This window comes from Silene latifolia, unplaced genomic scaffold (genome assembly GCF_048544455.1).
Source record: "Silene latifolia isolate original U9 population unplaced genomic scaffold, ASM4854445v1 scaffold_20.1, whole genome shotgun sequence".
Lineage (NCBI taxonomy): Eukaryota > Viridiplantae > Streptophyta > Magnoliopsida > Caryophyllales > Caryophyllaceae > Silene > Silene latifolia.
Genome location: NW_027413163.1, coordinates 9,926,031 through 9,998,119, shown reverse-complemented (window position 1 = coordinate 9,998,119; position 72,089 = coordinate 9,926,031). Strand labels below are relative to the sequence as shown.

General features: G+C 40.2%; 2 protein-coding genes across 2 annotated transcripts; both read left to right on the top strand.

Annotated features, from left to right (window-relative positions):
• Positions 1 to 16,409: 16,409 nt before the first annotated feature.
• On the top strand, positions 16,410 to 19,641 carry LOC141638508 (UDP-glycosyltransferase 79B30-like). Its single transcript, XM_074447918.1, has 2 exons — positions 16,410 to 17,315; positions 18,801 to 19,641. Exons 1-2 carry the CDS (start codon positions 16,427 to 16,429, stop codon positions 19,289 to 19,291), a joined length of 1,380 nt encoding a protein of 459 aa, XP_074304019.1. The 5' UTR covers positions 16,410 to 16,426; the 3' UTR covers positions 19,292 to 19,641.
• Positions 19,642 to 32,334: 12,693 nt separating this feature from the next.
• Positions 32,335 to 34,272, top strand: LOC141638395 (UDP-glycosyltransferase 79B30-like). Its single transcript, XM_074447808.1, has 2 exons — positions 32,335 to 33,226; positions 33,722 to 34,272. Exons 1-2 carry the CDS (start codon positions 32,335 to 32,337, stop codon positions 34,213 to 34,215), a joined length of 1,386 nt encoding a protein of 461 aa, XP_074303909.1. The 3' UTR covers positions 34,216 to 34,272.
• The last annotated feature ends 37,817 nt before the right edge of the window (positions 34,273 to 72,089 follow it).

Genomic DNA, 72,089 nt, shown 5'->3' with positions numbered 1-72,089 from the left:
AGTTCACTGGACTGTTGCTTTAAGAACAATGTTTTGTCAACGGAGCCTCTTTTAAAACCATTTTCAATAAGGAATTTAGACAATCTATCATACCAACATCTTGGTGCTTGTTTTAAACCATAAAGAGCTTTGTCTAATTTGAAAACATGGTTAGGCAAGTCATTGTTCTCAAAACCCGGTGGTTGTTCTACAAAGACATCTTCTTCCAAATATCCATTTAAGAAAGCGGTTTTGACATCCATTTGGAAGAGTTTAATGCCTTTGTGAGCCGCAAAAGCTATAAGCAATCGTATGGCCTCAAGTCTAGCTACCGGTGCATAGGTTTCATCGTAATCAATACCCTCTTGTTGGTTATAACCTTGCACCACTAGTCTAGCCTTGTTCCTTACAATTTCTCCCGAGTCATCAAGCTTGTTGCGAAAGACCCACCTAGTACCAATGACGGTACGATTAGACGGTCTAGGGACTAAGTGCCATACCTCGTTTCTTTTGAATTGATTGAGCTCTTCTTGCATAGCAAGCAACCAGTCTGCATCAGTCAAGGCGACTGTTACATTTGAAGGTTCAATTTGAGAAAGGAAGGCATTATGGGCACAATACTCATTAAGATGAGCGAGATTGTTGAGGGATGATCTTGTTCGAATTCCCGAGTTGAGATCACCTGTGAGATTAGTGAGTGGATGAGAGCTTTGATGTTTCCACTTCTTTGGAATAATGGTTTCTTGTTCCCCCTCAACAGCATCAGTCACATTGACTATTTCTTTTGTCCTGGAAGAATCTTCATCCTCACTGTTTTGGGTTACTTCAGTTCTGGAGGTGGAAGCAATAGTCGTTGGGTCTGTTGCTTCCAGAGAAGAATCAGTAGCAGAGGTGCTATGTGTTCCCCCTGAGTTGCTGATCTCCTTTGAAGGTGACAGTCTCTGTGTCTGTTGCAATTCAGTGCTGGGAGCTTCTTCATCCGTGAACACGAAGTCCTTTCGAACAAGACCAATCTCAAACTCATCATCCTCATCCTCATCATCATCATCCATGTTTTGTACCTGTCCAAGCACACTAGATTCATCAAAAATGACATGGATGCTTTCTTCAATTAACAAGGTTCGTTTATTGTAAACTTTATAGGCCTTGCTATGATCGGAGTACCCAATAAATACTCCTTCATCACTACGTGGATCGAACTTACCCAAATTGTTTTTACCATTGTTATGAACAAAACATTTGCTTCCAAAACATCTAAAATATGAAATGTTGGGTTTTCTTCCACGTAGCGATTCATAGGGAGTTTTATTCAATATACTCCTTATCATGACACAATTATGAATGTAGCAAGCGGTATTTACAGCTTCAGCCCAAAAGTTTTTAGGCAACTTACTAGATAATAACATTGTTCTAGCCATTCCTTCAAGGGTTCTATTCATCCTTTCAACCACACCATTTTGTTGTGGGGTTCTAGGAGCCGAGAAGTTATGGTCTACACCATTGTCATCACAATAAGCACCAAATGATGAGTTTTCGAATTCGGTTCCGTGATCGGTTCTCATTGAAACAAGTTTTAAACCAAGTTTATTTTGAATCTTTCTTAACCAAATTAGAAACTCATCAAATGTCTCATCCTTAGAGCTTAGGAAGAGTGCCCAAACGAACCTAGAGTAATCATCAACAATGACACACACATAACGACTACCACCTCTACTTCTAGTCCTCATTGGTCCACACAAGTCGATATGTAAAAGTTGCAAAGGTTGAGATGTACTCATAATTGTTTTGGATTTAAAGGAACTTCTAACATGTTTACCTCTAGCACATTCATCACATACTTTATCAAAGTCAAACTTTATATTAGGAATGCCTTCAACTAAGTCAAGTCTTTTAAGGGTATTAAGAGTTTTTGTACTAACATGACCAAACCTTTTATGCCATAACCAAGGATCATTGTTCATTACACTCATGCAAGACATGGTGTGACCGGATAGAGAGTTTAAATTAGTTAAGTAAACATCTTTGACACGTCTTCCTTCGAGTATTAGTTCATTAGTGGTGGCATCAAATATTCGACACACATTAGCACTAAATTCTACAAAGTTACCCTTATCACAAAGTTGAGAGATGCTAAGGAGATTATGTTTCAAACCTTTGACAAGCCGCACATTGTCGACACAAAGTAAGGATGACTTACCAACTTTTCCAATGCCAATTACTTCACCTTTCTTGTTGTCACCAAACCTTACCGTGCCACCGTCATATGCTTTAAGTGAGAGGAATTGGCTTCTATCACCCGTCATGTGACGAGAGCATCCACTATCCAAGTACCAATTGCGGCCGCCTATCACCAAGCCCTACACAAGATTAGTTTTTGAGTTTAGGAACCCAAATGAATCTGGGTCCCTTTTTGTGATCAACATAACTTGTGGTGTCTTTCTTAATGCTCATTTCTTTTAACGTTTTGGTATTCTTGTCAATGTCATCAAACCGTTTTGTACATCCATTGAAAACATGACCATTGTCACCACAATAATTGCAAATGATGTATTCGGGAAGACCCACTTATTTCCTTCCTCTAAAATCGGTTTTAGGCTTCTGGATGCAACAGTCAGTCTGACTGTTCCATTTGAACCCCAAACCGGCAGCTTTATCACGTTTATCGGTTTGATTCGTGAGGAAGTTTAACACGGTTTGACTTCCTTCCCACTTTTCAGTGATGTTCTTAGCATTAACAAGTTCATTGGTCAAGTCATTGACACGAGAGAGGAGATGCATGTTCTTTTCTTTTTCTCTTTTGAGTTCATCATTGTTAACACTTTCTATGGACAATCTTTTCTCAACAATGAAGTCATGGGTGTGGTTGTTGAGTTTAGACACGAGATATATGATTCTTTCTTTGGACTCTTCATATTTAGATGTCATCTCGTCAAGTCTTTTGTTTAGATCAACGACTTCATCGGATCTATGGTGAGGAGAAGACCTAGAAGTGCTACATTCGGGCATACCTTTTTGAATGAAAGTAAGCCTATCATGGAGACCTTCTATTTCATTCTTGAGACAAACAACCTCACTTTTAAGACACTCGTTTTCATTTTCCAACCATTCACTCTTTTCTTTAGACTTGTCTAAATCTTTGTTGGAAGCAACAGTCTTAGACACTGTTTCTCTTAAGTCTACAACTTCAACTACAAGGTCATAGATCTCATTTTCAAGAGCATCTTTGTCCTTCAAAATATCATCACGTTCCTTGGTTAGAGAGGAAACTTGCATCACCAAGGTAGTGTTGACATTTTCAAGGTCAGAGACATCCGTGGGGGTCAACAAATGACGCTCAAGTTCTTTGGTCAAATGTTTGTTTAACTTGTTGACTCTTTTAACTTCATCATATGCCTCAGAGGTGACAGTGACGCTGTCTGTTGCTTTTAGTTCATTTTTCAGATTAAAGTTCTCTTGAGCAATTTCCTCAATCTCATTTTGCATTACCTCGAGTTTATCATTTTGAAACCGACACTTATCAAAAAGTTGGTCAAGAAGCTTACATACTTTCTCTTTGGAGTAAGTTCTAGCCTTGGCCTTTAGATGATTTACCTCGTTGTCGGGATCGGAGTCGGAATCGTCGGGGTTAGCCATGAGGCATCTTAAGTGTTCAAGTTTTGAGGTTTTTGAGACTTTTTCTTTACCATGATTTGCAAGACACATTTTAGCCTCAAGTTCCTCCTCGATGAGTTCCTCATCTTCCTCGGAGTCGGACATTCCCCAAATAGCACTCATGACTCTATGTTTATAATCCTTTTTAACTTTTTCTCTTCTTTCCTTTGATTTGATTTCTTCCCACTTGGGACATTCTTTAATTGGTGAGTTTTATCACCACATTTAAAGCATCCCACGGTGGAGTTAGGTCGTTTCTTAGGAAAGCGTTTTTTCGAGTAATTATTAGTAAACCTTTTGTTTCCTTGTCCATTGACCAACCCGGCTAGATTCCTTGTGAACATAGCAAACTCGTCTTCCTCCTCATCTTCTCCATCACTTGGAGAGGATGTGAGGGCGAGACTCTTTCCCTTTGATGACAAACTAGAATGCTTATCGAGGTTAAACTCGTGAGCCATTAGTGATCCCATTAGTTCATGAAGAGATAGGGTTGACAAGTCTTTAGCTTCCTCTATGGCGGTGACTTTAGGTTGCCATTTAGGGGTTAGACTACGAAGAATTTTTCGAATGATGTCCTCGGACTCGAAATTCCTTCCTAGACTTTTAAGCTCATTAATAATACAAGAAAAACGTGAAGAGAAACTTTTTAAGGACTCGTCTTTTGACATTCTAAACATTTCATATTGTTGCATGAAAAGGTCAATACGGTGTTTTCTTACTTGGGACGTCCCTTCATAGGCAAGTACAAGGGAATCCCAAATAGATTTTGTCGTAGGACACCCGAATATTCGACTAACTTCCCCCTCACCAACACAACGTTGAAGAATCGACATTGCTTTGGAATTCTTTTCGGCAAGCTTGAAGTCGTTCTCATTGTAATTTCTTTCCTCTTTTGTCTTGGTGAAACCGTTTAGAATATCGGTTTCCTCAATGGCAAGAGGTCCATTTTGGATGATGTTCCAACATTGATAATCGATACTTTTGATGTAATGTTCCATTTTGAGTTTCCACCATCCAAAATTCGAACCGGTAAAGACCGGGATCTTGGAGTGTTTCTCGGAATCCATTACCCACGAATCAAACTCTAAGGCGATTAGCCTCGATCAAGAGCACGAGGCTCTGATACCAATTGTTGAGTTTATGGATTCAAGTACCTAAGAGGGGGAGGGGGTGAATTAGGTACTATTTAAAAATTTATAACTCCAACTTTATTGAATTAAAGTGAGTTACGAGAACAAAAGAGATGAGAAGATACTTTGAATAATATTGAAAGATTGAATAAGTATCACGATGAATGTTTGCTGAAGTATGAAAGTAACAATCGTTACATTTGTAGTTGTTTGTCTCGGTTTGTGGAATACGATTTGCAGACCAAATGTGACAAGATGATGAATGTTACTTCTAAGGTTAAGCAAAGCAAGACAAACAAACAAAGTAAATTGCAGCGGAAATAAAGTAAAACAATTGAACACAAGATTTTTGAATTGGTTCGGCAAATACTCAAGTGCCTACGTCCAATCTACCTTTTTATTGCTTTCTTTTAGTTGTTTAGTGATCTACTCCGACAACTAAAAGACCCTTACAATAAAAGACACCAACCTACTCCGGTTGTAAAGCTAGTACAAGAACTACTCAGTTCTTATGACAAGCTAACTCGCAACCTACTCCGGTTGCCAAGAGTTAAAGACTACTCCGTCCTAAACTCTACTAACACACTTAGAATGTTATAGGATCAAGTTTCCACTAACATATTCTTAGCAAAGAATAGAGATGGACAACTTTTACAAGATCAACAATTCTTAAGCAAGAGAGTTTAGTATTATAAAGTAACAGTAGCCACGACTGTAACAACTTGAAGACTCTTTAAAGGTTTTGCAAATGTGACACGGTTTAAAGCTTTGAAAACAATTTTGCAAACTTGAAATTAAATTCAGAAAGAAGTCTTGAGATTTTATGAAGGAGAGGCACGGTTTATATAGAGAAGGTGAGTGAAGGGGTTGCTAGGGTTTTGAAGGGTCAAAGACCACACATGTGAAGGGCATTTGCAACCACCCAAAACTTGCACCAAAGGGGGCTCTTTTGCAAAGGTAGAAATAGAGAAAGAGTGTTTGAAAGATAACCTTAAATGCTCATGCAAATTCAGAAAACAAAGAGAGAAAAGACAAGTCACATGATGACAAGTTAACACTAAAATGGCAAAAAGCATTCTTTGTTTTCTTAAAGAACCAAAGGGTTGAATTTGCATAAAGAGGAAACATTTTGAAAATAATAATAATTCAAACCACTCTTTATTGAAGACCATCTCCTTAATAAAAATCTGAATTTTATCTTTGAAAAATAAGAGTCACGTGAAAGGCTTTTGAAAGATAAAAAGGGACTTCAAGTTTTACGAATTGTGGCACAATCCAAGCAGCTGTTTACTAATGAAAGCAACAGTCGTCTGGACTGTTTCTATTACTCTAAGATACTCTACTTTCTCACTTGTACATTAGATGACACTTGACTTAATACAATGGGATGATTAACAACTTCAACACTTCTTAATCCATGCTTGATTTAATCATTAGTCCTGAAAAGGTAAACTAAGATAACACAAATCAAATGGGCATGTCATCATCAACCATAAGGAACCCAACAGATGTTCACCCTAAGGACCGGTCTAAAATTATGGCCGCCCGAGATTTAACTCAAGACCAACTTGACTCTTATCTGGCCCAACTCAAACCCGACTTTTTATTTTTTGACTCTCCTGAGTGGGTCACCCACGTAGCCCGAAAACACGGGGTCAAACCCGTTTACTATGCTGTTTTTTACGTATCAATGTTTGCTTATTGTAACTTACAAGCGAGGAACTTACCCTTAAACCACCGTCTTACGGAGGGTGACCTTATCGAACCACCCCCGGGGTTCCCGAGCTCGATAAAGTTCCGCCCCTCCGAGGCGCGGACGACAGCGAGGGTGTTTTCGAGTGATTTCGGGAACGGAATGACGTTCTTAGAAAAGCAAGACTTGGGGATTCAAGAGAGTGTTGCCATAGGGTTTAGAAGTTGTAGGGAGACGGAGGAAGCTTATGCTGACTTTCTTGAGAAACAACTTGGTAAACCCGTTTTATTAGCGGGTTTTTTGTTTCCGGATCCTCCGACGTCTAAACTAGATGAATTTTTTGATAATTGGTTAAACGGGTTCGGTCATGGCACCGTAATTTATTGTGCACTTGGAAGTGAAGCGTCCATTGAAAAGGACCAGTTTGATGAACTTGTCCTTGGAGTCTTGGACTCGAGCTCACAGGTATGACTTCTATGACATTAAAAACAAAAGTCTATCAAAAATGTGGGGTTACAAATTATGAATATATCGATTGGTACAAGTTGGGTTTAGTTAGCCGAGGATTTAGTTAGGCGAGTGAAAAAGTGGTGGAAATGTGGAACGTTTTTGTCACCCCAATTGATTACAAATTGATTTTTGTTTTCTTTGTTAGTTTGGTTTAATTTATTTAATTAATTAAGGTGCGTATGATAATAAAATAAAAAGTTGTTAGGGAGAGTATGGTCGGTTGTACTTAGACTTGGTAAACCGATCAATCGAGTCGAGTTCAGGCGGGTTCAGTTTGGGCCATATCAAGTCGGGTCAACTTGCTTTCTAGTCATTTTCGGATCAGCTTTCATTAAGTTATTTAGGTATAATAATCATTATCAAAAATAAATATTTGTGTCGGGTTATATCGGATCGGGTCAATTCGGGTTCGCGTCAAGCTCGGATCTTGAGTTCGGTGTCGGGCAGGTACGAGTCAGGTCATCGGATCATTTGAGTCGGGTTAATTTTGTGGTCTAGTTGTTCTAACATTTTAGATATTTTCTGTATTAGTTCTTCCTCCATTCAACTCCACTCTACCACTTTCCTTTTTCACGTTTGTCAACGCGTGTTTTACGCGCTAAATATCGTTAACTACGTATTTGTAAAAATTATAAAAGTTAGATATTTTTAATGTAATCATAAAGACGAATCAAATAAAATCTCACATGAATATATTTTCACTTACGTATCGAGAGAAAATCGAAATTGAATACACAATTGTGAATAGTGTACAAAAGTGAAATAGGTGGAGTGGAGTTAAATGGAGGAAGTATTTCTTAATCTATTAGGCATTTAGGGAGTACTTTGTAAAATTGATTGAACAATAATGTATCATTTTTTTATTGGACGGGTATGCCTTTTTTAGCGGCCATAAAGCCACCGGTAGGCTATGAAACAATAGAGTTCGCCTTACCCGAAGGTTTCATAGAGAGGACAAAAGGAAGAGGAATGGTGCGCGGGGATTGGGTCTCACAACCACAGATCGTGCAACATCCTTCGGGCGTAGCTAGGTTCTTGTTAAAGAGAGGTATGTCCTGGCTTTCTTGTAGGATGCTTTGTGAGCCACTGTGGGACTGGTTTTCTATCGGAAGCATTGATGGGAGGGTGTTAACTAGTACTCATTCCTCTAAACCTAGATCAATACATAAATGCGAGACTAATGAGCGTTGATATGAGGGTTGCAGTCGAGGTTGAGAAGGGGGAGAATGATGACTTCTTCTATAAAGAAGCCCTTCAAAAGGCGGTCGAGTTGGTGATGGATTTAGAAGGCCAAGTTAGGAAAGAACTCAAGGCTAACAATGCTAAATGGAGGGAATTGTTGTTCAAAGAAGGAATTGAGGAGTCTTACATTAACAGCTTTGTTAAGAGTCTTAGAGAACTACTTTGATGATATCATGTACAATGATAGGGCGTCACCCGATTTGCGCCGAGTATGGGTGTCCCCCTCTCACAAACACCTTTTATTAAAGGGGTTTCCACTTGATGCATGTGAGAGGGTGGCGCTAAGATTGGGTGTCACCCGATGACGCCAACTCATTTTTCCTTTGTTTTTGTGTGGTTTATTTGATTTCTTAATAAGTAGTGTCATCGGTTGATTCTATTGTTTAGGTCAGATTCCGGTGACACTCCGTAAGAGTTTAAGCTTGTAAGGGTAAGTTGTTTTTCTATTTTGTGTCGTCTTGTTAAGTACCATGCTCTTTGAGATCACTACATTATTTTCTACTCCCTCCAATTTTCTTTTATCTTTCTCTTTCTTTTGGGCACAAAAATTAAGAAAGTGGAAAAAAGGAGGAATAAAGTAGAATAAAATATTGTAAGTTGTGAAATTTATAGTGAGAGAAAATAATAAAGAATGAATAAAAAATAAAGAATAGATAAAGTAATGTGAGTTGTTGATTTTTTAGGAGAGAGAAATTAATAAAAAAATGAATGAAACTTACCAAAAAAGGAAAGAGAGAAGATCATCAAACTTGTGTGAAAAAGAAAAGTGGGAGGATAATAGGAAATTGGAGGGAGTATATGATTTTGTTAAAACATGAGTGACTAATCCATGGTTCTCGGCCTCAAGCCCCTCAATATAACTTGTTATTAGTGATAGATACAGGATTTATGAAATGAGGGTGTTATAATAAAGTTTATAACACCAAAACTTAATACCAAAATATCATGAATTGAATCATTTAAAATACAATTTACGTTAAGGGTAATAAAATATGGTGAGTTCTCTAGCGTTAAAAGCTTTAGAGTACTGTACATCATTAGTTTCAACTAGACGGTATTAAGGAAACGAATCTAGTTGCTCATTCTCCAAGCAATGTATAATTCATATAATCTTTTGTATTTCCATATTTTGTTATTAGGTGCACAAATTTTGTAATTAGTTATTTTCTTTCCTATTCTCTAGCTTTAGGTTTAGTATATAAACCCATGAAATATCTTTGCATAATTCAATTCAATACATACAATTAATCCTCAATATTGTTCCTTCTCTTATATGGTATCAATCGCCTTCGATCCTCGACATTGTCTTTCTCGCCATGGCCAATCATGCTCTCATCCTTCCCAACGCCAATGAACCCGCCACACCCATCATCTTTGTTAACCTCTCTCAATGCAAAACACTCACCACTACTAATTATACCCAATGGTCCTTTCAAATAAAATCCTTTCTCCAAGGCCTTGAGCTCTTCCAGTATGTAGACGGCTCTCTCAAATGCCCACCTGCTACTGTCAAGGTCGATAACCGCCCAACCCCTAACCCTGCCCACACGACTTGGACTAGGCAGGACCAACTCCTTCTCGCTTCCCTCGTTGGTACACTTGACAGTACCATCACCCCTCTCGTCACACAATCCAAAACGTCCCATGAAGTTTGGTCCATCCTTTCCTCCACCTTTGCCAACCCCTCTCGGGGTCACATACTACAAATCAAAAACCTTTCGGAAGCCATCACCAAGAAACCCGATCAAACCATTACGAAATATATGCACCAAATCAAAACTTGCACCCTAGAACTTGCCAATTTAGGGAAACCCATGGACCCCGAAGATATCATCGCTAAGGTTCTTCGTGGTCTTGACCCCGTTCATTATCGCGCTATCAAAGAAACCGTTGAGGCACGAGATACACCCATCTCCTTTGATGCTCTACATGAAAAATTGATTCACTATGATCTCCAATACCCCACCCCCACCACAGTCACCCCTCTTCCTACCACGGCATTCGCTGCCAATTATCGCCCCAACTCCCAACGCTATCAGCCTCGCAACACTTCCCCTCCCATCCTCCCCACACCCTCAACCGAGGTGTCTATCTGTCAATACTGCGGCTACAAAGGCCATACCCTACTTAACTGTCGAAACTTCAAGAAAAATCACCCCTCCTTCACCATGACACCCTATGTGCGTCCTCCTCGTCCTTCCTCTTCTCGGCCTCAGGTGCATACCGCCACTGCCACCTCCTCTACACCCGACTCATGGCTCGTTGATAGTGGTGCGACTCACCACATTACCAACGACCTCAATACTCTTGCTCTTCATGCCCCGTATGATGGTCCCGATGATGTTATCATTGGTGACGGTTCCTCGCTTCCCATATCCAATATAGGTTCCTTTACAATTTCCTCTCCTTCTTTCTCTCTTATTTTTCGTAATGTTCTTCATGTTCCATTAATTGCTCGTAACATATTATATGTCTCTCAGTTTTGCACGGATAACAATGTTTCTATTGAATTCTCACACTCTCGTTTCGTTTTTAAGGATATCACAACGGCCGGATCCTTCTCCACGGACCAATTGATCGTGGGATATACACCTGGAATCCGTCCTCCTGTCAAGCTCTCACAGCCACCTCGTCATCTTCAACGCTCCTATGGCACCATAGGCTAGGCCATCCATCGTCTAATGTCTTTTCTTTTCTAAAACAGCATTTTAATTTGCCTATTACGGGCTCTAGCTTCGATTTTTGTCATTCTTGCAAAATTAATAAAAGTCATAAGTTACCGTTCTCTGTCTCCTCGCTTAGTTCCAAAGCTCCTCTTGAATTAATTTTTTTATGATGTTTGGTCCTCGCCAATTCTATCTCATGACAATTTTAAATACTATGTTATATTTGTTGATCACTTCACTAAATACACTTGGCTTTATCCGCTCAAAAAGAAGTCCGATACAATTACTGTTTTCCAACAATTTCGCCTCCTTGTTGAAAAATATTTTAATGGGCCTATTGTTCAAATGTTTTCCGACAATGGAGGTGAGTACATCAAAATTACACCCTATCTTCTCCAGCACGGCATCTCTCATCTCACGAGTCCACCTCACACTCCCGAACACAATGGTTATGCGGAACGCCGTCACCGCCACATTGTGGAAATGGGACTTGCCCTTCTGTCTCACGCGCATCTCCCTACTATTTTTTGGCCAAATGCCTTTGCTACAGCGGTCTACCTTATTAATCGTCTACCTACACCCACTCTCCAACATGACTCTCCTTACTCTCGTCTTTTTCATAAGTCCCCTAACTATCAAAAACTCCGAGCCTTTGGTTGTCGATGCTACCCGTGGTTACGCCCCTACACTTCTCATAAACTCGACCCAAAATCTATTGCTTGCGTCTTTCTCGGCTATTCCTCCACTCAGAGTGCATATCTTTGTCTCGAACCTACCACAAATCGCATTTACACTTCCCGTCACGTCACCTTTGTTGAGAATGATTTCCCGTTCTTAAGTCTCACCTCTCGTACTCATGCCGAACCTTCACCATCCCTCACGGATTGGTGTGATCCTCCTGTAATCTTTCTACCCTCCTCCCAGCCAGCTGCCACCACGACTATACCTCCTCCTGCCTCCTCTGAACCTCCCTCCCCTTCCACTCCCACCTCCCCTGTTCTGCCCGACACCTCTGCTACTCCCTCCTCTCCTCCTGCCCCCCGTTATCCCCTCCTTCGACCACACCTGTTGCCTCTCCTTCACCTCCTCCCTCAACTACTCCACCTCCTCCACCTCCACCACCACCCCCACCACCCCGTGTTGTCACTAGGCTGTCTAACAATATCAGGAAACCTAACCCTCGCTATGCTAAACTAGCCATTACCTCATCCCCACACTCCCTTCCCACGACGACCAAACAAGCTTTATCTTCCCCACACTGGCATGCCGCCATGCTCGAGGAATACAATGCCCTTATTCGCAATGATACCTGGTCTCTAGTCCCTGCCAATACCGCTCAAAATATTATCGGCTGCAAATGGGTATTTCGTGTTAAGTACAATCCCGACAACACTATCCAAAAGTACAAAGCTCGTTTAGTTGCCAAAGGATTCCATCAACGCCATGGCATTGACTACTCTGACACATTTAGTCCGGTCGTTAAACCGACTACCATTCGCTTGCTACTTTCTCTTGCTCTTGCTCACGGCTGGCCGCTTCGCCAATTCGACGTAAATAATGCCTTTCTTCAAGGCTCGCTTCACGAAACTGTTTTTATGTCACAACCGCCGGGTTTTATCAGTGATGTCCATCCTTCTCATGTGTGTTGTCTAAAGAAAGCAATTTATGGTCTCAAACAGGCCCCTCGGGCTTGGTACACCGAACTCAAGAATTATCTTCTCAAATTTGGTTTTTGTGTATCTCTCGCTGATCCCTCGCTCTTCATCTACAAAAAGGATTCTCGTGTGCTCTATGTTCTGGTTTACGTTGACGACATTATCATTACAGGTTCTTCCACTCCTCTTCTCAATGACTTTATAACTCAATTTGCTGCTCGGTTTTCGTTAAAAGATCTTGGCTCCCTATCTTACTTCCTTGGTGTGGAGGTTACCCCCAATTCGAAGGGTCTCCTGTTATCCCAGACCAAATATGTGTTCGATCTTCTTCAACGATGTGCTATGCTCGACTGCAAACCCTCCACCACGCCAATGCTTCCTTACCCGCCTCTAACTACGGCCATTGACTCACCTGCTTGTGATGTTTCTGCCTATCGTTCGACTATTGGTAGCCTCCAATATCTTTCCCTTACGCGTCCAGATATTTCGTTCTCTGTAAATCGCTTGGCTCAATTTATGCAACATCCTACTTCTCTTCACTGGGCTGCTCTTAAACGTTTGCTTCGTTATTTACATGGTACTATGCACCTTGGTCTCCAATTACATCGCCATAACCCTCTTCAGCTTCACGCTTTCTGTGATGCGGACTGGGGTGGTGACAAAGACAAGTATGTTTCTACGTCTGGCTACTTGGTTTATCTTTGTAAAAATCTGATTGCTTGGGCCTCTAAGAAACAAAAGGCCATCGCTCTTTCCTCTACTGAAGCTGAGTTCCGAGCTGTAGCTGATACCACTGCTGAACTCATTTGGGTAAGGTCTCTTCTTTTGGAGCTTGGCCTTACATTTAACGACTCACCAGTGGTTTATTGTGACAATTTAAGTGCCACACACTACTCGGCGAACCCTGTCTTTCATTCGCGCATGAAACATGTTGCGCTTGCTTTTCATTTCGTCCGTGAACAAGTTCAAAATGGCTCTCTTCGTGTTACTCACATTAGTCGCGATGATCAACTAGCTGATGTCTTGACTAAAGCTTTACCTCGTCCTCGTTTTGAATCGCTTATCTCCAAGATCGGACTTTTCACTGGACAATCCGTCTTGCGGGGGAATATTAAGGAAACGAATCTAGTTGCTCATTCTCCAAGCAATGTATAATTCATACAATCTTTTGTATTTCCATATTTTGTTATTAGGTGCACAAATCTTGTAATTAGTTATTTTCTTTCCTATTCTCTAGCTTTAGGTTTAGTATATAAACCCATGTAATATCTTTGCATAATTCAATTCAATACATACAATTAATCCTCAATATTGTTCCTTCTCTTATAGACCGAAAGATTTTTTTCCGATAAATGTGACTTAGCAATCATTCAATACTTGTTCCCCCTACTATGTCTTAACTTGTTTGATCTTCACATACGTCATTGCGAAACGCTCGTTATACACTTGCTTGGAGCTGCCACGTGAAGGCGTGAAGCTAAGTATCAATATTTGTCTATCAAACAAACATGGGTGGAGTAATCGCTTTGCTGGGTGGAGCAGTTCTTGGTGAGGGTGATAATAATGATACTAACGGTCGTTAATACTAGTAAGGACTAAATTAAGCTAAAACAAGTTCGACAAGACTAATTACTAACTAAGACGTACACTAACTAGTAAAATTAATCTAAACTAATTTAAATTAATATAAATACACAAGGGTATTAACAATGATAAACAAGGTCAGAAATATAGATATGTTTATTTCTTTTTTTATTTTTTCATTTTTTTTGGGCGGGGGGGGAGGACATCTAAATTTAAACTGTCTAATATGAGAACAACTTGGTGTAATTATACTTTTAATGCAACAAGCAATTAAGATTAATCACCCTTTATCAATATATTAACCTAATAGACATTTAATCTCATATAAGTAGTGAAGATTATTTGAAGCAATAATCAACTTTCCTAGACTTTATGACCATCATTTAAACCAACAACAATTATAAAGAATAGATCTTTAAGAACAACAACTAAAATTAAAGGCTAGGTAGCCTCCTACTAATTATCTAAGCCAATTAGTAGTTGGATTACTAACATTCATCTACTCATAGATGCATAAATTAAATTAAACCATCTTCACAAATTATGAACTTGCTGTTGGGAAATTAGCGTCAATCTCCCACACGCAACGGAAGCAACCAATCGATAATTAAACCGTAAAAGTAAATAAATGTAAGCAATATTAAGATGAGACGATATTTTAGAGTCAAACCCAGGGCAAAACCTTCCAAACCGGAAGTAAAACCCACTAGCCAAATCGACTAGAATCCACTATAATAATATAGTACCAGTACAACGTAACCGTCCCGAATTAATATCAATTCGAAACCCACAATAATATAAGTTAACAACCTCTAGCTCTCCAGTAATATTAGTCAATGCCACTAATATCACCCCTAGATTTGCTATTTTCTACCAAACTAAGTCACCTTGTTTGATATTTGTTGTGAGATACTTTTACCAAAGGATTTGTCATCCTTTATATAGCCATGTGAAATTGACGTTACAGTTTACAACCATAAATCACTTCACGTTACCAACACATGAATTAAAACAAATTCATACTCCCTCCTATTCCGAATAACTGTCCCATTTGCCATTTCCGTCTATTCACATAACTGTCCCATTTGCCATATTTGTCATGTTTTTTTACATTCCTACCCTTGGCTCTTTTCTTTATTTACCACCTCAACCACCCCTAAACCATCATATTCAATACTTTTCATTATTTAACTCCTATATTCTTACCTCCTATACAATACTTTTCATTATTTTAACTCCATTCTTTAATTTTCTTGCCATTGTCCAAATGAGATAGTTATTCGGAATAGAAGGGAGTATGTTTTTCCACTTTCATTACGTAATGTTAAACAAATGAATTAATATTCATTTAACATCACACAATGTTACATGTACTAAATTAATACATGTAACACTTCTCATTAAGCTTTGTGTTGGATGTTACTCAACAAATCTCCCCCTCCAACACAAGAGATCACCATCGAAGAATCAACCATTAGCCTTTTGAAATCACCAGCTGCACACCCGAGTTAGTATCCGGTCCTCACCCTAACTCACTATCACGGCCAATGAACCATGTAGAGCCTAAACCTAGTCAATGGCGTTACTTGACTCCGGAGAGAAACCTCTTACTCTCCACCTTTCCACCAGCAGAAATTTTGGTAATATGTATTCAATTTTCCCCAAATTAAAAAGAATTAGAGTTCTTTTATACTTTTGGTAATTAATTATAGTAGAAATTAGGAAAAAATTTGGTGAATTTAATTGAATTATAGAGAATAGTGTTGGGGAAAATTATAGAGAATAATGTTGAGAAAGATGAGAGGGTTTATGGTTAAATGAGAGTTAATAAGTAAAAGTAATGACAGGTAAAAAGATATGATCTAGGTAATAAGGTAAGTAGGCAAACAAATAGGCAAGGGTATATCGGTCAATTTTTGACAAAATTCACCGAAAACGTCTTGCTGGTACAATTTTTAAAGAAAAATAATATTATGGATGTAATTTTTAAGACTGTAATTTCAAAAAGTGGTTTTCAAAAGGTTTTAATCAACAATTTTCTCTTTAAAAAATAAAAATTTATCAAAATAAAAGGACATATTATTTTTCGATTAATCTTTTAAATCATGCTTATTATTAAAAAGTCAATTTTAAAATTCAGTCCCACCTATTATTTTATCCTAGATACGTCTCCATCTTCGTCTTAACTCTTAACTACTACACCCAAATATATGTGCGATTTTTATGGTATATTATATGCCACTTGATGTTTTGATCCATTATAAATGTCCAGCAAGACACAGTCAACATCTCTCATTACAAAAATAGAGAAAAAAAATGTTTACTCAAAATAGCAAGCCTTTGCACATAGCAATGTACCCTTGGTTTGCTATTGGCCACTTCAATTCATACCTCCACTTAGCCAACAAATTAGCCCAAAGAGGTCACATTATCTCATTTCTTCTCCCTACTAAAAACCAACAAAAATTAGCCTCTATTAATCCATACCCTAACCTTGTTACATTTTATCCCATTACTGTACCACCCGTTGACGGCCTACCAGCTGGTGCAGAGTCTACTAATGATGTCCACCCTAAGGACCGGTCTAAAATTATGGCCGCCCGGGATTTAACTCAAGACCAACTTGACTCTTATCTTGCCCAACTCAAACCCGACTTTTTATTTTTTGACTCTCCTGAGTGGGTCCCCCACGTAGCCCGAAAACACGAGGTCAAACCCGTTTACTATGCTGTTTTTTACGTATCAATGTTTGCTTATTGTAACTTACAAGCGAGGAACTTACCCTTGAACCACCGTCTTACGGAGGGTGACCTTATCGAACCACCCCCGGGGTTCCCGAGCTCGATAAAGTTCCGCCCCTCCGAGGCGCGGACGACAGCGAGGGTGTTTTCGAGTGATTTCGGGAACGGAATGACGTTCTTAGAAAAGCAAGACTTGGGGATTCAAGAGAGTGTTGCCATAGGGTTTAGAAGTTGTAGGGAGACGGAGGGAGCTTATGCTGACTTTCTTGAGAAACAACTTGGTAAACCCGTTTTATTAGCGGGTTTTTTGTTTCCGGATCCTCCGACGTCTAAACTAGATGAATTTTTTGATAATTGGTTAAACGGGTTCGGTCATGGCACCGTAATTTATTGTGCACTTGGAAGTGAAGCGTCCATTGAAAAGGACCAGTTTGATGAACTTGTCCTTGGACTCGAGCTCACAGGTATGACTTCTATGACATTAAAAAAACACTAAAATTTGGGAGAGACTGTCTCTCATTGAGTTATTGAGAGACCAATCTTTCGTATCCTTTTAGTTGTATTTCGTACACCTTTTGTTGTTATCGTAACATAGTAATTTCGTACCTATTTACATAATAAATGTACCCATTTTATTATTAATCATGATTTGTACCTATTTTATTAATTTTAGTACCACTTTTTCTTAAAATTGTACAATGGTCTCTTAATAAAACTTATTAAGAGACAGTCTCTCAGGAGACCTACTCTTGAAAAAAAAAAAAAAAAAAAAAAAGTCGATCAAAAATGTGGGGTTACAAATTATGAATATATCGATTAGTACAAGATGGGTTTAGTTAGCCGAGGGTTTAGTTAGGCGACTGAAAAAGTGGTGGAAATGTGGAACGTTTTTGTCTCCTCAATTGATTACAAATTGATTTTTGTTTTCTTTGTTAGTTTGGTTTAATTTATTTAATTGTAATTAAGGTGAGTATGATAATAAAATAAAAAGTTGTTATGTAGAGTAGGGTCGGTTGTACTTAGACCTGGTAAACGAATCAATCGAGTCGAGTTTAGGCGGGTTCAGTTCGGGCCATATCAAGTCGGGTCAACTTGCCTTCTAGTCATTTTCGGATTAGCTTTCATTAAGTTATCTAGGTATAATAATCAATGTGCAAAAATAAATATTTGTGTCGGGTTATATCGGATCGGGTAAATTCGGGTTCGCATCAAGCTCGGATCTTGAGTTCGGTGTCGGGTCAGGTACGAGTCAGGTCATCGGATCATTTGAGTCGGGTTAATTTTGTGGTCTAGTTGTAATACTCCCTCCCATCCAAACCAAAGGTAACACTTACTTTTTGGCACTATTCATGGTCGTAAAGAATCTTTTATATTATTCTTAATCTATAAGACAAAATATAGTCATGTGAGATTTTGTTTGATTTATCGTTATGAATGCTATAAGAATATCAAATTTTTATAATTTTTAATAATGTGTAACTAAAAATATTCACATTGCAAAACGTGTCTCGACAAGTTTGATAAAGCAACTGTTACCTTTGGTTTGGATGAGACTTGAGAGGGAGTATTATAGAAGATGTTCTAACATTTAGATATTTTCTGTATGAGTTACTTCCTCCATTCAACTCCACTCTACCACTTTCCTTTTTCACGTTTGTCAACGCGTGTTTTACGCGCTAAATATCGTTAGCTACGTATTTGCAAAAATTATAAAAGTTAAATATTTTTAATGTACTCATAAAGACGAATCAAATAAAATCCCACATGAATATATTTTCACTTACGTATCGAAAGAAAATCAAAATTGAATACACAATTATGAATAGTGTACAAAAGTGAAATAGGTAGAGTGGAGTTAAATAGAGGAAGTATTTCTTAATCTATTAGGCATTTAGGGAGTACTTTGTAAAATTGATTGAACAATAATGTATCATTTTTTTATTGGACAGGTATGCCTTTTCTAGCGGCCATAAAGCCGCCGGCGGGCTATGAAACAATAGAGTTCGCCTTACCTGAAGGTTTCATAGAGAGGACAAAAGGAAGAGGAATGGTGCGCGGGGATTGGGTCCCACAACCACAGATCGTGCAACATCCTTCAGTAGGATGCTTTGTGAGCCATTGTGGGACTGGTTCTCTATCGGAAGCATTGATGGGAGGGTGTCAACTAGTACTCATTCCTCTAAACCTAGATCAATACATAAATGCGAGACTAATGAGCGTTGATATGAGGGTTGCAATCGAGGTTGAGAAGGGGGAGAATGATGACTTCTTCTATAAAGAAGCCCTTCAAAAGGCCGTCGAGTTGGTGATGGATTTAGAAGGCCAAGTTGGGAAAGAACTCAAGGCTAACAATGCTAAATGGAGGGAATTGTTGTTCAAAGAAGGAATTGAGGAGTCTTACATTAACAGCTTTGTTAAGAGTCTTAGAGAATTGCTTTGATGATATCATGTACAATGATAGGGCGTCACCGGGTGGCGCCGAGTATGGGTGTCACTCTCTCACAAACACCTTTTATTAAAGGGGTTCTCACTTGATGCATGTGAGAGGGTGGCGCTAAGATTTGGTGTCACCCAGTGGCGCCAACTCATTTTCCCATAGTTTTTGTGTGGTTTATTTAATTTCTTAATAAGTAGTGTCATCAGTTGATTCTATTGTTTAGATCAGATTCTAGTGACACTCCGTAAGAGTTTAAGCTTGTAAGGGTAAGTTGTTTTTCTATTTTGTGTTTTCTTGTTAAGTACCATGCTCTTTGAGATCACTACACTATTTTCTATATGATTTTGTTAAAATGTGACTAAGCAATCATTCAATACTTCTTCCCCCTACTATGTCTTAACTTGTTTGATCTTCACATACGTCATTGCGAAACGCTCGTTATACACTTGCTTGGAGCTGCCACGTGAAGGCGTGAAGCTAAGTACCAATATTTGTCTAGCAAACATGGGTGGAGTGATCGCTTTGTTGGGCGGAGCAGTTCTTGGTGAGGGTGATAATAATAATACTAACCGAGTAACCGGTCGTTAATACTAGTAATATACTCTATCAAACATGCACTTAATTAAACTAAAAATAAGTAGTAAAATAGAAGTATAGAGCCGAACGACCCAAGAGGACTAAACTAAGCTAAAACAAGTTCGACAAGACTAATTACTAATTAACACACTAACTAGTAAAATTAATCTAAACTAATTAAATTAATATAAATACACAAGCAAGGGCATTAACAATGATAAACAAGGTAAGAAACATAGGTATTTTTTTTTTTTTTTTTTTTTTGAGGGGGAACAACAAGGATAGATTTGGTCTTGTAGACAAATCAACAAACACCTTCTAAATTCAAACTGTGTAATATGAGAAAACTTGGTGTAATTATACTTTTAATGCAACAAGCAATTAAGATTAATCACCCTTCATCAATTTATTAACCTAATACACATTTAATCTCATATAAGTAGTGAAGATTATTTAAAGCAATAATCACCTTTCCTAGACTTTATGACCATCATTTAAACCAACAACAATTATAAAGAATAGATCTTTAAGAACAACAACTAAAATTAAAGGCTAGGTAGTCTCCTACTAATTATCTAAGCCAATTAGTAGTTGGATTACTAACATTCATCTACTCATAGATGCATAAATTAAATTAAACCATCTTCACAAATTATGAACTTCTTGTTGGGAAATTAGCGCCAATCTCCCACACGCAACGGAAGCAACCAATCGATAATTAAACCGTAAAAGTAAATAAATGTAAGCAATATTAAGATGAGACGATATTTTAGAGTCAAACCCAAGGCAAAACCTTCCAAACCGGAAGTAAAACCCACTAGCCAAATCGACTAGAATCCACTATAATAATATAGTACCAGTACACGTAACCGTCCCGAATTAATACCAATTCGAAACCCACAATAATATAAGATAACAACCTCTAACTCTCCAGTAATATTAGTCAATGCCACTAATATCATCCCTAGATTAACCTCCTAAATTATTGTATAAAAACACCTGTAGTACTGCCTCTCACCCTCAAACCCGACTTGCTATTTTCTACCAAACTAAGTCACCTTGTTTGATATTTGTTGTCAGATACTTTTACCAAAGGATTTGTCATCCTTTATATAGCCATGTGAAATTGACGTTAGAGTTTACAACCATAAATCACTTCATGTTACCAACACATGAATTAAAACAAATACATATGTTTTTCCACTTCCATTACGTAATGTTAAACAAATGAATTAATATTCATTTAACATCACACAATGTTACATGTACTAAATTAATACATGTAACACTTCTCATTAAGCTTTGTGTTGGATGTTACTCGACAAATCTCCCCTCCAAGACAAGAGATCACCACCGAGGAATCAACCATTAGCCTTTTGAAATCACCAGCTGCACACCCGAGTTAGTATCCGGTCCTCACCCTAACTCACTATCACGGCCAATGTACCATGTACAGCCTAAACCTAGTCAATGGCGTTACTTGACTCCGGAGAGAAACCTCTTACTCTCCACCTTTCCACCAGCAGGAATTTTACCTTTGCGCCCGTCTGTAACCTGAAAACAATCTACCTTCGTCGCCTCTTCCGCGAATGAAACACATGCACGACTTTTCCATTTCCAGCTATCCTGTGATGTTTTTATTACATATGCATCCAGACGGTATAAACCACGACGTAGCTCCCCCTTCATGAGGACCATAGAACCCTTAGTAACTTTCATTACTCCCCCATGAGTTTTACACCCATAATCTTCAGAGTCTAGTTGACTAAGTGAGATTAGATTCCACCGCAACTTTGGAACATAAGCAACCTTGTCCAAAGTGTGCACCACCCCATTTGACAATTTGATTTTTACCACCCTAACACCCATGACATTAACTGTTGAGTTATCAGCCAAACTCAACTTCCTAGCCACGCCTTCTTGGAGTTCATCAAAATTATCTTTCCGGGTTCAAACATGGTTGATACAACCAGAATCTAATATCCATTCTTCCTTGGAAGACACGTCGTTCACATCCGTGACTGCAAATATGTCACTATCATCGGTACGGAAACAACCACTACTTCCTTCACCGGCAACCAAGTTGGTGTCACCCTTATTTTCTTCATTCCCGCATTTCTTAGGACAGAACCGCCTAATATGCCCAAGGTCACCACACTTGAAACACTTCACATCATTATTCCTAGAAGCGTTCCTGGATCGAGACCTGCCATGCTTCGATCCATCCTCCCTATTAAACGAACGACCTCTCTCAACCCTAGCAACTACAACTGTACTCGTACTGTCGTTCCGTATCCCAGCCTTGTCCTTCTTCCTCGCATTAAAGGACAATAAAGCTGTATGTGCTTGCTCCATCATGATGGTGTCTTTCCCGCACAGAATAGTATCCACATAAGTCTCATATGTGTCCGGGAGAGATTTGAGGAGTAGTAATGCCTTATCTTCCTCCTCAAGCTTCACTTCGATCTTGTTCAACTCGTCTAACAACCCATTGAACAAATTCACATGTCCAATTAAATTTTCATCCTCGTCCATCCTCAACCGATATAACCGCCGCTTCAAAAGCAACTTGTTGGTCAAACTCTTCGCCATGTAGAGTTTCTCCAACTTTTCCCATATCACTGATGGAGAGTCGTCATCAAGAACACAATTGATGACAGAATCCGAGATGCACAACTTAATAGTACTTGCACACTTAGTGCAAACCTCTTCCCAGTCGGTATCACTCATCTTCTCTGGCTTACCGTCAACTCCTTTCAAGGCTCTAACAAAGCCAAGATGAACCAGGAGATCCTTCATCCTTCTTTGCCAAAGGGTGAAACTACTTTTACCATTAAATTTTGGTACTGTAAATTGAGACCCCAAATTGGACATCCTTGCCAATTATAAATCAGTCACCGGATCGAACCTAGTGGCTCTGATACCACTGTTGGGAAATTGCGCCAATCTCCCACGCGCAACGGAAGCAACCAATCGATAATTAAACCGTAAAAGTAAATAAATGTAAGCAATATTAAGATGAGACAATATTTTAGAGTCAAACCCAGGGAAAAATATTCCAAACCGGAAGTAAAACGCACTAGCCAAATCGACTAGAATCCACTATAATAATATAGTACCAGTACAACGTAACCGTCCCGAATTAATACCAATTCGAAACCCACAATAATATAAGATAACAACCTCTAGCTCTCCAGTAATATTAGTCAATGCCACTAATATCACCCCTAGATTAACCTCCTAAATTATTGTATAAAAACACCTGTTGTACTGCCTCTCACCCTCAAACCCGACTTGCTATTTTCTATCAAGTTAAGTCACCTTATTTGATATTTGTTGTCAGATACTTTTACCAAAGGATTTGTCATCCTTTATATAGCCATGTGAAATTGACGTTACAGTTTACAACCATAAATCACTTCACGTTATCAACACATGAATTAAAACAAATTCATATGTTTTTCCACTTCCATTACGTAATGTTAAACAAATGAATTAATATTCATTTAACATCACACAATGTTACATGTACTAAATTAATACATATAACACTTCTCATTAAGCTTTGTGTTGGATGTTACTCAACACTTGCTACAAGAAGTATTGTATATATTAGAATATGCCAATCAATATAAATATATATTTGAGGCTTTTTTCGAGCGACGTGGTAGTCTCCAACTTCTTAAAAACACTTAAATAAATTTAAAAATTAATTACTTACAATTTTTCTATTAGAATTAGGAAATAATTAATCATTTACAATTTTCCTATTAGAATTAGAAAAATAAAATTTAAAATTAATTACTTACAATTTTTATATTAGGATAAGGAAATCATTAATCACTGACAATTTTTCTTTCAGAATTAGAAAATTATTTATTAATATTAGTTTACTTATTATTTTAAAATTACTTTTTCCAACTTAATTTTTATATTAGAATAAGGAAATCATTAATCATTGACAATTTTCCTATCAGAATTAGAAAATTATTTATTAATATTAGTTTACTTATTATTTTAAAATTACTTTTTCCAACTTTTCCATTGGAATTAGAAGATTATTTCTTAATATTCGTATTTATTTATATATATGAAAACTTCGATTTACTACGGAAAAAAAAATATAGATATATTCATAATCACAACTTTTTAAAAACACTTAAATAAATTTTAAAATTAATTACTTACAATTTTTCTTTTAGAATTAGGAAATAATTAATCATTTACAATTTTCCTATTAGAATTAGAAAAGTAAAATTTAAAATTAATTACTTACAATTTTTATATTAGAATAAGGAAATCATTAATCATTGACAATTTTCCTATCAGAATTAGAAAATTATTTATTAATATTAGTTTACTTATTATTTTATAATTACTTTTTCCAACTTAATTTTTATATTACAATAAGGAAATCATTAATCATTGACAATTTTCCTATCAGAATTAGTAAATTATTTATTAATATTAGTTTACTTATTATTTTAAAATTACTTTTTCCAACTTTTCCATCGGACTTAGAATATTATTTCTTAATATTCGTATTTATTTATATATATGAAAACTTCGATTTACTACGGGAAAAAAATATAGATATATTCAGAATCACAAGTTTGACGGATTATTTATTACAATTACTTACAATTTTTATATTAGAATTAGGAAATCATTAATCATTTACAATTTTCCTAATAGAATTAGAAAATTATTTATGAATATTAGTTTACTTATTATTTAAAAATTACTTTTTCCAACTTTTCTATTGGAATTAGAAGATTATTTTTAATATTCGTATTTTTTTATATATATGAAAACTTCGATTTACTACAAAAAAAAAATATATTCATAATCACCAGTTTTACAAATTATTCATTATAATAATTCACAACATAAAATGTTTGTCAGCTCAAACATTTTTAATATACTTAACATAAAATTAAAAATTATCATAAAGAATAATATAGAAATAGTGTTTAATAAAAAATAACATAAGAATAATATAGAAATAGAGTTTAATACTATAATTAGCTAAACATCATATTTTAAATATTATTTCTAATAACTTAATAGTAGTCTCAAGTTTTTGTAATCAATCCGAGTGACTTAATTTTGTTTAGTACTAACTACTCCCGAGAATCCAAATGAATTCCATAGCAAATCTATAATTCTAGAAATTTTGTTAAACGACCTGATTGTTTCCTATGACAAGCTGAAATTGATCATTACCCGATCCATTCATTGCGTATTTTATCATTCTCAGAGTAGTCACGCCTATTTTATTCCATCATTATAATTTTCCGACCCTCGCTTCAAATTTGCTATAATTATGTATTTGCCTATATCAATCTATCATCAAAATTTACATAAATTTCTTGGGATATCCAACCTCTGCTACTCACGGAGTAATATATTCTGCATTAAACAACGATTTTTCTTAGGATGTTTACTTCAAAGGTACACAATAAGTAGCTTAGAAGAAAAAAAAGTGTTGACATTCCTCACGTGCCATCATTTATTTATTCATTTAATTTCTATAAGTAATATTTTACTCAAATGTAAAAAAAAAATGATTGGGACGTAGATAGACCTGACAAACGAGCCATAAAATTAAAAACTAACATAAAGAATAATATAGAAATAGTGTTTAATAAAAAATAACATAAGAATAATATAGAAATAGAGTTTAATACTATAATTAGCTAAACATCATATTTTAAATATTATATCTAATAACTTAATAGTAGTCTCAAGTCTTTGTAATCAATACGAGTGACTTAATTTTGTTTAGTACTAACTACTCTCGAGAATCCAAATGAATTCCATAGCAAATCTATCATTCTAGAAATTTTGTTAAACGACCTGATTGCTTCCGATGACAAGCTAAAATTGATCATTACACGATCCATTCATTTCGTATTTTATCATTATCAGAGTAATCATGCCTATTTTATTCCATCATTATAATTTTCCGACCCTCGCTTCAAATTTTCTATAATTATGTATTTGCCTATATAAATCTATCATCAAATTTTACATAAATTTCTTGGGATATCCAACCTCTGCTACACACAGAGTAATTAATTCTGTATTAAACAACAATTTTTCTTAGGATGTTTACTTCAAAGGTACACAATAAGTTAGCTTAGAAAAAAAAGTTTTGACATTCCTCACGTCCCATCATTTATTTATTCATTTAATTTCTATAAGTAATATTTTACTCAAATGTAAAAAAAATGATTGGGACGAAGATAAACCTGACAAACGAGCCAACCGGGCCAGGTTCTGGTTGGGATCAGACAATTCAGGTTTTCAAGAATTTGATTCAAAATGGGTCATGTCGCGTAAGTGGTGGAGCTGGGGGCTAGCGGGGGTGAGGGCGGTCATAAATTTCAATGTTTTAGTTAAAATTTTCCAACTTTTTTCGAGTTTCCCTTACACCATTACTCATTTGCCCTCCGCTGAGATTTGTCGTCCCCGTTGGGGTTTATTCCTGCCTCCGCCATTGGGTCGGGTTATTTCAGGTTCGGGTCATTTTCGGATAGGTTATTATCACATTATTTAAGGATAGTAGTCAGTTCCAACAATAAACATTCGGGTTGGGTTATTTTAAACATTTTAGAAATTTGATAATTACATTACCTAGAGTATTATTCTAAAAGTTATTATAGACATTTTGATAATTACAAGGTGTATTATTCTAATTCTGCAAAAATTTGGAATACATAATGTTCGGTTCGTAAGTAAAAAAAAACGTAAATATAGAGAATATAATGCTTTTGATGGGATGATCTCTCAAAATAATCATATAATATGAAAAAAGATAAATAGAAGTAAGACAAATATAGGTTAATCATCATCTTTAACATCTTTTCACATACTCCACATTAATATGGTATAATTATTATTTTATTAGCCAACCCTGTGCAAAAACCAAATTAGGTATTTACCTCAAGTTGTATTACCTTTTTATTACTGTGAATTGATTTCTTCTAATTTAACAAAATTTCATTAGGTTTCGATTTAAATTGGGCTGCCTTCATGACCACTTGGATGGATTTTTCTTTTTCTGTTTGTTGATAAATATTTTTTTAATTACGTTTCTTTATATGTTAACATGCGTTTATGTGTTCAAACTGTAAAGCCAATTGGAATTTTTTATTCGGTTTGATCAATTATAAAAACATCTTAAAAATATTATCAAACGACATTTTTAAGAAAATTTTAACATAAACACTTTCAAGTTTACACTACCTTTTCATAAAAATTTCAAGTTTTAACAACTCACATGATTGCCCAGAAAGAAGGTCAATCTCAATGGCAAGTAGTACACACAAAAGGGGTAAAGAACGATACACTTGAAAGTCCCACCCTTTAACCACTGCTTTAAATGATCTCGGGCAATCGAACTAATACACATCAAAAGAGTAGTAGCACAAAAGGAGGCGGTTACATTCATTTTGTGCCATGGGGAATCAGAAGGGGCCTAATAGACTGAGTTAACATGTGTTTGAGTAAAATTGATCTGCAGTCTCATTTACACAATAAAAGCTAAAACGTCCTTGCGCGTTTTACATTTAATCATTTATTTTAGAATCCGTGCAACGCACGGGCATCACACTAGTATTCTCTTGTATATTTGGTAAATATCTTTTATTTGGTAAATATTTGTTTCCTATAATTATGTAAATTAGTTGTAAATTTATTTGGTAAAATATACAAGAGAATATTGGCATATTCTAATAGTATAGATTAAACCATTTCTACAATATTAGCAGTTTGAGTACAGGTGATAGGTCCATTTTATATATACTTTTCACCCCATATTTAGCTCGGTTTTATATTAATTATCCGCTCTTAGGAGCGATTTATGAGCTAATGTTGCCTTTGGTAGTATTCTTTAACTTTATTGTCTTATGTAGGAATTGGAGCGGTTTTCCGTCATTTTCTTATACGTTGACAAATCCCGAGTAAGGCGGAGCTAAATGGCAAGAATTTGAGCTTAAGTTAATGTGCCATGCTTATTTACAAATCCCGACTCAAAGGGAGCAAATTACAAATGAATACGAGCCCACATGAAGACAAGTTTACGTGCAACGTAATACAAGTTACATGCTGAAGTTGCGACGGTCTTTGTGTTCATATAAAGACGGCATTCATGCAATTGCAAGCTAAAGACAAGGTTTTCATGCCCATATCTATGCTATTACGAAGGGTCATATACACATGCTAGCAATAAGACGGGGTTTATATTACGATGAACCCCACGGACTCAAGCCCATGGAACTTCCAACGGCTCTCCAACGGCTATCTCTTTCCCTTATGGCAACAATCTCTCTTTGCCTCAATTAGTTGATATTGTGAATATTACCTTACCTTGTTTATAGCTTGTTCTCACATATAAATACTTGCCTATGTAATTAGAATAAACACATGAACATATACAATTGCACTTTCATATATACAATCATACGTTTATAATATGATATAGTATCAGCCAAGTTCCTCGAAACCTAAAATCGCCGTCTTCTTCGTTTTGTTCTCGATCCTCGAACTCGATTTTAACCTTGACAAATCCTGACGACAATCAAATTATTAATTCTACCTCGAAATCTCAATCCTATACCTTCGTTCCTGTTGAAAATCCCAGCACTAACATCACACAAATACCGTTCACAGGAACCAATTTCGACGAATGGTCGCGTGGGCTTACCCTTGCTCTTCTCGCCAAAGAAAAACAGGGGTATGTCGATGGCACCATCAAGAAACCCACTGCTACTGCCTCCGATTTTCCTTCCTGGTTGTCTCAAAACGCGCTTGTCACCGCATGGATCTACAATTCTCTCGATCCGACCATTCGACGAACGATTTGATATCGCCCTGAAGCAAAACAAATATGGGACGATATCCGAAATCGCTTCTGCCAGAATAATGATGAATTTTTTGGTTGCAGGGTGAGTTGAGTTCGTGTCGCCAGGGTCCAACGGAGTCTCTTATTGATTACTATGGCCGCCTCACGAAACTATGGGATGATATTCAAGCAGCAGATCCCATTCCACCTTGTGCGTGTGACCCGTGCACCTGTAATCTGGTAAGCATTCTCGATACTCGTCATGATAAGAAACGTGTTCGTGATTTTCTTATGGGATTGGACGACCGATATGACAATGCTCGTTCTCAATTAATTGGTATTTCTCCCTTACCTACTCTTGATTTTGCCTATAATCGACTCCTCCAAGAGGAGGGAACGCGTCAATTTTCCGTGAATAAAATCGACTCAAAACCTGAAACCATGGCTTTTGCTACTCGGACCAATGCTAACCCGCGGCCTGCTGGTGGGGGAGGAGATCGTTCTCGGTCAACTGACCCCAATAGACCATATTGTATCGCTTGTCGACGGTCAGGCCACTTGTATCCCGTCTGCTATCGTGTTACAGGAGAGTTTCCAGATTGGTGGGAGACCGTCCTAAACATCGTATCTATATAAATGAAGTTGATATGAGTCATACTGTAGTTCCCAATGTTCAAGGTATAGCCAATTATGACCGTATTAAAAAGGCTGCTTCCCCACGAGCTCATGCATCTCGTCACCACCCCCACACCCTCTGGCCACGGTGCTACTGTCCACGGTGCTACTGTCCACCCGACTGCCCCCGGTGCTCCTGTTAATGGGGAGTCAGCTCGAGCTCATGTTATCTCGGTATCACCTCCATCTGTTTCGGTACTCCCTTCATCTGCTGGGTTCGAAAATTTTGATTTTAATAAACTTACTCCGACATAACTCGAGGAAGTTCACAAAATATGGCAGGCACGACAGCCGGGACCATCCTCATCGACTCGTCTAAGCGGTAAACCCTTATCTTTCTCTTGGATTATCGACACGGGAGCATCCCGACATATGTCGGGTTGCCTATCCCATTTTACTAATATTCGAAAAATTAGCCCTTTATCTGTTGGGCTCCTGAATGGCGAATTCACACACGCCACTCAATGTGGCGATATTTATTTATCAACTCGATTTATTTTACGTAATGTTTTATATTCCGACAAATTAAATTGCAATCTCATTTACGTTTCTTCCCTTTTACTTGATTCATCGTTAACTATCTAATTTTCTCATCTTTTATGTTTTATATATGTTTTATTCAGGACATATGAAGATGAGTTGTGCGCTGGTTTTATGATGGGTTCATGCCCGAAAGATGTTAACTATGAACCATGAAGGGTCTGCCCTTAAGAACGAGCAGATAGCAGCCACGGCCTGGCCGTTGGAGTAGCTTACGTGCCATATTGAAGACGGGTTTATAAACTCGAGTAGGATGGACTCATACATGCTTCCATGCTCACTTGAACTCGTGTACTAGCTGTGAGGGAGTCGGAGTCCAACCCAAGCACTGCTAGCCTCTGCCCGTCGGTGATGGTGGGAGCATGGTGGCGGCAGGGCCGGCCTTAAGGGTAGTTTGGGTTGGCAAATGAGGGCCCAATATTGAAAGGCGCCCAATATGACTTGAATACTACTCTAGCTTCGGGTATGACGTGGACCCATTTTGGGTAATAACTTTCAACAAAACCTCATTTTGATAATTTCTTTGAATTTAAGCCCTGTTTTTGAAAAAAATTCCTAAAAACATGGAAAACTCCTTTCCTGTGTTTCTTACTTCTCGAGTTGCGTGAAGAATGCAGCGAAAACAGAGCATGTCATGACTTCCCCGATCGGGGTTGTATTCCCTGCCCACCGGGGACACTTGCAGCAACCAAATTCATCTCCCAAGCCACTTAGCCACGTCCCCGATCGGGGACGTCTCCCCTACCCCCCGGGGAGGCAGCCACCAAGCCAAAACAGCCGTCGTTTCAGCTCCCTGCTTCGTGGTTATATATAGCGCTGCATATTTGCGTGTATCCTATCTTAGATGCTTCTGCCGTCATTTTCCTCTACCATTAGGTTTAGTTTACAAAAACTACATTAGTTTATTAGTTTAATAAAAATTCCGTACATATTACATTTTAATTATTTACATTTTCGATTCAGGTTTAATTCTTGCATGTCGTTCTTCCAATTCCTTGCAATTTTCTCATTTTCTAATTTATAATTATGCAATTGTTTAGATTTCTATTTGTCATTTGTTTATATTATTTCATTATGTGTGAGTAGCTTAATTAATCTAGGGCAGGGGGATTAACATGTATAATTAGTATTATAATTGTTTGAATCGGATTTGTATGTCATCGCTATTATCTCTATTTCTTTGCTTGATTTAATTATTAAACTTTAATTAGTGGCCATAATTATTTGTTTATACTTGTTAATTTCCGACCTAAAATCGAAAACCGGGTAGGAAATTAGACAAAACACGAGTAGTAAGACGACCTAGTAAGATTGGAAGTCTCTAGGACCCGTTTTATAGTCGGCAATAAACCCAAAAGGCATCTGCCATTGACTTAGACAATATCAACATCACAATATCCGTATTTGACAATATCGTTATACTAGTTTACATGTGAAACCCGTACCATAAATTCCTTCTTAATATTGTTTTTAACCCTCTTGTTTATTTGCAAACCAACCTTCAAACCAATCAATCGTTTTGACCTTGATAAAATTCGACCCATGAGAACTTATTTAGCAACTCTCGTCTCCTTGATATCGACCTCTACGCTACTTCTCTAACTGAATTCATTTGTTGTTAGCCTAAAATAGGGTAAAAATATTATCTTTGATTTGGGGGGCCGACAACCCTATCAACTGGTTTGGATTTGGTAGCGCGGGGGATCATGGGCCGAGCATGGACCTTGGAGTCGAGTCGAGTTTCGTGAGATAGTAGATGAAGATTTCTTTAGAAGATTGTAGTAGTCATGACTTGTATTTATTCATTTAATTGTTATGTAATTCACTAAACTTATATTTTTATAAAATGTTACTTAAATGTAGTTCTCATTCACTGTCTTGGGAAACCGAGATGGTGACATCTCCCGATTACCTTGGCCGGGTAAGAAGGGGGTGTTACAACTGTGATTATATAATCGACGGTTAATTACATTTCGAGACCAATACTTGTCAAAATGGTAAATCGAAAATGTCTTAGCAATGGTTAAGATGGAGTCTGATGAACATTAGGTCCCCAGGTTGTTCAATCACCCTGGACCCCTTCTATTGTAATGTCCATGTATGTTATAACTTATTTGACACGAAAAAAGAAAAGAGATAAAGATGGTAAGAAATAGTATCCCTCATTTCATTGAAGATAATCTGTACGATATGTTACTAATAACATCAAATTATTTGTCTACTCAAGTCTAGATTACTATAAATGGGTAAATCTTAAATAATCGAATAAATATAGAATGTTAGGAAACAAATGGAGAGCCTAATCCTAAACATACTCCCATAGTCCTATATATTGAGTGTATTTAATCAAAAAGAAGAACATAAAATACAACTAATTACCATACTTTAGTCAATAAAAGAAATCAAAATGTCACACCACAATGCTACACAATTGCACATAGCTATGTACCCTTGGTTAGCCATGGGCCATATTACTTCTTTTCTTCGCATTGGCAACAAATTAGCCGAAAAAGGCCACAAAATCACGTTATTTCTCCCACCAAAGACACAACTAAGGTTTACCTCTCAAAACCATCACCCTGAACTCATTACGTTCGTTACCGTCGCTCTCCCTCCAGTCGACGGGCTTCCGTCCTGGGCAGAGACAACAAACGACGTGCCGGCCGAGTCACGGCCCCTTCTTATGACAGCCATGGACCTGACCCGAGACACAATTGAGGCCCATTTAATAAATCTCAAGCCCAATTTTGTTTTCTATGACTTCACCTATTGGATTCCTGGGCTGGCCCATAAGCATGGGATTAAGTCCATATACTATTTTTCAGCCCTTTTGGTGAGAGTTGCTTACCAATTCCACCTAGCAATGGACTTCTTTACGGGTCAACAGATATCAAAGGCCCATTTAATGAGCCCAGTAAGTTCATTTCCGAACCCGCTTATTAAAATGCAAGCCCATGAGGCCCAATCATTGGCTAATGTCCTTATGGTTGACTTTGGTGGAGGTATGACTTTTCTTGAAAGGATGGGACGATCTCTAAGAGAATGTGATGCCATAGGTATCAAGACCACTACAGAGATGGAAGGAGTTTATTGCCAATACATAGAGGAGGAGTTTGGTAAGCCTATTCTTACGGCTGGGCCGGTGCTCCTTGATCCTCCGGCTAATCGTCTTGATGATTGGGTTGAACAATGGTTGGCTGGCTATGATTCGGGTGAAGTGGTGTATTGTGCATTTGGGAGCGAATGTACCCTTGATAAGCCTCAGTTTCAAGAGCTGGTCCTCGGGCTCGAGCTAACAGGTTTGTTTAGATACGTATTTCAAAAACCATAATGTCTAGTGAACAATTAAATCACTTTAATTTATCTATTTTTGTCAAATAGTCTTTCTACCCCAGTCATGTGTTTACGTTTGTTTTTGGCATATAAAGACCAAAAAGAGAGGAGAAACTCATTTGTTATGGTTGTTAATGGATAACAAATGGCCAGTATTGGATGTAGAGCATAAAATTTTCTATTAAACGCATTTCTAATATGAAAATATAAACAAATAAATGAGACACCTAAAAATGACATAGGTATTTTCCTTGACAAAAAAATGAAATAGGTAAGCAAATGACATAATCTATTTACCAAATTATTACCTGAAAATGACAGAAAAAATTACCTAGGTCATTTCCCACATAATTATCCATTTTGTTGTTTATGTCATTAGATTACATCACTAATTTGACACAAGTACAGTGTTGATTAACAATATGTTCATGGTTCCGACACTGACCATGCAAATTCCATAGGTAAACCGTTTTTAGCCGCATTGAAGCCACCACGAGGTTACGAAACAATAGAATCAGCCTTGCCACAAGGGTTTGCAGAGCGAACCAAAGGAAGAGGAATAGTGTACGGAGGTTGGGTACAACAACAACTAATCTTGCAACATCCCTCTGTTGGATGCTTTATAACCCATTGTGGGGCCGGGTCTTTATCCGAAGCCATGGTGAATAAATGTCAACTAGTGATGATACCAATTGCAGTTGATCAATTCGTCAATGCAAGGATGATGAGTTGCGAGCTTAAAGTTGGTGTTGAGGTTGAGAAAGGAGAGGAAGACGGTTTCTTCACTCGCGAGACTGTGAGCAAGGCGGTCATAACCGTGATGGATGAGGAGAGTCAAGTTGGGAGAGAGGTGAGGGCTAACCATACTAAATGGAGAGAATTCATACTCAAGGAAAGTGTTGAAGACTCCTACATTAATAGCTTTATCTTGAGTTTGCAACATTTGCTTGGATAATTTAATTTGTGATAATAATGGGTCTTAATAAGTTCAAGTTTATTTAGGAAATTAAAGGTTATTGTGTATGACAAGATCTTATGATTAGTTTCTCATAAAACCAATTACAGATGATCTGGGCAATACTTTTTTGTTCCATCTTATTGGGTTTTGTTGTATGTTTCTGGGTTTTAATTATATGAAATAACTAGTATTGGTGTCCGACTCTCGGTTGACGACTTGACGCTACCTATATTTATAATTAAATTTTATTTTATATCAAATAAAACTAAGTTTGACTTGTCTAACTAATACATTTACTACTCGTAATAAAATTTCTATAACTTATCTCTAATTATGATGTAATGTAAAATTTATCAATTATAAGATATATTCACTACTCTCGCGATTAATATTATGGGAAATTCTCTCTTGTATCTCTTAGGTTTTCACTTTTCTAAACTGTACCCCTACTTTTCACTAAATATCAATTATACCCTTAAACTTCATTAATTATTCCCAAACGTAACCAAACCCAATAAAAACGTCTACTAACTCCGTTAAGTGCTTACATGACGTAATTAAGTGTGATGACATGGATTTTCCCTTTTTTATTGCAATTATTACTAGTGAAACACATCTGTCCTTTTTTTTCAATTTTTCCCCATATTCCCTCCATTTTTTTTCTCTTACTTTCCCTTTTCTTCACAAACCATTTTCTCTCTTTCCTTTTAACATGTCTTTTCATCTAACAATTGGAGAAAGAACAACTCCATTGAAGGACTTGAATTTCAAAATCAAACTTGCTACGTATGTGGTAGAAGTGCGGTCTTAAAGACATAGAGTCTATGTGACATTTACATATACAATCCTTGAAATTCTTCTTTCACCCCTCAACTTTTCGAGTACTTAACTTTTGCAATTAAGGTTTAGGATTGTGAAAATCCATGTCATAAAGATCATTACCTTGGTTGAAAAACTTGGGGCTTTATCATTCTCCATTTTTTTGAGTATATTACATTTGATTGTGGTAGATAATTCTTCAAGACCGCACTCCTACCACAAAAAATGTAAGTTTGGTTTCGAAATTCAAGTCCTTTAATGGAGTTGTTCATCTTCCAATCGCTAGATGAAGAAGACGTGTTAAAAGGAAAAAGAGAAAATGGTATGTGAAGAAAAGGGAAAGTAAGAAGAAGAAAAAATGAAGTGAATGTGGGAAATAATTGAATAAAAAAAAAAGAGGAAAGGTGTATTTCATTAGTAATTGCAATAAAAGGAAGAAAAAACCATGTTTTCATACTTAATTGTGCCATGTAAGCACTTAACGGAGCTAATAGATGTTTTTAGTGAGTTTGATCACGTTTGGGACAACTAATGGAGTTTAAGGGTATATCTGATATTCGGTGAAAAGTAGGGGTACAACTTAGAAAAGTGAAAACTTAACGAGTACAAGAGAGAATTTCCCTAATATTATTAACTTGTTATTACAATTATGAGACACCTTCACATACCTTGTTTGGATCCTTCCAAATGGCGCAACATCCTATGATAAAGTCTACTCTATCTCGCAGACCCAACTCCATCCTCCACACACTCTCCATCCACTCTCATGCACACTCATACAAACCCCGACCGAGTCACAGACATTCGTCCCTAACCTATCCATACGGAGGAGATAGTCCAGTTTATAAGTCCAAGGAAGTTTCATATCAAAAACATTTGGTAATGGGTGGAGTATCTCCTTAGTTTATAAACTAGACAACTTTCTAATTATCTTCTTCCAATATGAGACTCACATGTGATAATTATGGGTGAGCCCTTTATATTTACAAATTCCTAGCACCACCAGCCACAGTGCGCCCTCCACTACCAACCACACCATACTCCTGCAACCGATCTATCATTAAGCCTATTATTTGCGGCTAGTAATTGTGGACGTTGGTGGAGGTTTCTGGGAATGGGTTAAGAGTTCCATTTGCTAGAAATATTTGTGAGATAGGTTAGCACTTATCATGTATTCACTGGACACATATTAGAACATTGATAACGGATAATTTTCATGGTACCTCTAAAATTTGCACTTTTTCTCAAGTACTCCTACTTAATAGAATATAGATAACGGACCAAAAGTCCGCCTAATATGTCTCCATTTTTGGATTTCATTAGACTTGGCAAACAAATCGGGTCGTGTTGTGTTCGTGTTCTTGTCAATATTAAACGGGACACCATTACACCAACTCTAACCCGACCCAATTACATAAACGGGTAATTTATCTCAAGCCTAACCCGACCCATTTAATTTTTCTATAACCCAACCCGACATGTTTAATCCATTTATCTTTAAGCAGGTCGTTTTTAACCCACTTAACCCCTTTAACCCAATAAACTAATATAATAAACTATGCTTTATAACCTTATTATCCCAAAAATGATGAATTAAAATACTAATTTCTAAGTTGTTTTGTTTAATTATTGACTCAAACCAAATATATTATGACAATTTTAAATAAATAGCTTATTCGTGTCGAGTTCGTGTCAAGAGACATCAACCCTAATCATACCCATTTAAGTTTCGTGTCATGTCGTGTCAACACACAATTACTTAAATGGGTCACAACATCTTGACCCTAACCCGCCAACTTCGTGTCGGGTTCGTGTTGTTTTTTTGGGTCGTGTCAATGATTGTCGCATGTAGATTTCATCATAGCAAATCAGACAATTCATTATTCATATTTCAGGCCGGTTCTCATATTGTATATCTCTTATTGTGTGTCGATAAAATTATTTTCGCCACCTCATCTGACCTCTTACGCAAAAATATTATTGACAAGCTCCGATTAGAATTTCGAATGAGTGACCTCAACATATTGAATTATTTCCTCGCGTGTAGCTGCAATTTGACACAAAGACGGGTTGTTTCTTCATCAAAAGAAATATGCAAAACACTCAACCTTCATAAAATCAATCATAAGATTGGTATTCTAGAGAGAGAAAATACCCTAAAAATCCCCCAAAAAATCCCACCGCCAATCCGCCGCCAACCAAAACTTCATCCTCTCGTCGGCGGCCACTGCTAAATCTCTCTTGGTCGCCGCCGAGAGACTCTGTTTTCTTCAGATTGGTTCTTTATCCTTCGTTCCTCCGGCGGCGTATCAGGTTGTAAAGCGAAGTTCACTTGTGTTTCAATCACCAACCGTAACTCTCTCGACTATGTGCTGTTTTCTCTCTTTTATGAAATCTATGGTCTGTTTTCTGATTTCTTTGATCTGCTTTTAATTATTGTTTTCATTCCTGTTTCTGGGTTGCTTTAAGTTCTGTTTGGTTGTCGCGTTTGCGTGGTTGCTTAGCTATGACATCGTCTCCAAGTTTTCCTTCCATTTCTGCCACAAACTTTCTTGATTATTTTCTTTTATTTCATGGTGGCGATAAGTTGTCGGACGAGGAAATTGGTTTTATGAAATTTTCTACCCAGGTTGTTTCCCTTTTTTCTCAAATTCAAGTGCTTAAAGAATTAGGTAATAACCTTTTCCGACAAAATCAGTTTGGTCAGGCGGGTGGCTGTTACGACACCGCGTGTCGTTTACTTTGTTCGTCTCTTAAGGATAAATTTGAATTTGATTTAAACACAATCCTATCTCTTGCTATTTCATTGTGTTTAAATTTAGCAGCTTGTGCTAATAAGCTCCAAGGTTTTGAGGAAGCATTGATCTATTGTTCTATGGTTTTAAATTTTTTCTCCGGTAATGCTAAAGCTCTCTTTCGAAAAGTCGTGGCCCTTAAAAAACTGAACAGGTTTCCAGAGGCTCGAACTGCTTTGGAAGAGGCTCGCTTGGTTGAACCTCATAATAAGGATATTAGTCAAGAACTAGAAGTTTTTTGTCAGTCACAAGCAATAAACAAAAATGGTAAGCGGGTTATCGATACTTCTTTGGATACAAATGATGTTCGAGCAGGGAAAATGTTAGTGTCTCCGCTTCAAAGTCGAGAAGTTGTTCCTCCTCTCCATTGTAAAGAAGTTGATGGTGGGGAGCTAATGGCCAATGCTATAAGTTATCCATCGTCACAGTTGGACTCCAGTAGTGCAATGAAAGGACAGAAGAAGCAACCGTGTCCTGAGTCGTCTGCTGACCGTGTCCCTTTTGCCTCACCAGAGGTGCATATGGATTCCGCGAGTAGTAGTCTGCCTGATGAAACCTTGACTGATTCAGAGATCAGTTAATTTCCCTCCCCAACTGACTCAAAATCACCACAACTACGCTTCTCCAACAAGAAGCGCCCTCATACTGCACTACATCTATCAACTCAAGCTTATGACAACTTGCTACATGGCAAAACTTTGGATTTCTACCATCCAAGATCCATGTCTTTCGTGAGGGTCCGTAACCCCACCTCTAAAACTACCCAGACGGGAACTCCCCATGAGGATATTCATGGGCAGCGGAAGTTCCCACCCCTTCTTCTCCACCAGAGATTCTTTTAAACCCTATTGATGTTAAACAAACTGTTTGTGTTGAGTTGGTCAAGGAGGAGGCCATTTTACAGGTTGACAAGAGGACACACCTTAATTCGTCTTCACCCTATGCTACTAAGATCTCCTTAGTCCACTTTAAGTTTTCTGCTGTCAGGGATTACTCACTTAACATAGAGAGACACAATTTGTACTGCCGCGCTAAATGTCGAAAGGGTCATGTTTCTACCTTTCCGAGGGATTCATCACTGACTTCTTCCAGGATTTCACTTCTTTTGCGGTACACCCGCAATACTGCTACTATTACGAGGATGAAGCGGAAGGATGCCCAGTTAATCGAGTTTGACGCCCACTTCAATCCACCGTTCAAGAAAACTCGTCTTTTTTCTTCAGTTGCGACTACGTGTTATGTTTCTTCTATTAGTTGGGCCTCAAGTAGTTTTGGGGTTCCTAATACCCCTTTTGTTTGTAGTTTAATTGTACCCTATAGACCGGTTTTATTTCTATAAAGTTCATTGTTGTCAAAAAAAAATATGCAAATGAAATTATTGTCCGAGCTAACATGTCGACTTGCAAACCCGCTCAGACCCTCGTTGATACAAAGTCGAAACTTAGCGTTGCCTTCGACAAACCTTTCGCTGATCCTTGACTTTTACACGACCCGATATCTCGTACACCGTTCAACAAATCTGCCTCTATATGCATGATCCTCGAGAAGCCCATTTCAGTGCATTATATCGGATAATCCGCTACATTCAAGGTACTTCTGGCCATGTCCTTCACCTAACATCCTTTTCGAGAAGTACTTTGACGGCTTACAGTGATGCAGATTGGGGAGGGTGCCCGAACACATGGCACTCAACATCCGTTACTGTGTTTATTTAAGTGACAATCTGTGGACATGGCCCACCTGCAAGCCCACTTTGATCTGTGGACATACATCGGTCTTTTTGAAAGCCACGCTCGGCGGCGTAAAGATGCTTTCGACCGGATCGTTTTAGATCGGTCGGTTTCATCTCGGTTAGGGTCTCGAAACGATTAGAGATGTTCGGAGTCGCCACCAAGCATTTGTGGGATGCCTGGAACCCATTCGAAATCCACTTTATACCTCGGTCAAATTGAAGCACAAAGCAGCGTTTGACATAGGTACTAAAGATAAGGAAATCGTCCCTCTTTAGCATCCTATCTCTAGAATGACTCTCGTACGTCCTGGATAAGGTCGCCCACTATCCAAAGTTTCTGAGTAAGAGGTGAAGGTACGTATTGGGAAGCCCTTTAATCAGACACCCAATCCCGCCCGCGTTTAGCGGCCTCCACTGATCGATCTTGGTTGGTTGAATGCAAAAGTTGATAAAACGGTTTAAATGCATGAATGCGCATCCAATGATTTAAACCTAACATGTGAGAGCTTTCTAACTCAGTTGACTTAATCCAAGTATCAAGTATAAGATGTCGAGTTGGATTAATGATTGATTTGCATGCAAGACGGAAATTAAACATCCATTTACCGTATTAGGTTTAGGGTGCATAACATGATCCATTTGTCTTAGTAAGGCATTTTGCAAATATGATTTTGGGTAATCAAATAGTCATCTGACCCGTCCTATACCCGGGCTAACCGGAGTCGGGATCGTCCTAGACTAATGCTGGAAGGGAACAGGCCCTGTACCTGACGGCCATATGAGGCGCGAGCCAGCATGCGATACAAGGGGCCTCCCTCTGGTTTTGAAAATGAGAAATGGGGAGCCTGTTTAGGCGTGGGTTAGACCACGGTTTATGTGCTGTGTTCTCACCTTTTAGAAAACATTATAAAACGTGTTGAAAATGGGTATTTGAACCCGGTTTGATTTGAAAGGGTCGTTTAGACCGCATTTGTTGATTTGAAGAAGTCGACTCGAATAATCATCATTATTTTGATAATATTCGGTGTCAGGTTTGACTTGACAAACTTGACATGAATAGTTTTGAAAATGATTATGGACTAATTGTTTTAAGTCCATTTGAATGTTATTAGTCGATACTCGTCATTGTACCCGGGTTAAAATCCGGCATGGTATGTAGAACCAAGGATGACTTTGTGTTGTTGACTAATATGTTTCTTTGAAAATGTAAAGAAAAGAAATAGAAGGCTTTAAAATACCTTCTAAATGTTATTAACCAAATATTTTCACCGAAACACGGATTTAACCGTCATGGTATGAGGAACCAAGGGTGAAAAATGCTTTATGGTTAAAACATGTGAAATAAAATAACAATGGTTCGAAAATACTTGAAATGGTGAAAACCGATTACAAATATGAGAAATGGATTAAGGGAAATGATGAGAACAAACACGGTTGATCTCTGGTCTGAATACCCCATTTAGGCGCGGGCTAGTTAGCGACCTAAGGGGCTTCTGCCTCAGACCAAAAATCAGTTTTGGCTTGTTTATTCCATGTTTTGATTCATGTTATGCATGTTTTAGCATGTTAGAGTCATGAAACAAATGAAAACATAATAAAAGAGGATTTTTACACCCTCATACTTACATGTTTCGTTATGGCGAGTGACCGACGTAAGTGTAACAACTCGTTTGATCGGAAAAAACTCGGTTTAAAACCGTTTTGGTAAGTAAAAAGAGTGTTTTAAAAGTTTAGTGATGGTGTAGTGGTCGAAATGGTTGGTCAAGTGATTTAATGCACGATGACGGTACCAAAAAATGTGTAAGGCTCGTGTTTACGATCGGTAGGTCGTAAATACGCATCGGATTGTGACTTAAGAAGTCGAGTCGAGAATTTTAAGGGAGAAAAGAGGGGGCAGACACTCGCGTAAGTCTCAAATGGGTGGCATTTGAGGGGTATTTATAGGAGAATGAGTGGTTGTGTGAGTTTTGAGCAACGTGGTCACTTGGGCTGCTCAAAGAGGCGCGAGCCACGTCGCGGTTCTTCGAGTTGTGTTGTCACTTTCACAACAAACGCAATCATGATTTGTTCTATCCTAGGTTTTGTAGTCACATGTTTGGTACTTGACCAACATGAATCCGGGAAAACTTATGGTAGAAGGTTTGGAAAGTTTTGTTTTTGGTGGTTGACTCGGTTTGACTCGTTGTTGGAGTCGGGATTTTGAATTTTCGAGTCGGTTTTTGGTCCGGTGTCGGTTTTGACTCTAGTTAGTGTCATTGTGACCCCGTCGCTGTGCATTAAACATTCCAGGTATTTTTGAAATGTTTTAAAATGTCTTATTTTCGAAATCGTTTTAAGTTTTCCGACGTAAAGTTGTATACAAACTGTCGATCAAACACCGCGATTCCAAAGCATGTTGTAGTCCGATAATCATCGGGTGTTTGTTGGAGTCTCAGCAGATACTGGTATCTACAGAGCCCCCACTTTGACCGAGGCTTGGACAGGGCGAAAGTCAAAGTAGAGCCCCCAGGTCAATCGAAGATTACAACCTGGAGACCTAAGCGACGTCGAGGCGGCTCGAAAGGATTCGGGCCAAGGACCCGCCGTCGGGAAGGGCGACGCCAAGGCGACTCGAGGGTACGAGCCGAGGACCTGTCCTCGGGAACAGTTTAGAGTATGTCGACTATCTGTGCGGGTCGTATAAAGTCCGTTAGACTACGTACAAAGGCTCGCCAGCCATAGGAAGGAGTCATACCTGAGGCATCTTCGGATATGTCTTCGCATGTTTGCGGATAAAGGCTCGCCAGCCATTGGCAAGGAAATGTACCCGAGGCATCTTCGGGATCTGTCCTTGATGTGTTTGCGGACAAAGGCTCGCCAGCTGTGACAAGGAATTGTACCCGAGGCATCTTCGGGATCTATCCTTGAAAGGTTGCGGACAAAGGCTCGCCAGCTAAATGCAAGGAAATGTACCTGAGGCATCTTCGGGATCTGTCCTTGGAAGGTTGCGGACAAAGGCTCGCCAGCCAATGGTACGGTCGGTTAATGGACCATGGGAATAGCTGCGTCAAAGGGGCTTATTTTGAAAGTAGCGAACTCGTGATGCCGCTAGGGAAATAGTGAGTATGGATTTTCACTATCACTGTTTTTGAAATGAGCGGGTTCTGCGAGGAAGCCCCCTGCTGGTATTTGAAAGAATAGTGAATTTAGCATCTTAACCATTCGTCGTTCCTCTTCGAACTTGAAGTGTCGGTTTCTATCGCCGTTTGTTTTAATTTTGAAGGAAAATAGCAAATTTTGAGTTTGCTATTACGTTTGGAGTGACGGTTTATATGCCGTCGTTGACATTTGTAAGAAATAGTGAATTTGGAATCTTCACTATTAATTGAAGTGACGGTTTATGTGCCGCCGTTGACATTTGATGAGAATAGTGAATTTGGAATCTTCACTATTGATTGAAGTGACGGTTTATATGCCGCCGTTGACTTTTGATGAGAATAGTAGAATTCAATTTCCAACTATTATCTTGAAAATGACGGTTTTAACTGCCGTCGCTTAAAATTTGGAGAAATAGCGGTTTTTGAATTTTCGCTATTATTTTTGAAATTTTGAAGGAAAATGGTGAATTTTGATTTCACCATTATTTTTGAAATTGGAGGTTTTGATCGCCGATTGCTTTAAAATTTTTGAAAACAGCGAATTTAAATTTTCACTATTTGTTTTTGTTTTTGAGAAAATGACGACCTTTAATATCGTCGAATGAAAACTTGAAGTTTATCACGGGAAATTGGGCTAAAGCCCAAAATCCGCTGAAAGAGCAAAGGGGAGGCCTGGTTTAGGCGCGAGCCACCTGGCGAACCAAAGGGGCTTCCCTATTTTTCTGTAAAAGACGCGAGGTTGTTCCGCATATCAACCTCACTTCATCTTCTTCCTTTCGACACAAAACCCGCAAAAATCGCCATTTGAAGGACCTTTGCTAGCTTCCACTCGTGCCATCATCAACAATGTCATCTCAAAATATGTATTTCCTCTTGATTCCATTTAAAATTGTTGATCCTTAGCTTGATTGAATTAGGGCGAATTTTACCCTAGAAAATCGAGTTGGGCGTTTTTGATTGAGCCCATTTCGAGTGAAATTGATGTTTGCATTAGGTTAGAAACCTGTTTAGGAGTATAGGGGTGCTTTTAGTTTGCATTTTAGTCCCCGTTCCCGCTCCCTATGCTCGAAAAACGTGAGTGAGGCGAGAGACCGTATCATTTCACAATGCCAAGTTTATTTGCTTGGGTAGTGGGTCCCACTAGGTTGCATTGTAGTTGGGAAAACCCGTATTTGCCATTTATGGACCTTCGTTGGATATTTGTGGGCAAAATTGGATTTTTGCCTTTTGTGACGGTCTTACGTCGACAAAATAAGCGCCTGTTTGGGGTTGCATTGAGTCAGTTTGCCTTGAAATGGACCTCATTGGTAATTTGGGTCACCTTGAGGTGTGATAAAATTACGCCTGCCTTTTTGCGGTCGTTTTTGAATTTTGACCGGTTTGGGCTCAAATTAGCGTATGAATTGCCTTTTTGAGCCGTAGAAAAATACCCCATTGTGTCGGGAATGTATTTTGGTTTGTTGGTGGGCCCTGTAGGGGTCTTGAAATGCCGTTTTTTTTTGGGTGTTTTGACTCGTCTTTTGCTTGAAAAGAGGGGCGAGTCGTTTTTGTTTGTTTGTTGTGAATGGTTTTGTTTTTGGGCGGGATTGCCCTTGTTTTGCATTGCAGGTTGTTGTTTTTGTTTGGATTTACCTATTTCACGCCGTCGTACTGCCGAAATTTCGGCTGACGTTTTTTGTTTGTTGTTTTTTTTTATCGCAGGGTATCCTTTGGGACCTATGGGGTCCGTCGTTGAGGCATTGGAGGAGGAAGTCGATCCTGGAGGGGCTATAGCGGCCGAGGAGGTTGCCGTATTCGAGGCGGTGGTGGAGGATGCTTCCGTAGAGGAGGAGAGGCGGCTGACGCGGCCGACTTGTCCTTTTCATTGTGGCTCATAGACAGGATGGCTGATGAGTGGGGTTCAGTACCGGGGTGGTACGTCGCATCACGATTCTTGGCCTCCTCATCATCCGAAATTTGCAAGACACTGTCTTCTTTTTAGTCGTGGAGCAGGAACGGGGTATTACCATAATGGTAATCACCTCTGCTTCCGTTGTTGCTCCTCTGTTCCCTATGTTGCTCCCTTTCTTTTCTGATTGGAAGGGTAGGGAGTGCTCAGTTCGGTAGGTGGCAGATATCCCCCAGTTCGTTGTCTTAGGCCAGTGTCTGTATAATAGATGGTTGTTTTAGGTCAGTGTTTGTATGATAGACGGTTGTTTTAGGCCAGTGTATGTATGATAGATGTCTGTACTGAAACCTGTTTGTATGGTCAGTTGTTTGTATCGAACGTGTGTCGATGTATTTTGCGTAAGGCGGTTTGTATATATGTGTTTTTGGATTGTGGTCCATTTTATGATTTTTCGCTTTTTGTGTTGTGTTTCGGAGGAGCACTGTCGGCTGTCGATTCTCCTTTTGATGTTTGCACCAGTTCCTGCATCGTTAGTGTAGAAAACAGGCGACAGATAGCATATACGCATAAACGTAAACACGTAGAAGCATTTGATTGAAAACCAAAATTAACCAAGATGACTTGAAGTTAAAATTGAAATTTTGGAATGAATTTTGAAAATTCCGTGACAAATCGTCACGTTCGGAATTCAAAAGGAATTGATTTGAAAATTTGAGCAATTAACTCGTGTTGTGAATTAAATTGCGTCGAAATTATTGAAATTGACTCGAAAAATTCAAACTCAAACCGTCAGGAAAGAATTTTTAGAAAAGGATTTTTGCGAGTATATTTGATTTTTGATTTTTGTGGTCAAGACTCGAATTTGTGAGTGCTTGAATTTTTGAGGAAAATTAATGTCGTGTTATCAATCTTCGATTTTGAAAATTGTCGGCAAATTGCGAAAAAGCGAAAAATTTTCGGAATTTCGACTGATGTGGAAACGATCCATCGCAGATCGGGGCGACTAGACCTTCCCCCCTTAAAAAAAGAAAGAAAAATCCGTATGTTTAAAGCTGCGTCATGGAAACCGTGTCGGATTTCGTAAAACGCAAAAACAAGGAAATGTGAGTGTGAGGAAACACAAAATGTCCTGAATCATCCCGATGAGGCGCGAGCTTCCTGGCGGGAGGTTTGAGGTGTCAGGAGAAAGCACAAGTTGAAAGAGACAAGTCAACAGCGGGAATCCTGGGGAAGGTCCAAAGAGGCGCGAGCAGCCTGGCGATGGAAGCCAGCTCTCTCCTTTTTCTGAAAAACGCGCTGATCATTTTTGTATAAATAGGGACGTTTGCGCTTCATTGTTTCACCATCCGAAACACAAAAACATCTCTACAAAACCTTTTCTTCTTCCACAAAAATATTTCATGGATGCTTTCGAGAACGCATTGCGACAATGGTGCCGGGATTTGTCGCCTCCCGAAAAGTATCAACTCGCTTGCATGGGAGTTGGTCAATTGTTGGTGCTTCGTCAAGTCAAGGTGCAACCTTCATTTCTCGAAGCATGTTCTCGGTTTTGGGATTCGAAACATCATGTTTTCTTGTTCCCGAAAGGCGAGCTTTGTCCTCTTGCCGAAGAAGTTGGAGCCATTGGTGGGTGGCCGGGTTGTGCTCCGGTGCTTCCTCCGACTCGGTTGTGCTACAAGGAGAAATTCCGTTCCATGTTGGGCTTGTCAACAAGCCAAATCAACTTTCTTCTTGCTCCACATGGTGTGGATATGTTGGCTCTTATCAATATCTTTTCAAACCGATTAGATGTTAATGTCTCGGAGGTGGCTAGGAGAAGGGCTCTTGCATTTTTCCTTGTCCATGTGTACCTCTTTGTTGATGTCTTGAAGAAGGAGGGGCCGAGATTCCATGGTAGCATGACCCTTATCCACGTGATTGAGCAAATGGAGAATGGTAGAGATCCATCAAGGTTGGTGCTTGGAGAGATTATCCAAGCCTTGGACAAGGAAGGTTCTTGCAGAGAAGCTCCCTCTTTCGGATCCCCGAGGATCCTTCAAGTGTGGCTATTGGAGAGGCTAAGGTATGTAGAGCCTCCGGTTGATTCTTCTTCTTATTCCTTCCGTCACCTTACCATGAGGAAGAAGTTGTACCCAAATAGTTTTGCTTCCACCGAGGCCTATTGGGCCGCAAGATTGGCGGAGGAGGGTGGTCCTCATATCCGTTGGGTGGTGCCGTGGTGGCACTTGAGGTCCTTCACGGGGTTGCCTCCTTCATTTATCCCGAAAGGCTCATGAGGCAAATGGGGCGTCAACAAAAGTTGCCCGCTCAAGATACTCTTGTCCAAGAGAATGTTTTCCGGAACTCCGAGCTTGTGGAGTTCTTCGAAAGATGGTGGGTCACTCGGCCGCTTTGGGAGGTGCCAAACCCCGCTGCCACAACATGGGTGACTCCCGCTTATGTCAAGTGGTCACGTGCTCCGTCCTTGGAAGAGAGATCCAAATTTCGTAAGGACGAGGTTGTCGATTTGAAGTATCGAGAGCTTGGCAAGGCCAACCGTGGCTTGTTTGAGGAGTATGCCGATGGAGCTACCCCCGATGTGATGAGACCACCGAAGAGGAGGAGTTCCGGTCCCAAGAATATGGTGGGCCGTCCATTCGCTCGTCTTGGGTCGAACATGGGGTCTTGTGCTAGACCGGAGGCCGTTGCCATCTTAGATCCGTTGAGGATCCGTTCCGGGGAGGAAATCCATGCTAGGCAGGCCAACAAGAAGAACAACGGGAAGATGCACCCCGAGGGAAAAGGCAAGGGTAGAATGGAAGAGTGAAGACCTTCATTACCCACTTTATTATTATGTTGTATTATTGTTGTGAGTTTTTATTACGTTGTACTAGCTAGTTATTGTGTGTGTTGTGCTAGTTTTATTATGTGAGGTGTGTTAGTTGACACCTTAGCTTTGACAAGTTGTAGACTCGTCGAGCTTTATTTGTTGAAATTGTAATCCCTCCCATTATTGATTAAATAAGAGGATTGCTCGTGTCGAAAATTGTGAACGCTTGTTTCTTCCATCCATTTGGTGAAGGCAATTCAATTTGAATCGTCTCAAACATTTGCACTTAGGAAAGTGGTATTTTGTGGAAAGGGAGAAAGGCTCATTTTTGTATTTTTGTGGGAAAGGGAATGGTTTTCCCTTTTCTCCTTTTTTGATAGGGATTTTTGTATATGGGGATTTTTGTATGGGGATGGTTGTTTTTGATTGTGGGAATGGTTGTATCCTTCTTGTGTAAGAAAGGACTGCCTACGTATTCACCGGGAGAGGTGAAATCAAACCATGATCGTAGTTCGAAATGTTTTGTGAATTTTAATTGGGTTTTGTGGTTGTATCCCTCGGGCATAAGAGGGACTGCCTATGTATTCACCTGAAGAGGTGATTCACCTGAAGAGTTGAAATCAAACCATGCTCGTAGTTCAGGGGTTGTTTTGGTGCAAATGGACGTTGCCTTTGACAGATCAAAGGACATTTGAAACGGGCAAGGTGTCGTAGCTTAGACTCGATAAAACATGCAATTTCAAATCAGAACACGTTGTGGAACTTGTTTTGAAAAGGGTTGAGGTCGTTGCTAGTTGTAAAACTAGGCTTAGGTCGTTGGTTGCTATGGTTCAAGGGTAGTATTTCTTGAGTTGGTCTAGGTTGGTCGGGTTTGTAAAGTCCTCCCCATCTAGGTCACTCAGTCTCACTGCGCCCCCCGAAAGTATTTTCTTGACCAGGTATGGCCTGGCCCAGTTGGGTTTGAATTTTCCTCTCGGATCGACGGGTAATGGTGCTCGAAATGACTTGAGGACCAAATCGCCCTCCTGGATGTTTCTGGGTTTAACCTTCTTGTTGAATGCCCTATGTATACGTCGTTCGTATAATTGGACGTTGTGCAAGGCGTTGAGTCGCCGTTCGTCTAGAAGAGTGAGTTGTTCGTACCTTCGACGGGTCCATTCCGCCTCAGGGACTTGACTCTCCAGTAGAATGCGTAGAGATGGGACCTCTAACTCTACCGGTTGAACCGCCTCCATACCGTATGCTAGGTAGAAGGGTGTGGCGCCTGTCGGTGTTCGAATGGAGGTTCGGTATCCCCAGAGTGCGAATGGGAGTTTGCTCGGCCAATCGCGGTAGTTGTCTTGCATTTTCTTGATAATGGTGACAAGAGTTTTGTTCGCTGCCTCCACCGCTCCGTTGGTTTGGGGACGGTAGGGGGATGATCGATGTCGTTTGATCTTGTATTTGTCCAGCAAAGCTTGAGTTTCCGCCCGGAAGTGAGAGCCTTGATCGCTGATGATTTCATGGGGTCCCCCATATCGACAGATGATGTTATTTTGAATGAACTTGGCCACTTGTTTGGCGGTCAATACTGCATATGACTGTGCTTCTACCCATTTGGTAAAGTAGTCGATGGCGACGAGGACGAAGCAATGCCCCTTGGTGCCTATCGGGTTGACTTTCCCGATGATGTCGATGCCCCAGGTTGAGAATGGCCAGGGTGATGTCATGGTGTATAAAAGGGACGGTGGTATGTGTTGTATGTTGGCGAAGATTTGGCAATTGTGGCAATGTTTGACGTGAATTCTGACAATCGGCTTCCATGGTGGTCCAGTAGTAACCTAGCCGCATGATTTTCCGTGTAAGCATCATTGTACTCATGTGAGGGCCACATTCTCCGTCGTGAACCTCTCCCATGACTTTTTTGGCTTTGTGATGGTCAATGCAAAGGAGGAGAATTCCTTGGGGTGTTCTTTTGTAGAGTTGGTTTTGGTTTATCACGAATTGTGATGCAATTAAACGGATGGCTCTTTGTCCTCTTTGATCGGAGTTGGGAGGGAATTCGTTTTTGGTTTTGTAACTGAGGATGGCTTGGTACCAAGGTTCATCATGGCTTTCCTCATCGTCGATAATGGCACAAATGTGAGCTGGCTCGCTCCTTCTCTCGACACATAGGGGCATTGATGTCATGTCGTCAGATATGTTGACGAGCGCGGCAAGTTTTGCCAGGGCATCAGCGAATTGATTTTCCTCTCGTGGCAAGTGGAAGTAGTCGACTTGGTCGAAGAACTCGGCCTCTTCATTGATCTTTGCTCGGTAGGGAGCTAAGCTGTCAGATCGGATTTTCCATGATCCGGATACCTGATTGATGATGAGTGAGGAATCGCCGTGGACCCTCAGTCTCTTGATGCCAAGTGTGATGGCTGCTTGTAGGCCGATAAGGCATGCTTCATATTCAGCGGCGTTGTTGGTGACGGCGAAGTCTAGCTTGACCGAGATTGGAACATGTTCTCCCTCTGGTGATATTAGAAGGATTCATACCCCGAAGCCTCTCAGATTAGATGCACCATCAAAGTATAGGTCCCATGCGTCGGAGTCGGCACAAAGGATGTCTTCGTCAGGAAGTGACCATGTGTCGGTCGTAGGATCCTCGTTGACGGGATTTTCTGCTAGGAAATCAGCGACTGCTCTTCCCTTGATAACCTTCAGGGGTACGAACTTGAGATCAAACTCGGACAGCATCAGTGTCCATCTAGAGAGCCTTCCGTTTAGTACGAGTTTTTCGAAGATGTATTTAACCGGGTCCATCTTGGAGTAGATGTGGACCGTGTAGCTGAGCATGTAATGCCGCAGCTTTTTTGTTGACCATACTAGGGCAAGGCATGTCTTTTCCAGTTGGGTATACCTCGTCTCGTACTCAATGAACTTTTTGCTGATGTAGTAGATGGCTCGCTCTTCGTTGCCATCTTTTTGTGCTAGCATTGCTCCCATGGCTGTGTTGGTAACAGTCAGGTATAGAGATAGAGGAATCCCCGGTTGAGGTGGCATGAGGACAGGAGGTTAATCCTAGGATTTCCTTTATCCTGTCGAAGGCTTTCTGACAGTCGTCGTCCCAATCGGTGTGATCAAGGGCGCGAAGCTTTTTGAATATTGGTTCACAAATCATAGTGAGCATGGCAATGAACCGGCTGATTTATTGAACCTGACCGAGAAATCCCCGAATCTCCTTCTCGTTCCTAAGCCGAGGCATTTGTTGAAGGGCTTTGATTTTGGTTGGATCAATCTCAATGCCTCTTTTGCTGACGACATGTCCCAAGAGTTTTCCGGAGGTGACTGTAATACCCGCCCTTTTAGGGACCCTTTGACCAGTGTTGACTGACCTTGGGAGCGGGAATAGTTCTTAGAAGTGCGTGCCAAAGCTATCTTGGGTTACGAGTTATGTGTGGTACTCAATAGAGTAGAGGCTACTCGATCGAGTAGGGTGGTTACTCGATCGAGTTGGGGGTCACTCGATCGAGTATGTGGGGTACTCGATCGAGTATCGGGTTTTCATCGAGGGTTTTTAATCGCGTTTTGTTAAATCCGCAAATCATTTCCGCATCATTCCTTCAACCCTTTAGTCGCCTCTTTCCCTTCCCTTCACCATAAAACCTCCATGGAAGCCTTTTGAAGGTCCTTGTGCCTTAGGAGAGCATAGCTTGAGTCGGGTAGCGGTATTTTGCCGGATTTCTCCTCATAGGTATGTCGTCATCATCATCCATATCCTTGTCTTTGCAGTTAGGGTTTGCTTGATAGTAATAGATTATTGTGTTGTGGTTATAGGCATTGCTTGATTGTTGGATATGTCGTATGTTGGCATGGATTGGTTGCAGTTGCTTAAAGGTAGGTTCGCCTACTCAGTTTCTGTGGATAGTCTAGTATGTCGATTGTGGTGTCGTTGTTGTTGTGTTGTGGTTGAATTTGTGTGGCAGCGTGTATACGATTGTTGATTGTTGTTGATGGTTGTGATTGTTTGTCTCTGGTTCTCGAGATGCGTTCTCGGCTGAGTAGAGTCACTTGCGGGAGTGACTTCACGCCCTAGTTTCGCCCTCTCTGGAACCCGCCACGGGAGGGGATGTGCACATTAATGGGAAGGGTTATCGCTCGGTATGATGAGCGGGGATTTGGTGGGTACGGCTGCAGTCCCCCACTGGCAGGGCTGGTCCAGTGGACAGTCGATGACGGAGATTGATCGGTGTGGGTGTGCTTGTGTGTGACTGGTTGTGTTGTATTGTATTGTTAGGTGTTGTTGGCATTGTTGTGTCTTATCTCAGTACTGACCTTGTGTGGTTGTCTTGTTGTTTTATGTGTCTGCCGTGATCCCTTATGGTGAGCAGTCTGTCTTAGCAGGTGTTGATAGCTGGAGTCCGGGCAGGGATGAGTCTTCACGAGATTTGATAGTAATAGCGAGTAGCCTTTGAGTTGTATCTTTTATATCGTCAGTTGGTTTTAAATCACTTGTAATATAACATAATAGTTCTTTTATCGACATTTGATTATTACTGTCGTCGGGTAACCGAGATGGTAATGCCCTTATATGCTAAGGAAGGCCTAGTTAAGGCTCCTCTGGATATGGGGGTGTTACAAAGTGGTATTAGAGCGACGATTTTGGAACATGTAACAAATAAACTTAATGAACGTAGTGGGTCTAATAAAATGAACCTGGTGTATGTATAATGGGAGCCCCAGCTGATGCTAGATTTTGGGTGAGTAGGCGCCCTCATTTCAAAATCTTGGCCCCATAGTACTTAAGCCAGTCACAGGGTATGGGAATGTGGAGTCCGTGTGTATATATGTGATGTGTATGTTAGTTATGTCGGAATTATTTGAGGTTGAGTCTTTGCTAACGTAGAGATGGGTATAGTAGTTGCGTTTGGATGGTGCTTAGTGAAGTATTGGCATGATTAGTGAGCTTATACGATGATTATGAGAAACGTGACAAAAGTTTATTTGATAGAAATGCGTGAAAATGTGAAAGTGTATGCCGTGACATGAAGGTGATCATGTTAGTGTTTGCTTCAGGATGTTAATAACGGTAATTATGTACGAGTTTATAAACCCTACCGTAATTACAATGATGATAGTTATAGAATTGCTGAGTTATAATATGAAACATAGCATATATTAATGCGTATATGCCTTGTTTATTGGTTGAAATTTTTCCGCTGCGTGACAATCGATTTATGTAAGATGATTTGCTTATGATTGAATTTGGAACATGATAGATTAATTTGTTATGAAGAGTATGCATTTATATGACATGTGAAAGAATGAATTATCGTTAATTATATGTTTCATGTTGAAGTGAACACGAGTTTGGTAGTAATGTGGTAAGATAAGTTTAAGTAAGGTATGAGGACGTGATTATACTTATGAATGACTCGGTAGCAGGTAAACCGAGTAGGGTAATTTGTTGTAGCATAGTATGACATAAGCCTTAATTTTTGAGACGATATGGTATGCTTGAGTAATAATGGTAATACGTGAACGGGTATGATAACTAGTGGCGAATTCCGAACTTAGTTTGGAATCGACACGCGATTTTGTTTTTGCAGGGACCATCTATTTACTTCGTATTTCTGACCGAGTACTTAACTATACTTGACCGAGTGCGAGTGCTTACTAGACCGAGTAGACCTCACCCGATCTAGTTAGGAAGCTATGACGTCGGGATGTGGAAATTTTCTGCAGATACTCGACGAAATAGCGCCTACTCGATCGAGTAGAGGGCACTCGATCGAGTACCCTAGACACTCGATCGAGTAGGTTACTGTACAGTGATCCTTACGGGTTTCTTAAAACCCATAATTCTTCCTATTCTTCTCATTCTTTCTTCTTGATTTCGAAACCTAAGCTCTCAAAACCCTCATAAGCTCTCATAACTTGGTAGTGTGGTGATGGATTTGGTTTGTTTCTTCCTATTTGTTTGCATTCTTTTACTTTACTACTTAATCAAGGTATGATTTCTTCCCTATTTACATGTTTTTATGCCTTTAAATTGTTGGGATGATTGTATAATCTGAAATTTCGATTCATATGATCAATTTGTTGCTTTTAATTGCTGAAATATGATTCACATGCTTCCCTTTCATGAATGTTGGTGATTAATTGATGTACAATAGACTAGAAATCGCAATTTGGGGGCCGAAATTTCTAGGGTTACAAAAATCAAAAATTTATTTGGGTTGTTTTACATTGATTAGATGATGGAATTGAGTACTATACATTATATATATATATCATGTTGAAGGATGAATTTTGATGATTTTCACATTAAAAGTTGCCTAAAAACTCCGTCTTAAAAGTGCCCCAAATGGAAATTCGTTTTCTATATATGAAATTTGGTGTTGAATATGAATGTTTAGGTAAGGGATAAACTCCAATATGATGGTAGTGATGTTAATTGATGGTGAATATGTCAAAATCGTTACAGCAGTAGAGACCGTCTGACAAGCTTACTTGGGATTGTTTGTTTCCAATATTGAAAGTTGATGGTGATATGTTCAAATTTTCTTTCCTATGAGTATATATGAATGTCTCACATGATGTTAAGTAATTATATGAAATAGCGTATTGAGTCAATATATAATATCCGAACTGGTTTGGTAAATGGTGTTATCATGCTAAATCATTCAACTATGGAGATCGTCTGAATTACCATAAACTGAGATTATATATCAAATTGGGAACTTGTTGGTGAATTTGGGTACCTAGCTGAGTATGTAAAATCCAATTGTGTGAAGTATATGCTTTACATGTTTATACAAGTTGTTTAAGTTATGTGCTGAAACAGATGCCGAGACTGAACATAGGGACCCGACAAAGCAAAAGGGGGAGGGTTACACAGCCTGAGACTGGGGAAGGGAGTGGACCCGTGGTACCCGCGGTACCGGAGTACCCTTCGGTTGTGTTTGTAGATTTTAAACAGAGGGAGCGTTTAGTAGCTTTGCAAAAACGCAAAATGAGGCCAACGAGGAGTGTGGATACCACACTTCTGACTGATTTGGGAATATAGACGGATGTCCGTCACATATTTGAGACCTTGGGCTTTACGGGGTTGTACTGGCTGAGGAAACATTCCTACCCTTTTCTTACCTTGGAGTTTATGAGCTCCTTTAGTTATGACCGAGCTGCCCAAACCGTTGAGTTTCGGTTGATGAACACCAGTTTTTTGCTTACTATGGACCTTTTTGCTTCTCACCTTGGGTTGGCCAAGCCTCCCAAGGATTCTATCACTGATATTCTTGCTGAGTGCGATGTCTGCCGCCTAATGCCTTGTCTTACCGGGAAACCAGCTCCCACCTTAAGTAACATGCTGATTAATGATGTTCAGCACGTTACATTGAGGATCTTTCTTCGTTCTCTTTTGAACCTCCTTTATGATAGACCGGATATCAGTAAACTGAACAACCATGAGGTGTTACTTCTGATGTCCTACCTCAACCCGGAGCGGGCCAGGAAGGTGGTCTTCAATGCTCCTGCCATCGTCTGCGCTAGTCTTGCTTTGATGGCTACTGCCACTTCCCGGTACCTTAGTTGTGGCGCTATCGCCACTCGGTTAGCTGAAAAGCTAACCTCCTTTGAGGCTTCTTCGGAGTATGTGCCTCTGGCTACACCGCTGCCTACGATGGACCGTGACTACTATCTCGACCTAAAATGGTTGAGAACTTTGGCTAACGGTAGCCTAGCCTGGAGAGTGTGGGGGATGAGTTGAATGGGGATCCCGGCTCCTGAGCACCTTCCACCGACCGAGCCGTTAGAGCCGGTGGTGACAGTTGTTGACTCCGACGAGGAGGAGGAGGAGGATGACGTGTCCCGCCAGTTGCAGACCTACCTCATTGATGACACGATTCTCGAGGCGATGCCCGAGCCGAGGAAGGGGGAGAACGCGGCGGTAGCGGAGGAGAGGCCCAGGTTGGGGAGAGTACCCCGTCGAGTGAGAGAGAGGATCGCTGAGACTAGACCACGGCCGGTAGCACCACCGCAGCAGCACCCTTTTCCATGCTACCCCTACCTTGACACCCCGGAGACGCGATCGAGTTACTTGGCAGAGAGAGTGTCATCTACTTTGACACTCAGGAATATGCACGAGATGGCGTACACTCAGGGAATTGGGACAGAAGGACCGCATCCGGTATGGTGGAGTGGAGTTGGGGACTATAGTGGGGTTTTCCACTCTTACGGGGTGGATCAGTCAGCTTGGGGGACGCCTCAGTCCTTCGCCTATGGTGGCTTGACCCCATGGTACGTAGGTCCGGGAGCTGGAGCGGGAGTTGATGCAGGCATTGGGTCATCGGGAGCGGAGACTTCGGGAGGCGATGGTGGTGGTGATGAGGTGATGGAGGAGGAGCAGCAGCAGCATGAGTGATACTCCTATTTCTTTATCCTTGTTTATGATCATTGGTATTGGATGTTGGTAGTTGTTAGTAGTTAGAACTTTTATTCTCGGATTTGTATGCTTGGCCATAACGCCGGATTTATTAACTTGGTTGATTGCAGGGTTTTGTGAGTCGGGAGGTCATTCCGACTCAAGTTATGTGACGATTTTATGTATATACATGTGGATTATGACAGGTTTTCCAAGGTGTTTGACCTGTAGGTACTCGACAGAGTACCCCATACTCGGTCGAGTAGCTGCAGGAATGAAAGAAATGAGGCATTCTGATCTCAGGGCTACTCGATCGAGTAACCAAGACACTCGATCGAGTAGCGGGCACTCGATCGAGTAGCACTGCTACAGGAACTTTTCGAAAATTAAATTTGTTTAAAGGTTACATAATTGCATGTTTGATGTTTAGCATGGTTATTGATGCTTAGTAACACCTTTGAACCGTTAATTTCATATGTTAGAAGTCGCGCTTGGATTTTATAGGCATATTTGTAACAAGTAGTGAAGTGGTGATTGTTTCTTGTTGCTTTAATATTACATCTGCCATATGTACTATCTATTCATCGGAATTACATCTTTTCTTACACCTGTGCATATGATATTAATATGCTTTCTCGACGGCGGCTAGTTATTCGGGTGGGTTGTGTATGTTTCCTAATTTAATGAGTATATGATTAATGAGTAATGTCCATAATAAATAATATGGTTCTAATTTATGTCACGATACAAGTAATAAATAACGTGCGTGATAATTTGGTGGTGAACTTCGGGGACGAAGTTCCTTTTAGAGGGGAAGAGTAATGTCGCAAAATAAAAAGGCTGATTTTGAGATTATGTTGTTGTTCGTTTAAAATGTTTTGTTGTTTATTTACAATGTTCTCTATTACTTTGGTCACATTGATTGTATGAAGTTGTAATTGGTTACTTTAGTTCGTTGAGTAATTCATGCGTCGAAGTGGAAGTTGATAGTCGTGGTGTCATGTGTCGTAATAGAATGCATTGTTGAGTAACATGGTGGTATATTCGTGCGGCATGAAGTTGATATGAGATATGTTTCGTATTGATAGTTGTTACTAATGAGTGGGGTAATCTCATATATGATGGGTGATCGTTGTTTGTGCTGGTTCGTATTGCGAGGTTGATGTTTTATATATGATAGTTTGTAAGAGTTGATATATACATATAGAGTGACAGTTGGTGATGATGACATAGGGGAATAGTATTTCCGGGGAGTAGTGACCTGTGTCGAAAGAGGAGTGATGTTGTTGTGTTCCCGTGTCGAGTGCGTTGAGATAGGTGAGTTGAACTTCGGGAACGAAGTTCTTTTTAAGGGGGGAAGACTGTAATACCCGCCCTTTTAGGGACCCTTTGACCAGCGTTGACTGACTTTGGGAGCGGGAATAGTTCTTAGAAGTGCGTTCCAAAGCTATCTTGGGTTACGAGTTATGTGTGGTACTCGATAGAGTAGAGGCTACTCGATCGAGTAGCGTGGTTACTCGATCGAGTAGGGGGTCACTCGATCGAGTATGTGGGGTACTCGATCGAGTATCGGGTTTTCAGCGAGGGTTTTTAATCGCGTTTTGTTAAATCCGCAAATCATTTCCGCATCATTCCTTCAACCCTTTAGTCGCCTCTTTCCCTTCCCTTCACCATAAAACCTCTATGGAAGCCTTTTGAAGGTCCTTGTGCCTTAGGAGAGCATAGCTTGAGTCGGGTAGCGGTCTTTTGCCGGGTTTCTCCTCATAGGTATGTCGTCATCATCATCCGTATGCTTGTCTTTGCAGTTAGGGTTTGCTTGATAGTAATAGATGATTGTGTTGTGGTTATAGGCATTGCTTGATTGCTGGATATGTCGTATGTTGGCATGGATTGGTTGCAGTTGCTTAAAGGTAGGTTCGCCTACTCAGTTTCTGTAGACAGTCTAGTATGTCGATTGTGGTATCGTTGTTGTTGTGTTGTGGTTGAATTTTTGTGGCAGCGTGTATACGATTGTTGATTGTTGTTGATGGTTGTGATTGTTTGTCTCTGGTTCTCGAGATGCGTTCTCGGCTGAGTGGAGTCACTTGCGGGAGTGGTTTCACGCCCTAGTTTCGCCCTCCGTGGAACCAGCCACGGGAGGGGATGTGCACATTAATGGAACAGGGTTATCGCTCGGTATGATGAGCGGGGATTTGGTGGGTACGGCTGCGGTCCCCCACTGGCAGGGCTGATCCAGTGGACAGTCGATGACGGAGATTGATCGGTGTGGGTGTGCTTGTGTGTGACTGGTTGTGTTGTATTGTATTGTTAGGTGTTGTTGGCATTGTTGTGTCTTATCTCAGTACTGACCTTGTGTGGTTGTCTTGTTGTTTTATGTGTCTGCCGTGATCCCTTATGGTGAGCAGTCTGTCTTAGCAGGTGTTGATATCGTTGATAGCTGGAGTCCGGGCAGGGATGAGTCTTCACGAGATTTGATAGTAATAGCGAGTAGCCTTTGAGTTGTATCTTTTATATAGTCAGTTGGTTTTAAGTCACTTGTAATATAACATAATACTTCTTTTATCGACATTTGATTATTATTGTCCTCGGGCAACCGAGATGGTAATGTCCTTATATGCTAAGGAAGGCCTAGTTAAGGCTCCTCTGGATATGGGGGTGTTACAATGACCCCGAATGCACACTTCTGAGGATTTAGTCTCATGATGTATTTCCGCAGACGAGCGAAGAATTTCCGAAGGGCACTGATGTGGCCGTCCCGTTCTTTTGATTTGACGATCATGTCATCGACATATACCTCTACCTCCTTGTGCATCATGTCATGTAGGAGAGTAGTAGCGGTTCTTTGATAGGTTGCCCCGGCGTTGATGAGACCGAAAGGCATAACCGTGTAGCAATATGTACCCCACTGTGTAGTGAACGCAGTCTTGTGAATGTCTTCCTCAGCCATTTTAATCTAGTTGTACCCAACATACCCGTCCATGAATGATAGGAGAGCATGTTCGGCAGTGTTGTCCACCAGAATATCAACATGCGGCAAGGGGAAGTCGTCCTTTGGACTCGCCTTATTCAGATCCCTGAAGTCGACGCAAACCCGAATTCTTCCGTCTTTCTTTGGTACCGGCACGATGTTGGCCACCCAGTCAGAGTATTAAGACACTTTGATGAACCCAGCCTTGAATTGTTTGTCTACTTCTTCTTTGATTTTTAGGGCCCATTCAGGATGCATCCGGCGTAGCTTCTGTTTCACAGGTTTAGCCCCGGGTTTAATGGGTATCCGGTGCTCTGCAATTTCTCTGTCAATCCCAGGCATATCTCTGTAAGACCAGGCGAACACGTCCTTGTATTCGTGGAGGAGGTCAATGAACTGTTGTCTTTCCGAGGGGTCCAGGGTTGTCCCTATCATAAGTTATTGAGGTGTATTGTCGGTTCCTACGTTAATAGGTTCGGTCTCCTCAATGATGGGGGTTATGGTTTCCCGTTTGTCAAGTTCTTTGGCTAGGTGAAGTGGGTAGTCACTCAAGTCAAATTCCTCATAGTCATTCAGAATTGCATTGCAGTTAAAATGAGACGAGTCATAAGCAAACTTAGCGTTCATTAAGTTGACACGAGCAAAAATCTCGGAAAGGACAGACATCTCGTGGTCAGTCAGAGGCGACACAATAGAGGAAGTGGCCCCTGGAACAGGCTCCAGGTTGTCACCATTCATGGGAATGGGGGTGACCCTAGTAGACTCAGCCTCTGAATCAGCCACGACTTTGTGATAAAACAGTGGGAAAGGGACCTTGACTGGGACATCAGGAGCGTTAGGAGCTACGACAGACTCTGACTCCGACTCAGACTCAGATCCTTCTTCACTTCCCTCCTTGAACATAGGGCCTTCTCCAGTTGTTATCTTGAGAATACGGCCTTGGCGATCGGTCAATTTGACAGTCTTCCTCCAGCCTTGGGTAGCTTTCTCCGGGTCAGTATCGGAGATCAAGGCGGTTGGATCAAATTGATTGTCCTTCAGGACGATGTTGATGATGTCCACATAGTCGAGGTGTTTGACGTTATCTTCCCCAAACAGGAGTGTGACAGCTTGTCCGTCGAGGCATGGTGACGGCTTGGACTCAGTTGATGCAGCTTCGATGTTGTCGGGGATAAAGTAGCAGTCCTGGAAGACTTCCACTCCCGGGTACCTAGCCTTCACCACAGAGTCATAGATTGGCTCCGGAAAGCCATGGTAGGGCTCGGACTCTCCCTCGGGGACAAAGTATCCGTTGAGAGTCAGATGGTAGGGACGGAGGATGACTCCGTGCTTCTTGCGTTTTCGGACTAAGAGGTTCATCTCCTGGATATCTTCGTCGGTGGGTTCGTATCCCAGTCCAAAGGGAATGTTGGGCACCTTAGCCTGTTTCAAGGAAGGCAATGGGTCCTTTAGTGGATTGAGCGGCAAACTCGGGAAGTAGCCCTGATGCATCATAATACGATTGACCGTGAGGTTGGTGAACGGGTCATAATCAGAGGGTGTCAATTCATCAGTTATGGCGTTCACGACTTGGAAACCCCACATTTCATTGTCGTCCTCCTCAATGGCTTGGAAGGCCATCCCCTTTCTCATAACTGCTTTGATTGGGGAAGCGGGAATCGTGATCGTTTTCCCGTTGAAGGGGACCCTGATCTTCTGGTAGAGAGTTGATGTGACCGCCTTAACGACGTGAATCCAGGGACGTTCCAGGAGCATGTTGAAGGATGTGTCGATGTCGACCACTTGAAAACTGGTTTGTCTTTCTAGTGCTCCAGTTGCGACGGTCAAAGTGACAAGCCCAGCGACCTTGCGATGAGTGTCGTCGTAGGCGCGTACTCCTTGATTTGTTGGGATCAAATCAGATTCCTTGATACCCAGCCTGTGGGGCAGTTTTGAGAGGAATGACATTCACGGCGAAACCGTCATCCACGAGGACCATGGGTATATTTTTCTGGAGGCATTGTACGGTGATATACAGGGCCAGGTTATGATTGGCTCCAAACGGAGGGATGTCCTCGTCGGAGAAGACGACCGAGTTGTTCAGATCAGGGGCGTCCCTCGTCATGTGCGCCACTATTTCTTATAGGGAAGAGGTGGAGGGCACGGTTAATTTTCCCAAGGCATGCAGCAAGGCCTGTCGATGCTCAAAAGACGTTGCGATCAGTTGCCAAATTGAGATTTCGGCTTTTGCTTTCTGGAGCTTGTGGACAAGTCCCTCAGGAACTGCGTCCGCGGGATCCACACTAGGCATAATCGACTCGAGGTTCTTTCGAATCGAATTAAGACAAATTAGAATCGCCACCAAGTTTTATGGGAACTTGGAACCGTGCAAGTCAACTTTACACCTTTCATCGAAAAGCATAAAGCCAATCGACTACGAGTGATTAAAGATAAAGACTTGTACCCTATATCACTCGATTTGAATGACTCTCGTAATCCAATGGTATTTAGACGGATCCACAAACCATAGATCTTGAGTAAGGGGTGAGGGTACGTGTTAGGAAGCCCATAAGGACACCTAACCCTGCCCGTCAATAACGGCCTCTACTAAGTCAAGTGTCGGATTTCAAACAAGGTCATAGCTACTACGATATATGATATGCAAACATCGTTTTTAAAACCCTAACATGTGAAGTTTCTATGTCGATTTAGATGCAACTAAACTAACTTTGTCAAAGTTGTAATTTAGCATATGGGTTGATTGATCTAACAACATACAAAACAAAGCAAACAAGGCTTAGGGGGAATGGGGGAGCCGTTGGGATCTACCCTATTACAACCCAGGCATTTCATGCCGACACAACGAGAAATTAAAGATACAACTCGATCTAAAATACAACGCTATACACAAAACCATACACGACACATTACACGGCCAATTCGGCCTAGGGAAACGTGCACAAGGGGGGTGGCCCACGGCTTACATGACTCACGGCCTTGGGTCACTCCTCGTAATGCGTGCTTTCACTTAATCTTATCGAATTAGACATAGGGCCACACACCAAAGCATGCATTAGCATAAATCGGGCCATGTCGCTTTAAACAACATGTGATTTACTACGCTTTTACATGAATTGGAGCACAACCATCTAACCAAACAAGACTAAGGTTTTTTAGAAATCATTTGACTCGATGACGGAAAACTAATTACAAACAAATTACAAAACACGACTCGGTAAACAAAAATAATTACAAGATACGAAATAACGAGATAAAGATAAGAAAGAGCGAGAAAAGGACTACAAAAACACGGCCAAACACGACCTACATATCCTAGCCTACCCTAATCCTTAGGTTAGATTCATTAAGTTAGATAGATTTGCAAAGCGATACGGGATGTACATTAGAAAACGATGATAAAAGAGGTCAGAAGGCTTCGCCTAAAACCGAGTGCTCTACACGGCCTAAAGGGTCAAATTAGGTCAAGTTCGCTAATTAAATTAACTCGTCGAGTGTTAATAAGAAGGTGCTAATCACGCACTCTTATACTAGCGAGAAATCATGTGAAAAGAGAGATGCATTCAATTAGGTTAGAGAATTGTTAACCGATTTTAATGCTTGCGACGAAGCACCCTAACATGTCTAATTAGGTTATTAAATCGATCTAATGTCGTCTAAATAAGTCATATGTTAACAATCAGAGGTCGAACTAACATGCGAAGGGTCCTAGGGTAGGTCGAATTGAACGAAACAAGCAAGGGGTCAAAAGCGAGGAACGAAGTTAGGATTCGTTTTATTAATGCCCTACCTTGAACACGAGGGTATGTAAATGAGATGGGGGATACGACCGACCGATGTGGCGGATTTCTTTCCTATCTCAAGTCAACGCGGGTGTTCATGGTGGTACTTTAACTCATACTCGGACTAAACTAGTTTCATAGTTAACGATATCAAACGATAAACAAAACGATAAACAATGTAAAACGAAACAATAAAAAACAAACATAAAAAGAACGAAATAAAAGGGAGAAGAGGAGGATTTGATACACCCTCAACTTACATGTATCGTTGACACCGTCTTGGGTCGTAATCGATCGTAGATTTTATCTCGAGAGGCCGTCGTCGACGAAGGAACAAAGCAATAACACGTTTTTTTGCAAATCTGGACAGCAACTTTCAAACTGCAATCTCTCACTCGTTTCACGGTGAAAATTAGATTTAAAAGATGTTTTGAAAACTAGAAAGAGAGTAGAACAAAGATCTTAAAACAATCCCTGCTCATTTTGAATTATTGGGCACGAAAAACGAGCACAAACAGAACTGGACAGACAGGAAAAGCCACGAAAACAGAGTGTATGACACTCTGTTTTTCGAGGGGATTCGTGTACTCTCAAGGGAAATTTGGCTCGTGAATCTTTGTCTAAGATGTAGATGGATGTTGTGTGGTTAATTAGGAACAATAAACTCGAATTTTGATGGAGGTTTGAGGGTTGGACGAATGGTACCAAAGAGGACACACAAACTGATTCTCAGTTTTGTATGTCGGTTTTGTCGAGGGTTTTTGAGAGGCAATTAGGGTTTGTTTCTGGAGTTTAAAGCTTGTAAGTGACGGTAGTATGTATGGATAACTTAGAGCCATGAAAGTATGGTGAAGAGGGGGTTTTTATAAGGAGTTTCGAAGGGTAGAAGTAGGGCAACAAGCAGTCGGGCCTGTTTCGCATAGCTGCTGTCCATCAGCTATTTCGTGAGGTTTTTAGGGTTTGTATGGGGGGTTTTCTTGGTGGTTAAGCTAAGATAATATGGGTAGGATACTAGGGTATGGTGTAGGGTTAATGGGCATGGGTTTAAGTGGTGTTTGGAGCGGGTTTTGGACTCGGGTTTGAGCACGCAAAACAGGGGGGCTGCTTTTTATTTGCGGGCTGTTTATGGAGTATTTGGGACGGGAATTGGATGGGTTTCGTGGTGGGTTTTGGTGATGGATTGTTGTGGGTAATGTGGAGCAATATTTGGGTTGGTTGTGGCGGGTTTGGGTCAAGCTTTGAAGCACACAAAACGGGTTAGAAAAGAGGAAGGGCTAACGCGGGTAAGGGGAAAGAGTTGGGCTGTTTTGGTCGTGATTGGGGCGAGATTTGGGACGTGGGTATGGGGGTTCGAACTGGGGTTGGATGGGTAGAAGCCTAGGTTGGTTAGTGTACTCGAGATTCGTGTCAACTCGTAAAGAAAACGGGCTCAAAAACCGAGCTATAATCGAGCTCCAAAACGTGTGATTAAAACGAGTTTCCAATTTTCAAATTCGATTTTTCAAATCAAATAACACATTAAAATGAATGATTTTTCAAATCAAAAATATATTTTATTTTCAATAAAATAAATTTAAGAAAATAAATTCAAATTAAAACAATAAAATGAATTCACTTTTTTTTTAAAAAGCATTTAATTTAAATATCATTTAAATTAATAAAATACTTCGTCGACAACGCTCATTCTACATCGTAAAACGAGCCCGAATAATGACAATGACAACTAAAGAATACATGTGTCCTATCATCATCGGGTGTTTGTCGGGTTCTCTATAAATTCCAATATCGACGGATACGGGTATCTACAGAGCTGTTTCAGGATTGAGTTTTCGGGGGCCTTTGGCTGAGTGTCCACCTCTGGGATGATTTTGTCATTCGTTGTTAGAACGACCGTTGGATTGTTCGGATTCTGATAGGGACGTCCGGACCGGGTGAGATGTCCGATTTCTTTCGCCCGTTTCTCCTTCCCTGGGATGACATAGACATCCTCAACATCATCTCTCCATATGCCGTTAATTTCGGAGTCTCGAGGATTCCTTGGAGGGGTATTCCTCGGTGGGCAGTTCTTGTGGGGAATACTTTTGTGAGGGCGATTTTTATGGGGGTAGTTATTTTGAGGGTAGTTATTTTGAGGGTAATTTTCGTGAGGTCTATGCCAGAATGGTCGTGGGAGCAATCCATCCTGGGGTGGGTAGTTTTGAAGGCTTGGGGAATTCTCCCTTGGGCGCGGTGTTGGGGGATTGAAGATGAGTCGACGGTAGGCGTCGTCGAGTCGGGTGATTCTCTCAGAGAGGCTGGCTATGGCCTCCTCAACTTGCTGAAACATAGTGAGCATAGTGGCAGCACTAAACACAAACACTCCGTCTGAAGGATCCTTTTCCAAAGCATTCACCTCGTCGTCAACTGGCAGGATGAGGTGAGAGCAGTCTAGGGTCGGCTCATCGTCAGAGATGGCGTGAATTCCCAGAGGATTCGTCTTGTTATTCGGCTTAGTTGGTGGGGGTAAAGGCAAATCTCCCTTCTCAATCATTTCTTGAATAAGGTGCTTGAGCTTGAAGCAATTTTCGGTATCATGCCCTTTCCCTCGATGATACTGACAGTAGGCGTTGGGGTTCCAAAACCGGAACTTCTTGGCATCGGTCCGATCCGGGGCGAGTCCGATCGGTTGTAACTTCCCCTGGTCCATGAGCCTTTTCAGGGCACTTGCATAAGTCGACCCTATGTTGGTGAACACTCTCTGGGGGCGCTCAGTTTTCTTTGCAGATGGTTCGACGAGGTTGACCTCATCAATCTTGTTCGTCTGACCGTAAGGGCGAGATCCGGTTGAGGTGGATCCCTGCTAACCTCTGCCAGTAGTCTTGGCTAAGACACCCTTTCAGAGGTCGTCCTCAATACGCGTCCCCAGAATCTGCAGATCTTGAAAAGTCTTGATATTCTGATACCTCGGTAGGTTGGCATAAACTGGGCGGAGATTGTTGACAAACTTTTTCACCGAGTTGATTCACTCGCCATCGACCAATTGAGTACTCATCCTCCTCCAACGGGTTAGGAACTCAGTGAACCCTTCCTTGTCGTTTTGGGTTAGCACTTCGAGAGTACGGGTGTTGGCCTGGATCTCGACATTGTCGGCATACTGTTTGTCAAACTCAACTGCGATCTCATCCCAAGTAGTAAGGTTTTTCGGATCAAGGGAGTAGTACCATTGGCGAGGAATCGGCTCCAAAGAGGATGAGAATATCCGGGTAAAAAGTTCCTGTTTGACCCCCTTAATGGCCATGTAGTTCTTGAAATCACGGATATGGTTGAGTGGGTCCTCCACTCCCTTGAACTTAGGCACATCGGTCAGGGTGAAGTTGTCAGGTAACTGGTCCCCAACAGTTCAAACCTTCGGTTGTTCTCAAGATGGATATTGTTACCCTGGGCTAGGAGTCTGTTTCTTCCAAGAGTTTCGATCTCTTCTCGCCACTCGGAGGTGGGGTATTATGTTCCCCGCTTTCCTTGTTCTCCGGGCGTCGATACGGGTCTCGACGCGATCCAGGGTGACCTTAAGAGCGGTAAGGTGCTGGCTAGCGATCGGTTGTGACATCTCTGCTGTTATCATTGTTGTTGTTGGACGAAGCTGAAGACGGGGCCATGGCTCTGAGGCAGAAAAACGGCTCACATTACAACTCAATCCGACACGGTTCCAAGACTGAACGCAAACAACGCAAAGGACGAGACAAAGATCAGACTCAACAAGACGGGGCAACCGTGTGTGGTCCCCCGGTGCTGACTTGATTTGTGACGTGATGGTGTTTGACCGAACCTTTGACACGAGTCCAACATGAAAGCGCAACGCCATTGGACGGGTCTCGTGGTGAGACGACTCATAAGTAAAGACCCATAAGTACGTTTGCTTTGACTCGATAGACACGAGGCGGAATTGGAATGGTGGACCGAAATTTTCGAAAATAGAAATTTTCAAAAAGATTCATTTGTCGCTTAAATGGACGGCTTCCGAAGATAGAAATCTCCGCAAGTCGATCAGTTGAAAGGGGGTCGTCTTAAGTTTATTTGCAAAAGACGGTTTGAGTTTGAGTCGGCTCGGAAAACAGTGCATTGTTTCCCAAGACGGTTTTTGAAATTCAAAATTGTACGTTTTGAAAATCGAGTTTGAAATGTTTGAAGAGGTTTCGGGGACGGTGTATGGTCCTCGGGATCTCGAAAGTGTCTCGAGAAAAGGGTGTGTACTTTTCTCGGGTTTTGAAAGAGCCATTGTCGATGCGAAACGGGTTAAAATCTGTGTCTAGACGCGGCGATTATAACGGCGTGAAAAGGTGATTTGAAATGGCTATACAAAACCGGGTTTAAAAAATCGTCATTATGACGGCCTAGAAAGGCATGTTGAAATGGTTATAAAAAACTGGGTTTGAAAATCGTTATTACGACGACCTAGAAAGGCGTCTTGAAATGGTTGTAAAAACCGGGTTTTGAAAATCGTCATTACGACGGCCTAGAAAGGCGTGTTGAAATGGTTATACAAAACCGGGTTTAAAAATCGTCATTACGACGACCTAGAAAGGCGTGTTGAAATGGTTATACAAAATCGGGTTTTAAAATCGCCATTACGACGGCCTAGAAAGGCGTGCAACGGTCGGTGAAAGACCGAGGTTTGAAATGGCCATTATAACGGCACAAAAAGGTGATTTGAAATGACACGGAAGGACTTATGATCAAGTAGTACATAAGCACTCACAGTTCATTATATTATGCATTATGCTGACACGGGTTTTGGCTTAAAAGGGTGGGTTACACACCAAGCAATCAAACCCCGATTTGCGAGAGGGATACCAATCCAAACAAAATGTGTAAGGAGGGTGCCCTAGCCTCGTGCTCGAAAGTGATGAAAGCTCTTTGACGAAACAGAAATGTGTAACGTCAATGGTATGCTTGACTCAATCGGGATTCGAAACGCGGGGATGAGAAAACTCACGCCGACGAGACGAGCCAATTGGTCGAAAAGGGTTAGGTTGTGGGCTCGGACAAGGAACCCGACCGTGACCGTAATATCAATTAATGCATTCCAACCAAGACCTCGTTCGAGTCTCACCATCTAGGGATCACAAAGACGTAAGTGTCCTAATTATTTCCCAGCGGAGTCGCCAATCTGTGGACATGGCCCACCTGCAAGGCTGCAAGCCCACTTCGATCTGTGGACATACAGCGGTCTTTTTGAAAGCCACGCTCGGCGGCGTAAAGATGCTTTCGACCGTATCGTTTTAGATCGGTCGGTTTCGTCTCGGTTAGGGTCTCGAAACGATTAGAGATGTTCAGAGTCGCCACCAAGCATTTGTGGGATGCCTGGAACCCGTTCGAAATCCACTTTATACCTCGGTCAAATCAAAGCACAAAGCAGCGTTTGACATAGGTACTAAAGATAAGGAAATCGTCCCTCTTTAGCATCCTATATCTAGAATGACTCTCGTATGCCCTGGATAAGGTCGTTCACTATCCAAAGTTTCTGGTAAGAGGTGAAGGTACGTATTGGGAAGCCCTTTAATCAGACACCCAATCCCGCCCACGTTTAGCGGCCTCTACTGATCGATCTTGGTTGGTTGAATGCAAAAGTTGATAAAACGGTTTAAATGCTTGAATGCGCATCCAATGATTTAAACCTAACATGTGAGAGCTTTCTAAGTCGGTTGACTTAATCCAAGTATCAAGTATAAGATGTCGAGTTGGATTAATGATTTATTTGCATGCAAGAAGGAAATTAAACATCCATTTACCGTATTAGGTTTAGGGTGCATAACATGATCCATTTGTCTTAGTAAAACATTTTGCAAATATGGTTTTGGGTAATCAAATAGTCATCTGATCCGTCCTATATCCGGGCTAACCAGAGTTGACATCGTCCTAGACTAATGCTGGAAGGGAACAGGCCCTGTACCTGACGGCCATATGAGGCGCGAGCCAGCAGGCGATACAAGGGGCCTCCCTCTGGTTTTGAAAATGAGAAATGGGGAGCCTGTTTAGGCGCGGGTTAGCTCACGGTTTATGTGCCGTGTTCTGACCTTTTAGAAAACGTTATAAAACGTGTTGAAAATGGGTATTTGAACCCGGTTTGATTTGAAAGGGTCGTTTAGACCGCATTTGTTGATTTGAAGAACTCGACTCGAATAATCATCATTATTTTGATAATATTCGGTGTCGGGTTCGACTTGACAAACTTGACATGAATAGTTGTGAAAATGATTATGGACTAATTGTTTTAAGTCCATTTGAATGTTATTAGTCGATACTTGTCATCGTACCCGGGTTAAAATCCGGCATGGTATGTAGAACCAAGGATGACTTTGTGTTGGTGACTAATATGTTTCTTTGAAAATGTAAAGAAATGAAATAGAAGGCTTTAAAATACCTTCTAAATGTCATTAACCAAATATTATCACCGAAACACGGATTTAACCGTCATGGTATGAGGAACCAAGGGTGAAAAATGCTTTATGGTTAAAACATGTGAAATAAAATAACAATGGTTCGAAAATACTTGAAATGGTGAAAACCGATTACAAATATGAGAAATGGATTAAGGGAAATGACGATAACAAACACGGTTGATCTCTGGTCTGAATACCCCATTTCGGCGCGGGCTAGTTGGCGACCTAAGGGGCTTCTGCCACAGACCAAAAATCAGTTTTGGCTCTTTTATTCCATGTTTTGGTTCATGTTATGCATGTTTTAGCATGTTAGAGTCATGAAACAAATGAAAACATAATAAAAGAGGATTTTTACATCCTCATACTTACATGTTTGGTTATGGCGAGTGACCGACGTAAGTGTAACAACTCGTTTGATCGGAAAAAACTCGGTTTAAAACCGTTTTGGTAAGTAAAAAGAGTGTTTTAAAAGTTTAGTGATGGTGTAGTGCTCGAAATGGTCGGTCAAGTTATTTAATGCACGATGACGGTACCAAACAATGTGTAAGGCTCGTGTTTACGATCGGTAGGTCGTAAATACGCGTCGGATTGTGACTTAAGAAGTCGAGTCGAGAATTTTAAGGGAGAAAAGAGGGGGCGGACACTCGCGTAAGTCTCAAATGGGTGGCATTTGAGGGGGTATTTATAGGAGAATGAGTGGTTGTGTGAGTTTTGAGCGACGTGGCCACTTGGGCTGCTCAAAGAGGCGCGAGCCACGTCGCGGTTCTTCGAGTTGTATTGTCACTTTCACAACAAACGCAATCATGATTTGTTCTATCCTAGGTTTTGTAGTCACATGTTTGGTACTTGACCAACATGAATCCGGGAAAACTTAAGGTAGAAGGTTTGGAAAGTTTTGTTTTTGGTGGTTGACTCGGTTTGACTCGTTGTTGGAGTCGGGATTTTGAATTTTCGAGTCGGTTTTTGGTCCGGTGTCGGTTTTGACTCTAGTTAGTGTCATTGTGACCCCGTCGCCGTGCATTAAACATTCCAGGTATTTTTGAAATGTTTTAAAATGTCATATTTTCGAAATCGTTTTAAGTTTTCCGACGTAAAGTTGTACACAAACTGTCGATCAAACGCCGCGATTCCAAAGCATGTTGTAGTCCGATAATCATCGGGTGTTTGTTGGAGTCTCAGCAGATACTGGGTATCTACACAATCTCATATCATGGTCGTAAAAAAGACAAGCCACCATTTCCTATTCTAGCATCGAGGCAGAATATCGCAGCGTAGCAAATGTTGTAGCCGAATCCTGTTGGTTACGAAACCTCCTGCTTAAACCTGAATGTCCTCTATCCAAGGCAGCGATCATATATTGTGACAACATAAAGTGTCATCTACCTCTCTGCCAACCCCGTAAATCATCAACGAACCAAACACATAGATCGATGTTCACTTTGTTCGGGCAAAACTAGCACTCGGTCAAGTTCAAGTTCTTCAAGTACCCACACGATAGCAATTCGTTGATATCTTCACTAAAGGGTTACCAAAGGCCCTCTTCGACGACTTCCGCTCCAGTCTCAGCATACGACCTCCTCGCGCTTCGACTAAGGGAGTGTATTAGAATTTGTGAATATTCTTTGTAAATATTTGTTATCAATTAGCATGATACTCTCTTAATTTGTAGGCCTCAATCACCACATTAGACTAGGTTAGCTAATCGCGAAAGTGGCAATTTACCCCCTTAACTTTATTCAATGGTGAAATTAGGCCCCTCCTTAACTTTCAATTGTAGCAATCAAGTCCCATAACTTTAACAAAAAAGTGAAATTCAACCCCATTATTTGATTTTTTATGAAATTCCACCAAAATTCATTTTTATAATCCAATTAATCAAATATAAAATTTAATTTTATAACTTTATAAATTTTATACAATCTATATATTTTATACAATCCAATTTTTTTATAATTTTACAATTTTAGACAATTTATTCTAAATGTAAGAATAGTTCATAAAATTGTATTATATTTTTATTTTTTTAATATAGATGAATGTACAATTATTCTTAGATAAGTAACTAACTTATACTTCCTCTATTCTCATATGATATACCCTATACTATATTCAACAAATGGGTATATCATATAAAAACGGAGGAAGTATAAATTAAGAAGGTTAAAATTAGTAATTTTATGTATTATTAGTTGTATAATATAAATATAAAATGAATTTTTGTTGAAATTTAAGTGAAAAATAAAAATTGGGGTTGAATTTCACTTTTTGTTAAAGTTATGGGGCTTGATTACTACAATTGAAAGTTAAGGGGCATAATTTCATCATTGAACAAAGTTAAGGGGGTAAATTGTCACTTTCGCGATTAACTAATTGTAGTCTTCATGTATGAATGTATGAAGAGAAGGAAGAAATAATCAACCAATATAATTCTTTCGGTTAGTTTTAAAGTGAGTTACTGCATAGTTTGGATTAATATTGGAAGGGTACCCATAATATGATTTATTCCCATTAATTAATCCTAAATAAAAATATGAGTCAATTAATTTTTACAGCCTTATAAATATCAGTTTTCAAAAATTACTACCTTATAAAAAAAAACTCCTAAAATTGCTCCCATACTACGCATTAGTGCATACAAATTGCTACCCATTTCCTTTTCCGGTGTGTTTTTATGTTAGCTGACGAAAATACCCCTTCAATTAAGTAGATTGTTTCCTTCTCACGCTCATTAAACACACTCCTCTTCACTTAAACTTTATCTCTTCTCTTTTAACCCACGTACTCCTCTTTCTAATTTCTCCATCTCCACCAAATAATCAAATTGAGGGCTGGATTTCTTCTATAATTTGCCGACGAAGTATGTATCCCTAATTTCTTGCTATTTAATCCTTTTTTTTTGTGCAATTAAAAATTGAGAGTATGGTGGAAGAAAATAAACAAGGAGATGAAGAAGATGGGTAAAGTAAGAATAAAAAAGGAGAGAGAGATGGGTAAAAGAAATAGAAATAACGAGAGGGGTAATTTAGTCATAATTTTTAAGTTTTGGAGGAAAATTTCAAATATTGACGGAATATTCTCTTTCAAGTGACCGAAAAAAGAAATTGGTAGCAATTTGTATGCACTAATGGTTAGCACAAAA

Coding starts and splice junctions, on each gene's coding strand:
- LOC141638508 (XM_074447918.1), top strand. CDS start 16,427: ATGTTTACTCAAAATAGCAAGCCTTTGCACATAGCAATGTACCCTTGG. Junction 17,316..18,800: donor CCTTGGACTCGAGCTCACAG/GTATGACTTCTA, acceptor TTTATTGGACAG/GTATGCCTTTTCTAGCGGCC.
- LOC141638395 (XM_074447808.1), top strand. CDS start 32,335: ATGTCACACCACAATGCTACACAATTGCACATAGCTATGTACCCTTGG. Junction 33,227..33,721: donor CCTCGGGCTCGAGCTAACAG/GTTTGTTTAGAT, acceptor CAAATTCCATAG/GTAAACCGTTTTTAGCCGCA.